General features: G+C 38.4%; 1 protein-coding gene across 2 annotated transcripts; it reads left to right on the top strand.

The window, feature by feature from the left end:
- The first annotated feature begins 41,174 nt into the window (after positions 1-41,174).
- Positions 41,175-67,601, top strand: SNX16 (sorting nexin 16). 2 transcript variants are annotated; one of them, XM_066547415.1, is made up of 8 exons: positions 41,175-41,237; positions 45,741-46,205; positions 50,335-50,421; positions 53,779-53,927; positions 58,508-58,577; positions 62,710-62,846; positions 65,717-65,833; positions 66,095-67,601. In XM_066547415.1, the coding sequence occupies exons 2-8, from the start codon at positions 45,834-45,836 to the stop codon at positions 66,198-66,200; spliced, it is 1,038 nt and encodes a 345-aa protein (XP_066403512.1). In that variant the 5' UTR covers positions 41,175-41,237; positions 45,741-45,833; the 3' UTR covers positions 66,201-67,601. The 2 variants fall into 2 exon arrangements, with proteins under 2 accessions (XP_066403512.1, XP_066403523.1); XM_066547426.1 differs by lacking the exon at positions 65,717-65,833.
- Positions 67,602-72,089: the final 4,488 nt, after the last annotated feature.

Below are 72,089 nucleotides of genomic sequence, written 5' to 3'. Positions count from 1 at the left end.
TAAATGCTCAACTTTTTTTTTTTTAATAAATAGGTAAATATACATGAAACACAGACATATTTACTGTTCAGTAAGTGTAGTATTTTTACATCTGTATATTTCAAACCTGAGTAACACAATAATGTGCTTTTATAAATTCTCAAAAACATCCAGAGAACTAGACATATCCAATGTAATACAATCATATTGCTTGAAATAGACTACTTTATAGAAAATAAAAGATTTATCACAAAATGAAACACTAGGAGCCAGTGAAAGTACCAAAAATAGGAACCTAACACATCAGTATTCATTCTGAATTGTGTATAGCAGATCACAGATGTCTTCTGCATTACAGGCCTTAAGTTTTATGTGACTATAGAAAACAGATGTGCCGCATGTTTAAATAATGAAATCCCGTGCTTTGTGTTGTTTGGAAATCTCAGACACTGGGCTTCAGCATATTGAAAATATTCTAGAAGTTATCTGGATATGAAGAGAATCACAGAACATTTGGGATTGGAAGGGACCTGGAGAAGTCCAACCAACCCTTCTGCTAAAGCAGGTTCATCTGGAGCAGGTGGCACAGGATCACATATCCAAGTGGGGTGTGAATGTCTCCAGTGAAGGAGAGCCCACAGCCTCCTGGGCAGTCTGTTCCAGTGCTCTGCCATCCTCAAAGTAAAGAAGTTTTCCCTCACATTCAGATGAAATGTCCTGTGTTTCAGTTTGTGCCTGTTGTCCCACGTCTTGTCACTGGGCACCACTGAAAAGGGTCTTGGCCCATCATCTTGACACCTGCCCTGAAGACATTTGTATGCATCGGTGAGAACCCCTCTGGGTCGTCTCTTCTTGAAGCTGAACAAGCTTCAGCCTTTCCACATAAGAGACACACTCCAGTCACCTAATTAGTTTTGTTGTCTTCCACCAGCCCTACTCCACTAGTTTCTTGTTTCTCTTGAACTGGGGAGTCCAGAACTGGACACAGCACTCCAGGTGAGGCCTCACCAATCCTGAGCAGAGGGGCAGGATCACGTCCCTCAGCCTGCTGGAAATGCTCTTCCTAATACACCCCAGGATCCCACTGGCCTTCTTGGCCACAAGGACACACTGCTGGCTCTTGGACAGCTTCTTGTCCACCAGGACCCCCAGGTCTTCTCCACAGAGCTGCTTTCCTGCATGTCAGCCCCCAGCCTGTACTGGTGCACAGGATTATTCTTCCCCAGGCGCAAGATCCTTCATTTGCCTTTGTTAAGCTTCACTATGTTGGCCTCCACCCAACTCTCCAGCCTGTCCAGGTCTCACTGAATGGCAGCACAGCACTCTGGGTATCAGCCACTCTCCTAGTTTTGTATCATCAGTGAACTTTCTGAGGGTACACTCTGTCCCTTCCTTCAGGTTGAACATGACTGGATCCAGTCCTGATCCCTGGAGAACATCACTAGCTACAGGTCCCAATGGACTCTACAGCACTGACCACCATCCCCTGAGCTGTGACATTCAGCAGTTCACATCACCTACACTCATCCAGCCCACATTGCCTGAGCTTACCTACAAGGTTGGATAAGATGTACAATGTTATAGAAGCACTACAATGACAGTTCCACTTCATCCCTGCACTTGCAAAAGCAGTTGGCTGAGATGCCTAAAATTTCCTGTGGGTTTGTTTCCTGGACCTGACCAATAGTGTGGGGCATTTAGACATCTTGCCAGGCAATTGCTTTCCCTTCAGGACAATCACAGCCTCTTCCCTGCTTTCCTGCAGAACTGGATATTCAGAAAATGGAAGATACATTGCTAATTTGCAAACTGATTATTTAGGAGCTGATGTGGTGATGCATACTTGAATGCCTTGAGACACACCAGAGTATCTGAAAAATCCCTGAGGAGCTGGTATGTATTTCACAAGACCTCTGTGAGACCCATTTCCTTCTAGAGGCTGCTGGATATTCTTGATAGCTCAGACACCACTGGATGTTCAAGCATGAGCAAATCAATCAAGCCCAAGGACAATAAATTTGGATTTCAGCCCTTTCAACTTATCTACCAGCCTGGAATGTTCAAACCATAAGAGAAAATGCCAACAGAAATAGTTCTGTATCTCCTTAAATCTTCTGATGGAGTGGGAAGAGGCATGAAAAGGGGTCAGGGGTGGTAGAAGCAAGTTGGCATTGCTTGGCCAAGGACAGACAGCACAGAATTTCTTACTTTGGGTAGAAATACACAGTCTGAATGGCAAAGCGCAACATAACATGGCCCTCCTCCTGTGAAGCTGCTTGAGAATTATAATGTGATCACTTTTTTCTTATTATTATAAATCGGTTGTTACAGAGCCCTGACTTCTCTAACCTCCATAGAAGTATTAGAAGTATTACTCCACCAGCACAATAATAACACACTGGTAAATTATATTAATTCTACAAATAGTGTGAGAAATTGTGGATAACCAAAAAGGTTAATCCTGTTTAATCTTCAGTTGCTGTGCTAGTGTGGTGTAAATCTGATGGTAAATGGGGTAGCAGAAGAGCAGAATAAAGTGCTGCATGTAAAATGCAGTCATCTGAAAGTTTGCCTCTTACTCTGCTTTAGCACTATATTCTCTCACAAAAGGCTAGTGAATTGACAATAATTGGAAAATAAGCACTAAAAAGAATAGCATTTTTCTGCCCTTTCTGGTATGCTGACTCCAGATGCAAGAGCATAGGCAAAGATAGAAATACTGCAGCTGAAGTGCACAAACCATTTGTTTTCAGTACAAGAAAAAGGTTCCTCAAGGGGTGGCTAAAATACTCAAAGGACATATTTTGTATACATCCAAACAACCGTTAGATTACTCTGTCCCTAGCATTGCAACACCAGGGAAAGCAGATACTGAAAACAAGTATTTATTCTCTGCATGGTATTTTTTGTCTCTCCCTGCTGCTGATATTCTTATGACACCAGACACTGCATAATTTGACATTTCAAATGTATGGCACCATCACAATGATACATGAGGAAACATTTACAGAGCCTGGCACAAGAAGCAAAATTAATACTGAAAAGCAAATGACTTACTTAGATTGGCTGCCATTTCTCAGTTTGCAGGGTAAATATTCAGTTTAACAGTTAAGCTTGGGAACACAAATAATTGATAGCTTTCAAGCAATGACTGTAGATATTTACCACCTACCTGTTTAACTACCTGTTTTTTGCCAGCACCAATGTTATCTTGCTGCAGGCATGTCTGGCTATATGACCAAATGTGTCTAAAAATACGCTGTGAATTCATTATGTTCTTTACGTAAAGAAATTATCTCTAAGATTTCGAGGAGAAATGTTGCATAAACGCAACTGAAGAAATAATCCATGGAGGTCATTCAAAGGAAAATTAAAAAAAAAAAAAGAGGAAAATTAATGAAGTATTGCTCTCTGCCCAAAGTATTTGTTCTTCTTTAGCACAATTTTAAAAACAATTTGTGAAAAGTTAATCAAGAAATACACTGAATGTTTCCACTAGGCTGCCTTGCCCCTCCACCCTCCCCACTCCCTTGGGCAGCATTCATTCAAGACACATCCTCACGCTTGGTTTGCCTTAAGCTCAATCATCTTAAAAGAGTTTTTCTGAAGGTCAAAAAGAAACAAAAAGCATGTATCAACATTAAGGGAAGAGGAGTAATATGAGTGTGAGTGCCAGGAAAGAATCAAAGAGAAACCAATCATGTCCTGGGTAGCAGAAGAAGGACAGGGAAAAAAAAGCTTCACTCTCCAAATTCCAACACTCCAAACAATCATTTCTCATTATATAAATCAGCAGAATAGATTATGCAAAACTTATAAAATCACCAGTAATATGTCCAATGATCTCATCACAGCTAATATTAGTGCATAGAATGCTTTGGTCTGCATTTTTAAGTGGGTAGCTAAAATGCACAGCTGCATTGCCAAGGACTAAGACCAAAATGGACCTTCCCAGATCAGTATTTTATGGTGACAAGAAAGAAGCTAGACTCCTATAGCCTTGAGCACTGCTAGATTAACTTTCTGCAGGTGATAATAGGTCTGTAATCTCCACGGAGCGGGGCCGACTCAGCACCAACACAACACATACAATGCCTTACTACAATCTCAGGTAGGACTTTGAGATGTTTAGGAGGTTATCAGCCAAGATCTTCATAATGTAAGATCGAATCTCCATATAACTGCAGCCTTCTGCATCTAAAATTCCATTTGGTCAAAGGTTTTAGTCTAGATAGTTGGTTGTAATAAACTTTTGGTTCAGAAGCTTTTGTTCATGAGTGATTCTGAATGCAGATTTGTGAAGGAGTACAAGGACTGAATATTCTGTTCCTATTTGTTTCATACTCAGTCCCAAATTAACAAAATCCTGATGTCATTTCTGGACTACTTCTAATTTATATTACCCTTCATGATATTTAGTTTTTCCTTAGCTAAAAAGACAAACACTGGTATAAACAATTTTTGTCATTCCCTAAACACTCAGATCTGCCATCAAAAATCAAGCTGGGTTTTGAAATTTTAATGATAAAGAAAACAATCTTTCCTTTAATTCAGGTCTTTTAATGTCCTTTATTAAGTTCTGCAAGGTTTTCATTTTTATATTTTTAATAACTGCTAAAGAGCTTATTAACTGACCAATTCATTGTGCAATCACAATAATATAAATTATATCTAAAGTGGAACCTAGAAGGACAGCAAATCTCAGCCACAAATTCCTGTTAAGCCCTGACCCTGAAAATGAAACCACATGGAGAAAAACTGGTTTTAGATAAATAAGAAAAAAGATAAATTCGGCTGTTCAGAGAGGAACAAAGCTACTTCACCTGGTCCTGTGTTGAAGGGCCTTTTGTGAAGACTCTACACAGAGCATTTTTCTTCCTGTAAAAGGAATGATCAATAAATATCAATTTGCTTTAAGAAAAATTCTCTGTCTATAAGCAATTTCTCACCAAGTTGACAACCCCTTTTTCTTTGAGTCCCAAAGTAGAGCTATTAGACTGCATTTTAGTGAGAGCTGTGTCCTTCAGGAACACTTTCAAAGTCAAGTGATGTCTCACCTACAGATTGCATCTAGGACTGGCATTGAAGGGATTTAAGTTGGTAATAAAGGCTTGCATGGCCAGTTAGATCCTGCAGCTTAGATGGCTCCCATGAGCTCCTACCCCAGGCCTTTACTGGGGTGATACATCAAGACCTTATCTGCTCTCTTCTTAACTCAGATGACTTCCACATCAGCTTGTCAGCAGGTAAGATTCCAGCTCCAAGCTCAAGACTGACATGTCTTTTGAGATAATCAAGATGAGCAGATGAATAAATGTAATATATATATATATATATATATATATGCTTATTTTTGGCAGGTTGACAGTATTTGGCACTGAAAAACAGAAGTGTTGTGGAAGTGAAAAATAAGGCCTGATTCCCTTTGCTTCTTAAACCCTATGCAGTCCTGTGGGACCTCACTAGGGGCTATGATTCATTAGACTAAAAAGACCGTCCCAGATAAATAAGATTAATAAGTAATAATGCCAATTATGCAACTGTGTGGGCCAAGCAGTGAGACTGAAACAATTACACTGAGTTTTACATTACTGTAGAAGAAAACACTGGATGTGTGACACAGTCCACACTGCAGTCCTGTCCAGAGACAAGCAGCACAGTGCCAGTCACACTGCCCAACAGCAAAGTAAATCATAGACATACACCACTAAGAGAAAGAGATTGAAAAAGGAATCTTCTCAAGACAGGGAGAGGGGAAGATTAGGAGAGAGCGAGAACGTGGAGCAAGATAGAATGGATAGAATTGATAGAATGAACATGGACTGCATGACAAATCCTAAAAAATTTGTCAGAACTCAAAGGTATGGTTTTGATAAAAAATTGCTTGGTGTAGGTGAACAGATTCTATTCTGCTGCAGAATAGATCAACTCATCTGGACACAGAAAACAAAACCAGCAGTCAGCAACAGAAGGAATTAGCTCTGTATACATTGAAGGAATTCTGAAGCTGTTAGAAGTTATGTACCTCCAATCTGAAATAAGATAGGAAAACACTCTACCTTCCAAGGTAGGATCAAGGGCCTAATGTGTTATGTGTTTTGTAATCAATCACATCCTTAAAGCAATGCAAAATAAGTGCTTAAGTGAATATAGACAAAGCTGTGCTCTTAGAATTGTAACAATTAATAGCTTGCATGATGAACTGAAAGAATAATAAACTCTTTAAAAACAGCCATCAAGTAAGACTGATTTGTTCAGCATAACTTGCTTGATGTTGTTAAAGCCAAGCTCCATGAAAAAAAAGAAGACAGATTTATGCATTCTCTTGTATGAAAGATGTCAGAAAGTATTGGGGGAAAAAAGCTATATTCAGTCTTGCAGGAAGATGATTCACCATCCACCCTTGTAGCCACTGAAGTCAGACACATTCATTACCCATTATGCTGAGGAGTTTTATTTTCCCCCTTTCGGTGAATAAGTGCTGAATTACCCATATCACTGAGCCATCCCACTAAATGTGGTGGCTGCTGCTTGCCAAATAATCATGAAAAGTTTATCTGTGAGGAACTCCAGACATTTAAATACATGGGAGCTGTCTCTGCTAATAACAGAGATTTATATTCCATTCTGAGAGGGGTGGGTGTACACAAATTCTAAAACTCACCAGTCAATACTACATGCAAGTATAAATGCTCTGTGAATACTTGTGGATTAAGTCTCTTCCTTTCATAAGAAGAATTTAGCAATCTTCAGGGACAGGGCTGATGAAAATGTGAAATGAAATCACTAGTGAAGATTTATAATCTTCTGAATTCTAAGAGTCCCCTGTTCCATATGGATTGTATTTTGAATTGATAGCCAGGAGCCATTCCAAACATCAAATTTCCTATTTTAATGAAATATTTAATTTCACTTTTTCTCTAGCTTCATGTTATTTTTAATTTTCTCCTTTTAATCAATTTACTCCACAATAGCAAAATGCAACCATTAGGCTGGATTTTTACCAGTCTATATCTTCATATCTTCCAATCTAACTTGATGCTACCTATGTATTAATGTGTTTCTATAATTAAATCGACTTAAAATAATAGAAATCACTTAAAATGTACTGCTGCTGTCACCTAAATGTATGCTGTACTGTGCCACACAAAGATCTGCTTATTAATGTACCTGTGAAGCTTGAGAATAAATGAATTTATATCAAAAATATTTTTATTGAAAATAAAAAAATCAGAGAGGTGTTATAGAACTGTATGGAAGAATTCTCCTAGCTACTATATATAAGCTTTTTCATGTAATAAATAAGCTTTATTTACTGTTTATACATGGAGTTAACTGCTTCATTGTTTGTAGAAACAGGAACAGTGAGGCACATTCAGTCACTCTATTGAAAATAATGGAATAAGACCTAGTTACTTGACCAAATTTGACCCATTTAGGATTTTCACTTATTGGATGTGCAGTGAATTACCATTTTATTTTTCAGGAAAAATTTTTATCAATCATGTGCAATAAGCTCTGATAAACCTAGCCCAGAGACACACAGCAATTCAAAGCTTTTTCAATTGTCCTTCACATTTTTGGACAATTATTTTAAATGTTTAAGTGGCCTTTATTCTGCTCTCTTAAAAGTAGAGCTTTACACACTAGTCCAAAGATGGTGGGGTCCCTGCCCAGTGGTAGCTCTCCAACCAAGCTTCAAGCAATGATGAAATCAGTTTGACTACTGTACAAGAAAGAAGTACTTCTCATTTTCCTAAAATTTTAATATAGCTGATTAATGCCAATGAGATAAGTCATGTATTCAGTGTTTTCAAAAGCATCAGAAAAATTAAGCCCAAATAATTAATCCATTTGCTTGGTAACTGGAATAAGGATAGGCCAGAGAGGTAGGTCAGATCATCATAAAGCAAATCTCAGTCCAGGCTCAGTCCTGAGCATGCTGCAAATTAAATTGTTTGCTTTGGCCTTCAGACATTTTTAGGCCATGTACCAGAAATGCAAATTTCAGTCATTTATCAGTCTTTTGTATTGAACTTCATCCATTGAACTTCAACAATTCAAAAATAACTCAATCTTATTTCCACACAGTCAGATTTTCTCATCCTTTATGTCAGAGAAACTGCTTGCCCAGTAAAGCATTCTACCATATGCAGCATTCTTCTCCTCACAACTCATGTACGGTCTGAAGACAAAAAAAACCATTAACAGTTAAGCCATTATTATTAAATCTCAGTTTTCAACTCACCACTCCAATAAATACGTAACAACTGCAATAGATAAATGTACTACTAAAAATAAAAAAAAAAGCTAAGGAATTGACCTTGATTTTAAGGCTTTTCATCTTGTACTATGCTGCTGAATGAAGATCTTGCATACTTTCAGAACACAGACTCAGATTAAGATTCCCAAAATTGTTCTGCAGATATGAAAGAAAACTGACTTCTATGCAACTGCCTTTGGTTATTGGAAATGAGGTACTTGTACACAGCATGCTGCCTCTGCCAAACCCAGCTGAACCCAATTTTACAGAGAAAAAATTCTATGCAGGAATTTCAGACAATTACAAGTGAGTAGTGCTTTTAATTCTGAACATATTGAAAACCTAGAGTAGATAAAATTACCTATACAAATGGCAAGACTGAAGAAATTATTCAAATCAAAGTGTGTTAAGTACAATTAGAAGTTTAAGTGGAATAAATGCACAGTGTGATACAAGAATGATAATGACTCACTTTCCTGATTCACAATCTATTTTTCCTACCTTCTTGGGATCTGATTACAGATCTAATCTAGTAACATTATTTTTCTTATCATTTCCCAAAAAATCAGCATTTTTCTCATAATTTCCCCAAAATTAGCTCTAGATCTACTCCAAAAAAAAAGTTCCAAAAGGGTCTGTTTGGTGGCCAAAACCAAACAGAACCAGCTCCTGTGAGAGCACACCTCTGTGCTCCCACCTGGCCCATACAATCACTTCATGAGATACCTCCAGGTGCATGATGACATGGACACCCCAACTTAGTGTCCTAAAACTATCCCTCTGCCTCAGCCAGGGTGCACCAAACAAAAATACTCTGAAGAATTTGGTTCAACAAGTCAGACATGATTTGTCAGGATATTTCAAATCTTTCATGATTCTTGCTCCTAAAAAAATTTTAAGTTTAATCAAATTTCTGAGGAAAGTACACTCACTTTCAACTAATGAACTTAATGGAATACTAACTTAAAAGAATTTACTAAGAAAAACCCTGTTTTCCTCTTCTTTTTTTTTTATTCCATAATTTTGTGAATAAAAGTGTTTCTAACTGACTCAGTCTCAAGATAAATTCAATACTTCAACAATACTCCTCAGAAATTAGCTGTGGTGACAAAACCAGCACATATTGCATGTATTAAAATGCTACTGAACTTTCTGATTGCAAAGGAAACATTTTAAGATCCTCATTGAATCACATGCACCTTCACTGGAAAAGAAGGGAAAAAAAAGAAAAAAACAAAAGAAAAATACTCTCTGTGAACTGCTGCTATCTACTGGAAATTAAATAGAAAGGCATTTGGTTTATATATGACTAGAAAAATAGTCAAACCAAGGAAAATAAAGCAGCATACTCACTACAATACTACCCATAATATGTGCCTTGCTGACTTGATCTAATAAGAAAATAGTTTTAGCTACTTGTGCTGTTGCTTCAGCTAGATTCATAGACGGATTTGTCTGAACTCCTGGGCTTTGTGGGCTTTATTTTCGAGTTTGTTTTTTTCCTAAATGGTCTCAGATGGTTTATTCTGATATATCACCTTCTCATCACTCAATAAACAAGCTGTTATTTATACTAGGTAGTACATTTATACTAGATAGCACAGTTCTTCAGACTAGGAATATGCCTCTTTTTTTACAATACCCTGAACATCAAACGTTCCAGCACATGGCTGAGGTGACACTTCAAATACCAAGAGATGCACCTCACCGAACTCCAGCTGTCACAAAGACCAGCATCAAGTTCAGTGTTACCATTGAGGCTTCTCTGCAGTCAATGGAGAAAGACAGACACCTCCAGAGTGTGATTCATCTCTTCTGTTCTAGGAGAGAGAAAGCACTCACTGGAAGTACCTGCCTCTCTCCTTCTGAGGTGACCAACCAGTCCAGAACAGATAGCTAACCCTCTGACACCTTCAGTTAAATGAGATGACTCCCACCCTGACTGCCTGAGGCTGTACCTAATTACCAAGAAAAAAACAGGGCAGGATTTTCATTGTTGATCTGAGATCTTCCAGGATTTTGCTTGGTTTTCCTTTCTGCAGAAATCAGAGCAGCGAGATGAAAGGAGGAAGCAGCCTTGTGCACTCCAGGGTCACAGCCTGAGCAGGAGCCAGGATGCAGTCTCTGACAGCCCCTCAATAAGATTAGCAATGGCAGCTTACAGCTCTACAACCTTTCCCTGCTGGAGGTGTGCCTGCTCAGCATGCAGAGAGAGCCCCGAGGCTCCTTGGAACAAGCCAGTCCAGAAGCAAGGCAGCTGCCTTGACCCAGCCCTGTGTATCAGCTTTTCATCACAGCTAATTAGCTACTTTAATTCAGCACACTATCCTCGTTATACAGGCTCTACACAGTTCAAAGACAGCTTGGTTATATCTTCATTTTGGATTTAGCCAGAATGCCTGGGAGCTCACACAGATTTAACTCACTTGTACTTTTAAAGGTGCCTCTGCAACTAAAGGATTGGAAACACATTTTCCCCACATGAAAATTTATTTTCTGGAGCAGCACACTTCAGGCTCAGGGAAGATAAGGGAGGAGACCAGTACAAGGACAAGCCCTGAACTACAGGGCTAGAGACAGTTTACAAAAACACAAGAAAAAGATATTTCCATATTCAGGAACCTCCACAACTCCAAGGTAACCTATTCCCAGTGCTTATAAGCTCGGGTAAGCTTATAAAGTAGAGGTGGAAAACAAGTGTCTCTTTCTATTCCTTCAAAAATTTTGAATACTGAAAATTTCAATCACGTGTTACAACCAGGTATTATGCAAATTTTTTTTCCTTTTTGATCTATGTTTCAATTAAGAGGTTTTGAGAGGGACCTTTGTGATCTCCAGCAATGACAGAGCCGCCACTCCACACTTAGGTCTGGGATAGCTGAGGCATGGGATCAGAGTCACCAGAACCAGTGAGTTTTCTGCAGTGTCCCACCCTGCACAGCTTGATTTCTTCCAAAAACTGGTAGAAATAGTACAATTACCTAGCACAGTCAGTGAAGTCAGTGCACAGTGGTGGTATATATGCTGTACATCTTTCCCACACATCATCTCTTTCTTTTGTTGGATTTAGCCTGCATGTTTTTTAGGGAAAGAAGGCTTCTGGCTCACAGTACACGGAAAGTCAACAGTTCAATGACTTTTATTAGTGGTTTTGTCTGGGGTAGAGTTAAATTTCTTCACAATGTGGGGCTATGTTAACACTGTTGATAATTCAGGGATGTTTTTCTTATTGTTGATCAATGCCAAGGCTTTCTATACCTCTCCCACTGCCCCAGCAGTGAGCAGGCTGGGCATGCATGAGGAGTTGGGAGGGGAAATATTCCAACTGACCAAAGGGACATCTGGTACCATATGACATCATGGTCAGCGTAAAAAGCTGAGGGAAAGAAGGAGGAAGTGGGGGGGATATTCAGAGCTGAGTTGTTTGTCTTCTCAAGTCACCACTATGTGCCATGCAGCCCTGCTTTCCTGGAGATGACGGAATACCTGCCTGCCTAGGGGAAGTGGTGAATTAATTCCTTGGTTTGCTTTTCTTATGTGCACAGCTTTTGCTTTGCCTGTCACGCTCTCTTTATCTCAACCCACAGGTTTTCTCACTTGTACCCTTTTGATTGCCTCCCCCACCCCACCAGGGGTGAGTAAGCAAGAGCCTGTGTGGGGATTTATTGCTGGCTGTGGTTAAACCATGACATTTTCAGAGTATTCATGAGCAGACATCAAAATGACATAGAGCTGAACTTTGATATATACATTTTTCTCAGTTTCTGAGAGCAAGGAGCAGTTTAATACATCTACAATATGTAAGGCCAAATGCTCCACTTCCACACTCATGTTCATAGTGTGAAGAAATGAGTTGTACATTCCTCCTTCTCATAACCTCCCAGGTAAAGGGAGCTCTCAGAAGAAACAGGCCCTCAGCATCACCTTTACAAAAGACTCTAAAAACAGTGATGGGGACTGAGAGGAACGCAGTATTTCCTGGCAGTCTCCAGCTAGTATAGAAGATATTGCTAACTCATAAAACACTCAGCTTCAAGCTTCATATTGCCCCACCACCAATAATGGCAGCTGAGCAATCCTCCTTTTTTCTTTTTCCACACAGCAGAAGAGAATCCATTCCAGAAAGATTTGATCCTTTATCCATTAGGAACAACAACAAAATTTGCTAGAGATAGATGTGGGCCATTTGATGGTTCACTGAAGTTATATCTGTGCAATAAAACTACCTAGCTTTGAATTCTGTATTCTAAAGATGATTTGGTATGATATGAAAAAGAACCAGTATTCTTCCATGGGTTTCTGAGCACAGTAATTCCACATTCTGAAAGTTTCCATTTTCACCATCACAATAAATATACCAGACCACTCAGTGACATCCACTACTGAATATGCATAAGTCTTCAACAAAGTTTACTTTGCTGAAGCCTGATACACTATGTCAATGAAATCCAAGTGCAGTTTATTTAGGACCTGTAAGAAAGGGTTCTGAGGTATATCAGCATGCTCTGACTCTGAGCACAAACAAACTGAGTCACTGAATAGAGTAGCCCTGTCTGCTAATACAGTCTTGGAAATAAACATCATGCACACTTTCATCTACACTCAAAACTGAACCAAGTTGTCTAAAGGGACAACATACCCTTTCCCATACTCAGTAATCCAGAATGAAACACTTTCACCATGGTACATGAGACTGGGGAAAAAAAAAAAAGAAACTAATTCCAACTCTGAGAGGAACTCTTTTTCTTGTTTTGTTTTTAATTTACAGATTTTCACACATTACTCTCTCTGTCTTGTTTAAAATGTCTGATGGAAATTGGCTTCAGAGTTGATGACAGATCTTGATCTCATGGGACATAAGGAGACAACAGCTTGAGCTACAAATGAAAGTGCAATTAGATTTAGTTACATCATGCTTTAATTTTTAGTCACCCCACAGTATCAATCACACATAGTTTGTACTGAAAAATAAACACCAAGGAACATGGGTTAAAAATGATGTAACTAAAGTTACATCAGAAGTGAAAGGAAGCATCAGTACCTTTCTAAGTAGTTTGGGGTGGAGGGGGTGATTCTCCATGAGAAAAATAAATGTAGGTGTGATTACTGTCTTCCAGAAGGATGCCTTGCCCCAAAAAGAGAGTTGGTGCAAATCAAATTCAACACACATAGTCCCTGAAGGAAACACTCACCTGCACCAAATATAACTCAAAGTTTTTAAAATACAAATAAGATTTTTTTTTTTTGAGAAGGGATATACAGTTCGTTATAGTCTCTTCCCTGTACAACTAAAATATGAGCAGATTTTTATTTTTAATTATTTTGCTGTTGGGATAGTTCTAATTTTAACTACCCTCACATGGCTCCTACTAATCATTTATTGAAGGAAAAACATGAGTTTATCAATTCATATTTCCTATAGAACAGTATGAATCCTAGCTCCTCAATGTTCAGGAGAAATGCCTAAGAGCAAGCATTTTGTTTAAACACAACTTGGTTAAAACTAAACATAATGCAATTGCCCATAGGTGATGAGACAGCTAAAACAATCTCCAGCTCCCTTCTGAGTAGTGGGGGGAGAAAGGAGATTCAAAATGAAAAATTAGTTTCAGATTTTAAAATGAAATTATGTGTGCCATCCAGACATAGTGCAAACACCACTGAATGTTAAGCCAAACAGATAATCTTCTCCCCAGGGAAGAAAAAAAGAAGTTCTATCTAAATTAATGTTCAAGCATGGGATTAAGTAAGTAAAATTACAGTCTAACCTCTGTTCTACCAACTCCAATCATAAGCAGCCCAATTCTGCAAAGAAACAAGTACACTGCTTTCACACTGATTGCCAGCAAAGCCAATGTTTGCCAGAGCTGTATCTTGGGTTGTTGTTTACACCATGTTCACAGTCAGCATTGACTGGCAAAGACACTAGACCAGACCTGACTCCCTGCTGGGCTGTTTGGCTTACCACTGGTTTAGCAAGACAGAAACAGGGAAGAACTCACTGTCTCAATTTCTCAGCTTCTGACAGTAGCTGCTGACTCCTCCTTTGCAGACAGTGGGACAAAGTCATTCTCAATTTAATAGGATTGCAGAGTAGTTTCACATGCAACCCTGGTAGAATCATGATGAAATCAAAGAAACAGACCATAAATGAATCCTTCAGTGTGATAATAGGAACCTCAGCCCAAGCTCCAGACACACTGTGGTAGCAGAACTGATTTAGGTCCATCATCCACTGTTCACTGAGGTGTGAAAGCGTTTTTGCAGACATGAAGAGAAATCCTTTCTCCAAAGAGAGCCCAGGATAAAATAAAATTTTCTCACTGTGTGGTGATTATCCCAAGTGGCCTTGTACTAAACACCCTTCACAACCATTTGTACCACTCAAGCCTTCTGAACTCTCTTTCCTTGCAGGTGCCCCTATGTAGGGTACAAGCACAGGCACACTCTCAGGGTGCTTCTTACCTTGAATAACCTTCAGTCCATGATCCTGGTTCAGGAAAGGATTTAATGGCATATATTTATGCTCTTTTAAGCAAAGCTAGAAACATGCACTGAAACTTCTGATATAGTGGCATCTAAGTTATGTTTAAACACTCTGAAAAATAAGTTTTTTCTAGAAAAAGAATGGGAGAAAGGATGAACTATCAACACTCCTCCTTCCTTTTAACAGACAGGGAAGAAGGCTCAGGACCAGTAAAATGTCTTTAGCAGAGCGCTTTGGTACTAGTCTTACTGTTACTAAGTTTAATAATTTTAACATCAAAACACTTTATGCATTAGAAGAGTAATTTTAGCATGCAACTGGATAGAAGAGTAGGCACATAAGGTGGAATCAATACTCCAACAATAAGAAACCATGCCTCCATCACTGAAAAAATGTGAAAGCCAATATAAATGTTATGGTAAAACATACCCATTTTTTAAATGTTTGGCCTACTGATCAGATAGAAAAAAAATCTTTCAACAGACCAAGACTGTAAGAATTCAAAATCATCATTAGGGTCTGCAAAATATTGCTAAAATATTACTATTTTTAAAATTCTGAATTATGATTGGAACTATTCTGTGTCGAGAAAGTGAAGCATTCTTCTCTGTGTAGTATCTCAGGTAAACAGAGGGCCACATCCAAGGAAATAACTGACAAAACCTTCCAAGTACACAAATTAGTGCACAGACATACTTTTATTATTTTTTATTCCTTGCAACTTGTCAGTCAGGTTTTTGATTTTAAAATAAATTTCTTCTCCCTCCTTTCACTTCAAGAAAAATGGACAAAAAGGTTCAACAAAAATTCTTTCACATTTGTAAAATATATCTTCCCCTTCAGCTAGAACTCATAAAAGGACATTTTTCTTATGTCAAATTTTGCCACAAAAATGTAATTCTGGCTCAGTTACTTTAATTTCTCATCTCACCTGCTTGACCAATTCAAATTATACAACTGGCAAAACTGAGTCTTTTTAACTGAGCTGCAGCTGGGAACAATAGGTATCTTCCAGGACATGCCCAAAGAAGAGGAGAAACCTTCATATTTTGTTGGGGAAAGTCAGACTACAAAAGTTTTAGAAAGAATTAAACCAGGCAGGAATAATGTTCCATTTTGCCAGATGCATTCAACATTTTTAAACTGAATGGCAGAGTTGCAAGCTCAGGATTTCTCCCTTGCTGCCTGCCAAGCAAATCAGACCTTCAGCCCTTTCTTTTTACTTCAGTCTACTTAATGGATGGCAACACAAGACAAAATCCCTGATTCAGTTCTGAGCCTATTTACAATCCATCAGTCCAAGAAAGAGAGTAGATCCTGAGTGTTTTTCTAATAAGCTAAACTCAAAATAAGCCCGTCTTTGTCTTTAATATACAGACATTAGCAGAGAGGTGTCATTTTCCCAGGATAAATACAACAGAGTTTTTTTTAAATAACTGGTGAAGCTGCAATGAGCTTCTACATAATATATCATCAAGTCTAAACATCAATGTTGACATCCATATTAAAACTTCCAACTTTTAAAATCATAAATTATCACTTGCTTTTACCTCCAAAGAGTCAGCAAATGCAAAATTCAGTTCTTTTGAAGACACAGGGCAGAGGCCTTACTCAGGTAAGGGGATGTACTAGCGAGCTAGGTGAGAAAAAAATTAAGCTAAACCTAATTTCTAATAAAACTTCATTACGTGCAAAGATTTCCAGAATGAAGCATTTGTACTTTTGTGTTGGAAGCATGTCTTAGATTTGTTTGCCATGTTAGAGAACTGATGAAGAAGGACCTAGCAGAAGTGCCAAATGGCAAATTGTATTGTGTTGATCTCAGAAAAGAGAGACAACTATGTTTAAGTCTTTATTTCAGGCCAAGGAAAGCAGAGATCCGGACTTTTATTTACCATTATGTAATTTTAGCGTCCTAAACACCTGAATAGTTCCTGTTCCATTATTGTCTAGCAAATTTCAAAGTATCTAAAGTGTTCCCTATGTTCAACCAAGACCAACAAGCAAGGCTTATTTCAGATGGTGTTCTGTGCACTCGGAAGCTTTGCAAACCCAGCTCATAGCTCACTATACCACACTCAGCTCTGCATAAGCAATTCCATTGACTTGAACAGATTTGTGCCCAATTCCTCCAGGTCTGACTAAACAATGATCTCTAAAACACTCTTGAGCAGACCTCAGAGCTGCTTCCATTTATTATTTTGTACCACAAGCAGCTATTCTACTATCCAGCATTAACTTTAAAGTAATTGCACAGCACCACAGCCAGCTAGTTATCTAAATATACCTGAGGTAGGTAAGGAGTGAAGAGCACACAGAAGAAATTCATCACCAATTCAGATGGATATCAAAAAAATCTATAATCAGCAAGGGTCTGCATGAATATATAAGAACTTAGACCCATTTTGTGAGTTAATTCTCTTGTATTTCATTATGAACAACTTTCAATCATTTATTTTTCTCATATTGATTAATTGGGTGGAGTGAACAAGACAAAATTTTTTAAATAGTATAAGTCTGTGCACAGAGCCCATGATCTAGTCCATAAAAATCAGTGATTTATTTTTTTACTGTTCTTGACAGAATTATTCCAATGGTAGGCTCTAGCCAGCACCCAGACCATCTGGTAAATTTTGCCTTGGCTAGGGTCTAGGTGTGGATTTCACTGGGGAAACTCCCCACATGGATTTTTCTCACCATCCTCCAGCCCATGAGAGCAGCTACAGCATGATGGCAGATCCCAGGCACAGGAGAGCAGATTGCATGGCAGACCCAGGCCTGGCACACAGCTTCAGGCAGAGCAGATCCTGGCAAGAGCAGCCAGCAAGTCACCAAGACTGGAATGAGGAGCAGCAAATAAAAAGGGAGATTTCAGAGTGACCAAAAAATGGGGTGGTTCCAATGCAAAACCAGCACAGGTGGAAACTGTGATGCTGTTCTCAAGCCAGGCACTCTGAGAATGTGCTTAGAGAGTGGTGGAATAGACCAGGAACCCTGAATGAATCTTGACAACTCATTGGGTATATGACATATCTATTAGATAATAAGAGTAGCTCAAGAGCTGTAGGAGAAACATGCTGAAGGAATACTCCTCATGATCAAGAGCAAGCCAATGGGAATAATAGGGAGTGGCTCCTTTTCTCTTATTTCAAGTTCTTCCCATCAGAATTTTCTTGGGTCTTAGAAGCATTTGGATATTTATTCTCCTTATTTGATAGTTCCAAAGACAGCTGGAGTTACAAATTCCTCTTATATACTGGGATTTCAATTTTGTGCCACATGTGAGTGTAGAAAAGCAAGTAATAATGAAAGGCTGTGGAACATCTACTGTCAGTCAAAGCCTCAAATCCACTCCATTTGTACAGTAGATTGGTTTTGTTGCTTCTTTTAATTTAAGGGCAATAAAAAGTTTTCTTTTGGAATGAATAACATGCAAGGCTTTGGAGCTCTGCATCCAAACAAGGCTTTAGCAGTGAAAGCATACACTCATCTCTTATTGTTGCTATTATTACTATCACTATTATTGTTATGTGATTTTCTTTCCCAAAGCTTTGTTACCTGGGTGAGTTCTACCCTTATCTATCATTGGAATAATTTATCAGTCCCATACCTATGGGAAAATGAGAGGTTTTCTTTTCTTCTTCCTTAAATGTTATCTGCTCCAAGATAAAATATAGCACCTGCTGTTTTCAATCAAATACATATGAATAGAGAAAAAAATAACACTATATTTGATATTGTACATCTTTGTGAATGTCACATACTTTTCCATGTAATATACAATTAAGCATACAGACAAGAGAAACAAAACTAAAAATAAGGATTATTTTTAAGGATTATTTTTAAGGATTATTTTTAAGCTAAGTCTGCTTTTCTGAGCAAAAAGAGTAGCAAATGTAGAAATTGGTCATTTTACAGAGGCTCCTGGCCCTACAGGTCTGCAGAGAGTCTTCTGATGGGTGCTGGGAGCTCTGGTGGGAGCTACAGGCAGAGGCAGGGATTGCTGGTGTGCTGCAGTGCCCAGCCCACCCCACAGTGGGGATCTCAGCCCTGTGGCAATGAGCCAGCCTTTGGGCTAACACAGCCTCAGGAGTGCTCTGTGACCGGAGTGCTCCCCTCACCGCATGTCTTAATGGTGGGTTTGAGGCTCTTGGAGGTCTTTCCCAACCTTAACAATTCTGATTCCATGATAACACAGTGTCCATAACCCTCTGTAGCAGGAAGGAAGAGAAAAAATTTAACAGACAGTTCGGCAAACTAGAAAGGCCAGAGTGATTCTGGGGCTGAAGAAGAACTTTGACACATTCTGCATCCCATTTTGTCAGAGGAGACATGCTGGACCGTGGGGAGGATGCAAGCCTGTGCCTCTGCATGCACCCCACTTTCTTTAACATGCACAGACACACTCTGGTCCCCTACAAACACCTGCTGACACTAAGAGTCCTTGTGCCTGACATACCAATGCCTGTGTCCTTGCCCAGATGTGTTTATTCCAGAAAAAACTGCAATCTTGAAGAGAATGGTGAAAGCATCCCATAATTTTCCCGTTAAAAACCATACCCTCAGCAAGAGCACTTTGATAGCAGAGATCAGCACAACCACACCAGCATATCCATATCAGCACTGTGTCTGGCCTGAGGTCCTGCACCTTGACCTCTCTTTCGTCTTCAGCTTTCACCTGTCTGAATTACCACCTTTCACTTTCTCTTACACCTTTTTCCTTCTGCCTTGATCATCAATTTCCCTGCTGCACAAAGGATGCTGAGGCAGGATAATGTGCACAAAGATTTATTAGCAGGATCCACTGCTGATGACACACATCAACTCTAATAGACAAAGTAATCTTGAGGGAAAAAACAAAAACAAAAGCAGAGAAGGGCAGAGAAAAGAACAGGAGAGAGGAAAATGCAGAGAAGGAGAGAAAAAACTCCCTGACAGCCAGTTAGAAAGGGCAGCCATGGGGTCCCAGGTGAGCCTCACTCTCTGGACAGTGTCTCTAGTGATGAAGAAGGAGGAGGACATTTCCCCTCATCCTAAATGTTTCACTGAAACACACTTAAATTCCCTATGGACTGCTACTGCTTATGATGGTGTTAGCACAGACCAGAGTACACTAATATGATGCAAGCACTATACATCAACTGATTTTTAAGGTTTTTTCCACTTATATTATTAGATAATGTTTACTGAGCATTTGTATTACTATTATCTACTTGCTGTACAAAGTGCTTGTTTTCTCTAATATAAATTAAGGCCTATTCATATTTTATTGATTGTAATTATCTCACAGTCTTTCCTAATATTGCTCTCAACTTCTACTGAGGTAGCAATGCCAGAACTAGGCATCTGTCTGCAGATTAAAACAGAATAGAGCTTTCTGAGTTCCAAAGACTGAAACCAGAATTTATAGCATCCTATCCTTAAACTAGTAGGCTCACTACATTTCTAGTTATCACAGGCAGGGCAGGTTTGTATACAAAAACAGACTCCAGACCAGCAGGGGTATCTCAGCAAGGAGGCCAAGGACTAAATGCACATGCTGAGTAAATTATCCTCTCATCTTCCAAACTGCTCCCTCTGGATGGCATTAATGACATGCATTAGTTGTGTGCACCAGCACAGAAAAAATTGAGGCATGTTTCTGAACGATTAATGATCATTTTCTCAAGATGGAACAGGTGGACTACATAGGATGGCAGCAGCTAGACAAATAAACCAAATTATCAAATAAACAATTTGTGAACTTAATTTTATTTCCAAGGATTAGCTCTAATCGCTCCATTTGGATTCTGTCCTCAGCTTCCATTACAGCAAGCTAAACTCACAAGTGTTTGAGATATGTACAGCCTTGCTGAGCCACTGACCATGTTTCTCTGAATAAAGACAGGATTCAATTACTAGCATTCAAAGGTTAATAGGAGAAAAAAAGAAGACAGATAATTATTCAGAAAGTTCCAGAAAATGCACTGAATGTCAAAGACTGCAATCCAAGCAGTTACTTTCTATGATAACATACGATTAGATGACTAAATCTACTTGTCAACATTACAGGTTGCTAAATATGGGAGGCCACCACTGAACCTGAAAGTGAAGATCTAGAGCAAGACAAGACAAGGCAGACAAGTCCAGTCTGAAAAAGTTACAAGTGATTTGCTGACATTGGCATGGAGGGAAGAATACAAGCCCCACTACCCTGCATGAGGATAGTGGCCCAGCCCACAGGGCACCACCTGGGAACAGTGACAGGCAGTGATAGGCAGAGGGGCTTCCAAGAAACCCACTCATTCCACAGATGAAGGGAAATGGGTCAGTGCAGCCCATTCCCAGGAAGCACACCTGTGCTTATCTGTCAATCCAGCCAAGCAAAGCATGTGCCACTCCCTAGGAACAGGGCCTGAAATCTCAATTTCCCTTGATTCTTGTGTAGAAGATGGTGACTTTCAGTGTTCCCTGACTCTTGTGGAAGATGGGTGACAATTCCAACACCAGACTGGAAATTAGGACCACCCTGTGTGTCCAGTGGGTTTCCTTTATTCTCAGATGAAGCCTCCCAGTGCGAGTGAATTCCAACCCACCCTGGGGATGCTCCATTCCCTAGGCTGCCAGTAGAGAGAGGAAGGAAGACTTCACATTAGGAAGACTATATCCTCATTCAATGCTGGTGACTTTTCTTATGCCAATTTCAAGACATTTCCACCCTTACTTAGAATATTCAAAATTGATTTCCAAAGTGGTGATATTTGTAAATATTGATCTCCTGGGTTTCTTCTAAACAACCCAAACTAAACCTGATACAGCAGTACTCCAGCAAATGAAAATGCTTAGGTGATAGTATCTTTTTTATTTCATGAAGAATATATGAACTTCATTTGGAAAAAGAACAAAAGACCGGACAAAAATAGGCCAGAAGAGTAAATTCAGAAAATTGGTAACAAGAAGCGAGTCTTTCAGCTCCCACAAACCCCATAGACACAAAACCATTAAAGCACATACTGTGGCAATGGAATAATTTGCCCTTTCAGGTACCTATAAAAACTCAATTGTAAAAATATTGAATATATAGTATGCTGTTAACTCAGAGGATTACTTGTGTGCCATCTTTTACAAGAAGCTGTTTTTCATTAAACAATAGTATAGAAAATGGGACAACTGATTTACATTCCAAGAGGCTGTAGTTGCAGTTACAGATACGATGGATGATCATCCTGTACTCTAAATTTCACCATTACAAAAGTTTGGTATAAACCAGAAAGTATCACACAGTTAGAAAGTTTTATAAAGAAGTCTTGAAAAAGAATAAACATAAAACCATTTCCAAGAAGCCTCCAGGTCCTACTGAGATGTGCACTAACCTTTGAAGAATCAATCTACACATAGTCCTCAGCCAAATTGTGCTAGTGCTCAAAACTAACAGATTCTTGCTAAAACTGTGTGATTTAAATTGTCCTGGGTTATCTTAAATTTCCCAGACAACCTCCTACTGCACAGCACCACAGGAGTGAATTGGTTTAAAGCACATGACATCCTCCAAGTACAAAGTTACCACCAAAGCCTTGTTTCTGACCCAGAAACTGAGACTGCCTTTTTGTTACAGGACAGATGGCAGCAGGAAATCAGCACTAAAGCATGCATCTTACAATTGGTATTTAGCACTGTTTGTAGTTTCTAAATGTGGTTTTCCTAAAGAAATGCAACCAAAATATTGTGAGAATTGCATTTTTGTCTTCTTATAGATTTGCAGGTTAAATATCTCAATATACCAGCAAAATTACTTTTTCTTCTAAATCTCAGGCCCACAAATTCACTCTGGGGAACAGGAAGTCAAGCTGGATTTTTTCCATCTTAAACATTACTACCAGTAATAAAGGCTTCACAAGACAAATTTAACTCTCAGCTGTGCTTCTGTAAATTCCCTACTTTTAAATCAAGCTTCTAGTTTTGAACACCACATCAGGTTAACTTAAATCTTAGATGGTTCTCAGGGCAAATATTTAGGTTTTGGAGCTGAGTTTGGAGGGCTAGACGTTATAGGAGCACAGCTGATGCAGGGACTTGGGACCCTGATGCATGTTGTCCTATGAAGGGTCTCTGCTAGTGGACAGCCCCACTCAGCACACTTGAGTCTCTGAGCATGACTTGTTGCAATGTCTGCTGGTTAGTCTTCAAACTCCTTTGGCCCTCAGAGTCCTGACTCACACAGAATCACAGAATCAGCTGGGCTGGAAAATCATCTAATCCAACCTAAGTGATGTAACACCCCCATGTCAACTAAACCATGGCACTAAGAGCCACATCCAGTCTTTTCTTAAACACCTCCAGAGATGATGACTCCACCAGCTCCCTTAGCAGCCCATTCCAATGCCCAATCACTCCTTCTGTGAAAAACTTTTTCCTAATGTTCAACCTTAACTTCCCCTGGTACAGCTTAAGACTACGTCCTCTTGTCCTATTGGTGGTTGCCAGGGAGGAGAAACTGACCCCCCTTGGGTTACATCCTCCTTCCAGACAGTTGTAAAGAGTGACAAGGTCTCCCCTGAGCCTCCTTTCCTCCAGGCTGAAGACCCCCAGCTCCCTCAGCTGCTTCTCACAGGACTTGTGTTCCAGATCCTTCACCAGCTCCATCATCCTTCTCTGGACACGATACAAAACCTCAACATTCTTCCTAAATTTAGGAGCCCAGAACTGGACGCATGGCTCAAGGTGTGGTCCCACCAGTGCTGAGTATAGTGGAAGAATCACTTCCCTGGTCCGGCTGGCCACAATATTCCCGATACAGGCCAGGATGCCATTGGCTTTCTGGCAGAGGACAACTGCTAAGCAAAAGCAGGCACACCCATGCATAGCTCTCCTTCCTAAGTGAACACTCAGCTCATGATAAAAATTTACACAGCTCAGTTAGTATTCTCCCGCACACCTCTGAGCTTGTGGGAAACTGCTTCAGCATTGGCTTGGGCTTGGTGGATTTGGCAAAGTCAGTTTGGCATCAAGTGCAAGGTCTGGCCCACACTTGCAGCACATCCCAACCACTGCACTGAGCTGCATAAAGAACAAAGTCATTTCATGGGCAAGCAAGGAAAACTATTGCCAGACCTACCAATGTGGGACATTTCATTAAAACTAATTTCTAAACCCTGCCTCCAAGTCTTTAGTAAACCCATTAGTTTTAGACCAGCTCTAAAACACTGCAGCACAAATTCCGGAAAGCCCAGAAATTCTGTGACAAAACATTTTTACCTGTGAAATGCTTCCTAATAAAGCAGACAGTGTCTTGACTGAAGGGAGCCCCTTCTGAAGAGAAATCTGCTAGACCTCCTTACTTATTTGGATGCACAAAGCTCCACAGCAATATCAGTACATTTCTGAAAAAGCTTATGGCAAGCCATGTTTATTTATTTGTTCAGGTCTACAGGTTCAAATTGCCTCAGCTAACTTATTTGGAATTAATGCCATTATAAATATTTGTAAATATTCAGAGATTATCCTCCTGGTTGATTTTGTATTACTTCCTCTTCAGTGCTTTAAAATGATACAGTGCTGTCCTATTTAAAAGTACTTTCTACAAGTACATGCAAATGCACCAAATTCAAGAGTTTCCTATTGTTTTTAGGTTTCTCAAATGGTGGCAAAAATCAACTACCTGATTCCATAAAAGAAGCTTCATTATACTATCATTGCATTCATTTGTGAAAAAAAAAATGCAAGAAATAACTTTAGACTGCGGAACTGGTACTGTTAAGGTTCTTATTGTCTATCAGAGAACAGACATAATTAAATATGCAAAACAGTATACCCTGAAGATTTGCTGGAGTTTAACCCATCTACCCTAGAGTTATCAAAAGAAAAAATGTAAATAGACCAGCAGCACTTTCTAGGGGAAAAGCCAAGTGTTTGCTTTGAAAAGAAAAAATTCTCCCCACTATTAATCTCTAAAGCCCCTTTTAGACAAGTACTTAGAAAGGGAACAATTATGAAAATTAATACAGAAATTACACCAAAAGTAGGCCAGGTAATAATACAATCAATCTTGTCATAACCAACACCTACCATCATTTAATGGATACAACTTCAGTGCATATTATGCTCTATTTTTATTTTTGAGTTTTAGGTATATTATACTTTGCTTGAAATATAAATAAATAGGGACTAGAGCTGTCTAAAGACACAAAATCAAAACTTTAAGTACTAAAAATTGCACAGTTCTTGTGTACTTAAAATCAGCATGACCCTTACTACTTACAGAATGGAGCTATATACAAGACATAACAATAGGAATTCATGTATTCAAAGTTTGCTCATTTTTCTGGTTTTGCTTCCTTTTACATTCTTAAAAAAGGCTAATAGTCACGGATGCATATCCCTGTAAATACTTGATAGCACAGTAAAACACAACAATAATGTGAGCAATAATCTAAAGAGAAGCCTATGTATTTTTTCTGTCAGACCACTTAAAGAAAATCAGGTTTTACAAAAGCGAAAAGTGGCACTGGAACAAAGCAGCAAAGAAATTACTTTGAAAGAGCACATCCAGAAAAGCATTTCTATAATTTTCATTGGTCAAAAAATTGCATTAATGTTTGAATTTATCAGCTAAGGACTAATTTTGGTAATAACACTACATCCATTCTTGTAATAGGAGTCTCACTGTTTGGAAAGGTGAATGAGGTAAAAGACTGAGAAAAATCAGGGGAAGTAACTTTGAAATTATGTATTTGCCAAGAGCACTGAGTGTTCTGTATTGAGCAAAACAACCTACTAAAGCAGCCTCACTGCAACACATACTTCTTCCAAACTAGACATAGCTTATGTAAATCTTAGTGCTGATATACTTTATTGTGTTCAGGAAGCCACTACATAGTCCATGGTAATTGCATATCTATAAAATTTTCCCATTTGAAAATTATGTTTACATTGGCAACACTCCTAATCCAGATAACCAGATGTTAAAAAGAGTTTTTTGTGAATACAGTTAATTCCATTCTAAAATACAGATTATATTATGATAGCAAAAGAATTCTTTTCCTGGTATAATACATATCTTCTTTGGAAGACGTGAGGGGGTTACCAGAAAATCTTATAAAATGATAAGAGAAAGCAATATTCTGACATCCAAAAATGATAAATATGCAAGACACAAAATAAATTCTTTATTGTCATCTTGAGAATGAACGAGAACATGAGGGTTTTTATATGCTGGATGAGTTCATAATATCTCCCTTATGGTTTATTTGAACTTTTCTAGAGAAGAAAAATTATTTGCCTGGCCACATTTTATTACTTATAGCACAGATTAGAGAGTGTCTTCCTTCCTTCCCAAGACATATTGCAGGTCCCTGCCAATGTCTCCTGAACACCCTTTTTTTTTGTGGGAGTCTTTCTTCAAAAATGGCAAAGGTGACCCCATGTAGATGAGGGATGAGCTGCAACAAAAAAAACTTAAGCATCATTAGCTATGGAGATCACACAGTTTTAGGCAAACTACCAAAGATGAGCAAGCAGTATTCAAAGTATTCTCACCAAATGTAAGGAGAGTTAGTGATACATCTATGAGAAATGCATAATGCAGGATCAGCACAAATGCACACCATGCATACCAATTCAAATTGCCTTCCTAAATTCACAGAAGAGCACCTTCCTCATTTGTTCCTCTGTACAAGAATTGTTCAATACAGACAATAACTGATATTAAGAACTTTCCTAGGGCCGCTAGATTCAACATATTATGTAAATGATGGAATTCATAACTTTTCTCCATCTAAAATGCAATTATAATTCTTATTTGTGATGTAGCAACAGAAAATCCTTTTCTGCAAGGAGATGATCCCAATCAGGTTAACATGAATTTTGACATTGATTTGCATAGAAAAAATATTGGGACTCTGACTACTTATGCATGAAACAGCAGTTATCTGCCTCCAAGACATTTCCTACATTGGTACAGATCTGTCACCTTGCATGACTCTCCAAGCTTCCAAATTGAGCTTCTGAAGTGGTCTAATTTTCATATCACTGTTCCAAAGTCAGCAGCTATTACCCATAACTAATATAATATGACAACACTCCTCAATGTCTCACTCTTCAAATGCCCTTAGTCATTTCCATCACTCAATATTTAGAATTATGCATGCTGGGAAAATGTAGCTCATAAGTGTAGAGTTTCTTATGCACAGAGATTCCTCTCAAACTTTTAGTCTAGAGTTTTCAGAGGTAATATGAGCCCTGTGGATGCAACTTCTTCTCAGCAAACACATTTCAAAGCAATGTTTTCTTCTATGGGGAACATCCTTGAAAATATAATAGGAGGCATTTTGACCAAATTGCCTTCTGTTTGCCTGCTACCAATCACACTCAGTTGACATTAGTTAAGCCATCCAGTTTACCTGGATGCCAGAAACCCACCTAGAGCTCATCCCGAGCTCTGCAATCAATTTTGCCAATGCAGCTCTATATTACAGAAGAGAAATATTGACAAATAATGAAGTATAATTACTGCTTGTGTTCCTCAAGGTGCATTATCCTACTGACTTGTTCTTTCTCTCCCAGAATCAAACATTTATGACAGCTCTTCTTCCATAGCAGAGTGAGTTAATATCCTAACACTGGGCTCAAGCTCAAGCAACCCAATTTTGTCACCCTTTCTCACATAAACAGCACTTTGTCACATAAACAAATACACTGAACCTACAAGCACTTTTACCTGAAAATGAGTCAGGTGACAGAACTGAACCCTTCCTATTTAGAGGGGGCTTAACCTGTAGAATACATGCCACCACTGCCCATTTGCACTGCTCTGGCAGTATAAAAGGACCTTGAAATGGGTGCAAATGCAAGTGTCAGATCAAAACCAGCACTGTGCATGCATTCTGCACAGTCATTACAAGGCACAGAGTGTGAACAATGGGCACAGGTGGTGTTCCTGTGTACAGCGAACAGACCACAAGTGACCGATGGGTGTGCATGGCTGAATAACAGGAATAAAAGGAACCCAACAGTCAGTGCTCCACCCCTTTATCAGAGGTTCAAATGTCCAGATGTAGATCCTTGCAGAGACAGAGGGGAACAAAAATGCCCTACAACAGCAGCAACTGCACCTCTTAGACCACCAGTGGGAGTCACTGAGACCACAGGAGCTTTGCTAATGTCTTATATTACAAACTTGATAAAAGTCTATCATAAGCACTGAGACATGACTGGGGCCCAAAGAAGCGTGGCTCAAAACTCAGCATGAGAAAGCTGTCATTGAAAAAAAGTAAGCACCACCTGAGAAGTTCACTCTGAAGGAGATTAGCTCGTGTTCTACCAAAGATTAGGTTAAAGGAGTTAAGCATGAACTAAGTAAAAGGCAGAAATGTAGAAGTGGCTTTGGGCAAAAACTATCTCCTAAAAAGATTTGTTTCACATCACCTGACTTCTTGGCACCTTAAGGTAAGGGAAAGTATTAACAAAAGCAGCATTTTCCCTCAACCCTGAAATCTTAAGAATGTGATTTTGTCAGTCAACTGAGTGATCAACTTACCTTCCATCCATCATCAAGTATTTGACAGGGTATTATTTTATCAGTGCTAAAAAGCCCTGATGTCTCAGTCCATTACAGAGAGATTCTGAGAATAGAAGTCTTTTCAGCCTGCAGAAACATGTACAGAAGTGTCTAGAGAAATCTTTAAAGACTTTTTAAAAATAAACCGGTCAATTTCATGTACTTGACTGGTGCCAAGCTTTTATTGTCATGATCCTTGGAAGCATCCTCTGCATGGAGGACAAAAAGTAAAGAGTATTTAATTGTCTCAAATGCAAACTTACATGTGTCAGTGTATTTACTCTGCAATAAACAAAGTTTTTGGGTTTTTTCCCAATAGAAATAATTTAATGGACTCAAACATATTGAAGCAAATAAAGTAGAAATAGAAGACAGTTTTCTCAGAACCAATATGAATCCATTTATTTAACAATGTCTTTTTCCTTTTTGCGATGTTAACCTGACTAAAGATCAGGTAAATTTTGCTTTGCTTTAGTTTTAAGGGTTAGAAAAGAAAGCAGGCAAAAATAGAAACGGCAAAATTTTCAGGCTATACTTAACTGTAAACATAGCCAAAGATCATAGCAAATGCAATCAAGAACAGAAGAGTTTTAAACTAAGCAAGCAGACAGCAATTAAATGGGGATAAATTTAGAATGAGACTAGCAACAAAAAAAACACCCCAAACTCTCCAAAATCTCAAAACTTTTTCTGTTGAACAGAAAAATGCTAAGATAAGCCAATATGGAGAAAGAGAGTAAAGAGAGCAATATATATTGCTAACACTTAATATGACCCCGTTTTTTTGTAGCAAAAAGGAGAAGTTTGTTCTGTAAGTGGTACTAGTTAATCAAGATTCAAAATTTTGCCTATAAACACTTACAGTTCATAATGGAAGTAGTTTCTGGTCTCTAGGAAAAGTAATTAAAAAAAAAGTGGAGACACTGCAGGTGATATAGAAATCTAGATTGTTAAGTAACTATGAAAAAGATCTAAAAGTTTTGGAAAATTGTCCATTTTTTTCCCCAGTGTGATTAAATTCAGTTAGTGCTAATCTTTCATTAGATACCCTTTTTGAAAATAAATGATGGACAATTTATTACACACTGTTCCTCTTTTATGATTTTTTAAAATAGATAATAAATTTATTGCCTTTCATTTTAAAAATCCTGATGAAAATATACAAGGTAGCTTGTTGCACCTTTTAGCACTGACTCAGCTACAGGAAGAGAGCAGTTTTGTCACCCAGGAGAAGTGCCTGAATTATTGATCTGCTCTCAGTGGGGTTGATCCTACATCTAAATATCCCAGTATTCATCAGCAAATCACACAGCATGCTCTATTCAGCACCTACCACTACATTATCTTTTAGGGACACCCACTTAGATTCCATTAGTCCTATTTCCAGCTTTTAAAATTTGCATTCAGAGACTTCTTGAATCTTCCTTTCCTTTATGGGGATTCTCAAATTCAGATACGAGGCTTAAAGGAAAGCTCAAGCATGTTTGTGGAAAAACCTGAGGGGAGATAACAGATTTTTTCAGACCACCTAGAAGCTGGGATGCCTCATCCTCTTCTTTAACCACACTGACTTAAAATCACACATGACAATAGGAAGTTAGCACAGAAAAAGATAGTCTTCTAATTTCACACAGCTTTGTGAGAGCATTATTTTTTCACTGTTGGAAAGCAGAAGGAAATGGCACCCATACCCATTGCTCCTGAAGAGGTTGCTGAGATATGTGTAGAGATTCACACAATTGAGACTGATGCTGTAAATTGCAAAACAGTATCTCACTGAAAAACATAATGAGCTCTTTCAGGAAGCCAAAGTGGGAACAGAGAGTGTTTCAGTGCATTTATCTAAGCAATCACAATTCAGACTTCAAGGCAATAGAAGCAGTAAAATAAGTATAATCAAAGAAACTTACTTGTCTGGGTACATTTAAGAAAAAAGAATGGATGTGATCCTAAGGAAAGAGTGCTAATCTGTTGGTTGAACTTCACCAGCATATTTTCTTCCCTAAATCCTGGTAGTGAACAGGCTATATAATACTCTTTTCAATACATAAAATGTGAATTCTCTGCAATACAGAAAATAATACAGCTGCTAGGGGTAGAGGCAAAGATGGACCTTCACCCAGAAATCAATCATGTTATGGTTAGTTACCTCTTTCCTCATTAGCAGCACTGGCTCTAGAACAAACATCTGGCCCAGACACATGGATCTTTAACAAAACATGGCAATAATTTGTTTTTCAATTTCCCATAACATCCAAATATATAACCAAGAGCACAGCTCAGAGTAACCCTTCTCCTCTGTATTTTCCCTCTGAAAATAAAATATTAAAAAAAAAGTAAAAAAATTAAGGCAAAAAAACAAAGCACAAGGGAAGGGTCAAAAGCAGCAGCTGAAAAATTTCTATCTTGGCTGACAGAAATGTGATAGTTAGGTATCTAGGTCTGTAACACCCACTTCAAGAGATCTTGGTGCTAGTCTGAGCCTTTGAACACATACAGCACATACACTGTTGACCTGCAATTCAGCACTGAATTCTTAAGTAACATTTTCTGAGGGAGATAGAAAGTACTGTTTTTCCCATTTTCTTGACTCCAGAACTGAAACAGACACCTCAACAACTAATTTGAGGCCCCTGAAAGAAAAGTTATTACAGACAAGCGTTCACTGCAGAAAGTCATGGAAAGTCCATGCTCTTAAGTGACAGGAAACACTGCTTTCTGCCTTCAGAGTGAGTTTCATCACTAACATTTTCAGCATGAATATTTAACACTCACTAAAATGTCACATTCTCCTCTTTTGCTTTTCTTTTTTTAACAGGAAGAATACATAATACATCTTCTGTTCATCTCTGCTCTTAATCTTGTAGCTCTCATGGAAAAGTTTAACCCATTTGTCATTTTCCTTGAGAGTTCTTGCATACATTTCCTCTCTGGCCATACAACCAAAACTGAGACCCAGCCATGGATGAATTGGAGCTCAACATCTACGTACATGGAAACCTATGCAGAATGATACAAAAATAAGAAAGGTAATCTCAGAAAAACTGAAGTCCTCTGAAAATGCTTTTGTTTAGTGCAGGCTACTAGGGATATCCACTTTGAACATAACTTTGTTTACATGGCTAAACAAAGGTAAGAAGGCTTGTTCCTGAGTGGGTCGGAAAGATGTGACAGTAGACCAGATGTCACAAGAAACCAGTCAGCAAAAAGGACAAGTCTTCCCACCACTCTACATCACTCACTTAACTTTTTCCTAAAAGGACTGTCTGCCATATTAACTACAATTTTCTCTGTGCAATGAATCCTCAACCACTGCTTATTCCTTGGTATCAGTCGGGTGCTATTACTCCAAGCAATCTTTTTTTTTTTTTAATGTAAATATCTAACAGGAATGAGAACAAAACAATCAATTAATACCAAATAGACCACTGAATAATCTCCTGGAGAAGACAACTTCAAACCACTATTGATATGGCTGGAAAAGAACTAATGATTTAGATAAGAAGGATGCTTTATGATATTGGCAATCCTTTTGCCCTCTACTTGCCCCCCCAACAATCTTTCTAAAACTTTCATCAGGGAAGAAGATTAAGGAAAGATGGCTTGTAATGCAGTATCAGATACAGTGCACCAAAAATTACAGCTTCTAACCACATTTCATTTTTAATAGTCATATCCCAGATTATTTATTTTTTAGACAGCAGCTTAAGTTATTTGAACAACTTTGTGAGCAATTTCTTCTACCCCATTTCTTCAGACATTTGCAGTAATTTCATAGGTACTACCTCTTTACATTATTTTCTAGCTCATCACTTTTACTATCATTTTGACTCAGAGCTCATTTCTTTGATGTACAATAATTTATTGTGAGAGCACAGGATATCAAAGGACAGAAAGATCTTCATCATCTAATGTGCAGCATGATCTACATGTCAGAAAGAAATAGTAAGGTTATTATTTATGCTTCCTCTCAACCATCTCTCTTGCACAATAGTCAGATTACTACATTCAAATTACAGCACAAAATTCATTTCACACCAAAGAAGCTCCATTTAATACCAGGCAAGGAGCCTTATGGTGTAAAATCCTGTATTCTGCATTGTACAGAGTAAGAAAAGGCCAGCTCCCTTTGTCCCAAATTGTTTACTGCTCTTTAGATTAACCTACAACACCATCCAGAATATAGCATTTGGGTCCTATATGTAACATTTCTTCTTTTTTTTTTTTTTTTTCTTGCTGTGGTTTATTTTTGTTCTTCCCTATTTCACTTTTTCTTTTTGGTGGAAATCTGTTTTAGCCAACCAAGACAGAATCTCTTTTTATTTCATTGTCAACCCATGCCCTGAAAGGTGGTTGATGCAGGTTAGCCTGGGTTTTGAGCTGCATGCAGGAATGGTATAATGTACCTGTCATTCTAATTCATGAAGCTGAAAGATAAAAATCAGCATCAACAATAAAAAGTGCAACATCAGCTTTTGTGGTTCTCTTCCCTTTTATGTCTATTTGTCTTGTTTGGTTCCCAGCAAAATGATATCAGAGCATAAACTTAGGGAAAACAATAGCTTTAATCTATTCCAAGTACATTTTCTTTTTCCAAAAAAGACATTTGATAAAGTCTACAATTCTACCTATAATATAGTTTAACTAGAAGAGCTCCCTTGTAAAACCCTTTTATATTCAAAGGAAAACAATTAGGGGATGCCAATTAAATGAAAACTTCTTACTGTATTACCTATTTTTACAGATTTTATTTTAAAATGTATCTTTAAAAACCCCACTTAAATTATACCTCAAATTTTCCAACTAGTTTTCTTTTTTTTTTCATACCTTAATTAAAAAATTAAAACAATTTGCAGTGTCAATTGTGGACCTAATAAGCCAAGGTCTTCACACTGAAACTTCACTATCATACAGTGAGTGAGAATAACATGAGACCATTTAGGAACACTTAGAAAAGTAACACCATCAAAAATAAGAGGTTTTTTTCAATTATGCCACTGGTATGCATTTGTGGGGATGTGGGTATTAGTGCCTGTAGTGGTGAAAGGCAATATTGGTTTCTGATTAAAACCTGACCATTCTAATATTGGCTTTGTTCCATCACGTCTCCTTTGAAATACCTGACTCAGTTCTGACAGCAAATCTCCACCAAACATTGCTTACCTTTCTTACATCCACCCTTGTTTTCTGCCACCTCACCCTACACTTGCAACACTAGCCCTTCCCATTACATGCAGCCACAGCAATGTTTTCATCCAAAAGGCATCCTAATGACTGCCTTCCTCATGAGCACATAAAGGATATTATTCACTCACACAATTGTTCAATTTTCCCCTTAATTTAAAATTATTGAGTTTTGGGGAATGCTGCAATATGCCAGCAATCAGCTGTGTCTATGTTTCTAGGTGAAACTCTGACCAGTCTTGGTGTGAGACATGGCTGTATCCTCCCAGCAAGCTGGGACCATCCCAACTTCTGCTTCCCTCCCTTACTCTTACACTCATTGGAAATTAGGCATGTGGGCAGTTCAGAAGGAAGGTATTGGCATTCCAGACCCTGGAACCATGTCCAGATGACAGCAAGACAAGTGGTGCAGAAAACACTGTAGGCAGCCTTGCCTCACAGTTTCTGTGATTGGAGGTTTCCTACCATTACTCCTTGGTGAGATTTGACACAGCTGAGATCTGCTTAGGCATTCCCTCTAGAGCTCGTCTCTCCTAAGAAAAGTCTGCTCCATGTAATCATCCATCATAAATAAATACTGTCTGATAATAAATTCTAAGTCAAGTCCTCAGGTAAGTAAGCGATTGATCTTCCTGTGATAACCCTTGCTCTCTCTTATCAGCTTGTCTGAAATGGTTTTTATCATCACTTGTTTCTTCCTGTTCAATATAAAGTTACAAATCCATCCAGAAACTAATCATGTTTTTCAATGTCTCTGCAAATGTTTAGCACACCTGTGTGCTCTACAAGATAACAAGAACAATAACCACTAGGCAGCAGCCTCCAGCCCTAGAATAACCAATGCAAGTGTTAATACATAACTAACGTTAGTGTACAACATATCCTTTAATTGCAATTCACAAAGAAAAGTAGAAATAGAAAGAGACCAAAAGGCTAAATAAACAGGAAACAATAGAAAGCAAAGTTCTTCTGAATAAGAGATTTTGTTCTTCTTCAAAGCCAGAAGTCCAAATTACCTGCGGGGTTTTTTACAATAAATTAAGTACACTATTGTATAATATTCATCTAAAACTAACTCCATATTGCTACTTCACAAGAAAAAGATAAGAGTATGATTCTATCCAATTTTACATGTGTGGATGTCAGGTATAGCAGTATTACTTCAAACTCTACTTCTAACACAGAAGGTAAAGCTGCTAGAATTTTGGCTGGCTGAACAGAATTTGAGCACAATGCAGAAGCTTACTTAAGTGTGGCAGTACTGAACATTGCCACCCTGGCACTTACTGAAGCACAGAGTGTGCTCATTTCCATATCAATGCCACACATGTTTCTCCTAGACAAAGCTGTTTCACACCACTGCCGCTATTTGAACTTTGGAAATAAATGGAAAGGTTTCTGCATTATTGTTAAAAAACAAAGACACTTATATCCTTTGTGCACAGGATACAGTTAAAGAATTCTGTCCTTTGTAGGGCTGTATTAGTGATTTTGGGCAAAAGGAATGCATTGTAACAGAGCTGTGTTGTGCAGGAAAGACAAGCATCACTTTAAATTCAGAACACTGTGTTGTACAAGTAATAGTAATGCCTTTCAGATTTAGAAGATTATATTCACTGCAACTGTTCATTTGTTGAATGAGCCTATAGCAAAACCTGGGAATCAACAATAAAGGGAAATTTAAGTGATTTGTCCAAGGTCACAGAGAAACACTGGAAACAACAGTCTGTCCCACTTGTGTGTCCACTCATGTTTTAATAAGACCAAGTTTCTTCTCCTTACTCCACAGGGAAAGAAATACTTTTCAGACTGTCACAAATCAATTCTAAAATACACTGTACAAAACAGTAAGCTGTAGAGCATTTGGAAGGAAAACCAAAACCTTCAAGAAAAGCTGTATCAAAGGACCAGAAGCTTTGTCACGTCACATTAAAACCCAGGGTCCCATTGCATCCAAAAGGGTATTACTGGGAAAGAACCACATCTTCCCTGCAGTGAAAGCAAGCAAATGGTTCAGTGCTGTAAAACCAAGACCATTTAAAATCACTACTTTTAGCTAAGAGCAAACTAACTATTTTTAAACTTGAAGCTTCACAGACATGTAAAGAACTCATTACTGTATACGAATATGACTCCTCAATCTAAATGCCTGTAATCCATGGCACAATACTTTTATTTAGATTGAAAAGAAAACATGTAGTCTACTAAATTAACAACAATTCCTTATTCTATGCTCCCTGGGTTTTCCTTACAATAGTCTTTTCACAATGATTACAGGGAAGAAAAAAAAGAAGGCGAGAAAAAAGTACTTTATACAGAAAAAAAAGTATCAGAAAGTACATTTAAAGATTACTTGTCAACTTGCCACAAGTTGAATTTTATTTCATGACACAACAGCAAATGAGAACAATTTTTTCTCCTATACTCTTTGAAGAATAGATGCTTTTAAGAAAACAGAAATAGAAATGGTGCTGGTACCTTTTTGTTCTTCAGCAACAGCAGGATGGAGGGTCTCTAAGCTCACAAAATCACAGAAGGGTTGCTGATGAAAGGAACCTCTCAAAACCTTCTAGTCCAGCCCCTGCTTAAAAGAAGGGTCAGCTAGAGCAAGTAGCTCAAGGCTGTGTCCAGTTTGGTTTTAAATATCATCAAGCAACTGCTTCTCTGGACAATCTATTCCAGTGTTTGATCACCCTCACAATGAAAATGTGCCTTCTTATGTTCAGATGGAATTTTCTCTATTTCCATTTGTGCCCTCTGACTCATTTCCTGTCACTGGGAGCCACTGAGAAAAGCCTGGCTCCAACTTCTTTGCACACTCCCATCAGGTATTTCTGCACATGGGCAAGGCATCCTTAAACCTGCTCTTCTCCAGGCTGAACAATTCCAGCTTTCCATTTGCAGATGAGTGTTTGCATGCACTTGGCATTGGTGAGGCTGCACCTCAAGTGCTGTGTCCAGTTCTGGGCCCCTCACTTCAAAAAAGACATTGAGGTGCTGGAATGTGTCCAGCAAAGGGTAGCAAGGCTCATGAAGGGTCTAGGAAATTAGTATTTTGAGAAGCAGCTGAGGGAGCTGTGTTTGTTCAGTCTCAAGAATGCTCAAGGGGCACTTCATCCCTCTCTGGGACTCCCTGAAAGGAAGTTGTGGTGAGGTGGGGGCCAGTCTCCTCTACCACACCTGGAGTGAGAAGAACAGAGGGAACTGCCTTAAGCTGAGATGGGAGATTCAGATTAGATACTAGAAAAATTTCTTCCACTCTTAAGGTAGTCAGGCACCAGAGTAGGTTGCTCAGGAGAGATGGAGGAGTCACTATCCCTGGAGGTGTTCAAGAAGTGTCTGGATCTGGTTGATGGATGATCCAGTTTGGTGTTAGGTGGACGGTAGGACTAGATAACTTTGAAGGTCTCTTCTAAAATTGATGGTTCTATGATTCTATTTAGTAATGACACATCATTATTAGCAGTTGGTGATCATAACTACTCATGTATTTTAAAGCTGAAGCAAGATATACCCAGCAAGATATACCCATATATGCTAATGTAAGGATAAGAAGGAAGAGAGAAGGATACAGTTTTCTAGTAATTTCAATAACTGCTACTGGCCAGAACCAAATGTTATAACTCAAATTATTTTAAAGTTCACATTTATAGTTCATTAGTCTGAAAATTCTGGCCATAACATCCATGAGTTTCTCTACCCAGCTGCAATCCCTGAGAGAAATATTCCTTATAATTCAAAGTAGACCTAGCCTCTGGCAGGTAGTGTTTTTTTAACTCCTTAGAGGCTTTTGCTTTCTTACTTGAGGACTCCCATCTAAGAGAGAAGCACAGCAGGCATACCTGAACAGAAAACTGTTAAACCCCATTCATAACTCAGTGAATTGCCCAGACTAATACACAACAGCTGAACCCACTATTCCACAAAAAGTTACCTACCAAGTCTACCTTTATTCCATAAAAGGACCATTATCATTATACCACATGGGAACCAATTTAGGTGTAGCAGGACATTATGAGTAAGGTTAATGACAAGCATCAGAAGATACTATACTGGTGTTACCAGGCTGGGAGTAATCAGTTGGGTGCCATAGAGGTAGTCAGTCTCCCACACCTGAATTCATGGTCAGGGGTCAAGTCTGAAATTCAAAACCTAAGCTAGAGACCATAAAGATCTACAGCTAATAAAAATGGACTTTGGGAAAGCCCAGTCCTCAGTATGCTACTTTAAACAAGGACTGCAGGCTTCCAGGAGCCCACACTGCACAGCAAGGTGCCCCACAAGGATGTCAAAGGAAACTTGAACACAATCAGACACAGAACAGTGAATCACAGAGTCAGACCAAACCTGCAAAGAACCAGCCCACAATGGAATCCAAATCCTATCTCTTACCTCTCTCCAAGTCTTTTCTGGATATCTGAAACGGGGTACTACAACCTCCCAAGGACAGGAGCTATCAAAGGATGTGTGAAAAAGGTCATGGTTTTTTAGCTTTTCAAAAACCAAGGTCCTTCTGAACCATGCTGATATCACACAGGCACAGGAAGTATTAAAATACAACATCCACACACACTGATACACCCCCTCTGAAGTGGAGACATTAAAATGACAGGGCAACTGCTGAAAGTAATTACAAGGATCACAACTGAGAATCTGGATGCCCACATGAAATTCCTGCTAGTACAAAATTCCCAGTTTCAATGCTTAAGTCTTTCAAAACATCCAGCTGTACATTTCTAAAATTGTGCAGTTTTTAGAATTTGGAAGGAATTAAAGAATTGCCTTTAGAAGAAGCTCCATCACTTCTAACACTGAAGGCTCTACAGCTGAGAAAGAAAATTGGCTGTTTTGTCACAAAACAAATATTCTCCAAGTCACAGATTTCACAGTATCCTTACAGAGAAAGGTCCAAATCCCACTGGAATATAATGGGATTGAATGCATGCATTCTAAACTACAATGGAATTTAAGTGCCTACATCCAATTGAAGTGCAATTAGATTTGAGTACCTAAATCCCATAACCTGATTGAAAGTCTACTCTCAGTGTTTCACAGGATCATGGGGGCAGGTGGGACTTGGAAAACATATCACATTATGACTCAGCTAGAACAAGAAAAGCTGCATTTAATTCAATAAGATTATCTCACCCCTCTCACATATAGGATTATTTTCTTGGGTTTTATTCTTTTACAACAGAAGGTGGCATTGCTGAACTACCAGTGTTACACAATTAGCAGATCCTGCATTCTCCTTCCCAGAAGAGAAATGCTGGGAAGTTCACAGAAGTTGCATAAAGTTAATACATTACATTAATAGGCTTTCCTGATTCTGCAACCCCAAGGTTAAATTAAGCTAGTAAACCAGCCAGCATGAGCAAAAATCATGGGTTTGGCACACAGGATTAGAATGGCTGCACAGATTTTAATCAGGCCTATAATATATATACACACCAATCCTTTGGAAAAATAAATAACTAGCAAACGGAGGCAGAACACACATGACATCTGGAACCAATATATGCCAAAAAAAAATAGCTAGCAAATACTTTCCACTGTTTTACACATTCAGGAACTAGTTTTGTCGTCCTCTCGCCTCAATTGCAGGATATTGCCACAGGGTGGCTCATCACGCCTGCGATGCGAGTTTCAGTCCTCTCTGCTTACACAACCAGCCGGAGCAAAGCCGCTCTTTCTCCAAGCCGGATTGCCACAGACCGAGCACACAGGAAAAACAACTACAAAGAGAAAACCAGGAAGAGCACAGACCCAATTTTAATTCACCTTAGCCCCGCATAGCTTCTCTCCTGCCAGTGAGCCAACAATCATTCCTGATGATTTTGGGGGTGGACAGAACCGTGTGACACGAAGGCAATGAGCCCACATTCCTCAGCAGCCAAAAATCCCACTGACTTCCTTGGAATGTCCAAATGGCCAAAACAAGTCAGCCTCACGCCTTGTTCCTATACCTGCTCACTGTGACAAAACAGAACTTGTTCCCTTCAAAGGGCATGGGATAGGAATCCTGTTCACTTGACAGTGCCATTATGAAAACTGACCTCACTATCACCTTGGGGCTGGTAAAATTTGGTGTTAACCTCTATAATAAAATAATGTCACAAACTGTTAAGAAAGCAGACTGGCAAATTGAAAAATATGCACTTTTAACTATAAAATAATTCTAGATGTGAAAACTCTTTTTTTTTTAATAAAAGGAGCTTCATACAGGTATCAAACTTAATAAGTAACTCTACAGTTAAATAAATTCAAACATGCATACGCGACTAAATTATTGTAATGATCAAACACTATTGACTACTATAAAACAAAAGGGCTCTGAACAACTGGAAATTAGAATTCTCTTGTTTCTAACTTTTTTTTTTCTTTTTTGCTGCTCTATGTAAGGAATATGTTCATCCTGAGTGAAACAAAGTTTAAAGTTATTATACACTTAGCATATTTGGTTTGGTAGTGCAATTTTCAAAATGCAATTTAATCAATTTCCTCAGATTTAATATGGCATTTTAAACCCTAGTGCATTGTCTCCTCCCAGTACTACATATTTAAAATGAAATTGGATCCAAAAAAGTTCCCCATTGCATGGCTTCCGAACTAGTCATTCACAAATGCTTTTTGAATGTAATAACTCTGCTCATGATGAATACGAGCTACCCTGCCAAATCTGAGACTACTTCCGGAAAGACTAGCATCCAGAAAAACCACTAAGTTCAAAATTAATTCCAGACAGCCCAATGTGAGGCTGAAATAACATGACAGAGCAGGGGGGAAAAATATAAAAAAAAAAAACACTAAACGCAGAAAAAAAAATCCCTAATATGCTAGGAATATAATCCCAACGAAAGACTCACACTCCGGCGGTAACATGAGCCCGCAGGGCAGTAATTACCCTGGGCAATGGGCAGTGCCCCTGGCCTGTCGTGTTGCAGGCACAGCCCGGATCCCCTTACAGCTGCTCTACTCTCATTTGCGTGCCCGTGCCATGCAAAATGTGTTGAGTTTATGATAAACAAGCAGAGGAGTTGTGCAACACAAACAAGAGGTGCAGTGTTTTCCAGAGCCATGAACACAGGAGAGATCTCGGGGAGCGGGTATTGCATTCTTAAGTTACGTATCAAGAACGTAAAACGCATGAAGAAAGTGTACTTTTTAACAAAAATTGTGCTGTATCCGTCTTCTCCACAGCACCACACTACTGCTAACGTATCCTAAGGTACGGTGAGGTACTGATTTATTCCCACCACTATTTACGAATAGTGCTTTCCACCCCGCATCACCCAGGAAATTCCCAGATCGCTTTGATCGCTTTGAAATTTCACACGGCGCTCCCCAACCACTCCTGTCGCGCTGCCCTACACCCGCAACTCGTGGTTCAGCAGGGCTTTATGGCAGGGCTAGATGAAACCACACTAGGAGTCCGCAGAGGCTTTGGCTTTCCTGTGCCCTTTGTCAGAGGCTGGGGGCTTTCCTATGCCCAGGAACCGGGAATGCGGAGACCCCAGCCCTCGCACACCTCCCCTCCCTGAGCGCCGGCGCCAGCACCCTCAGGGGGCGGCCACACCCCACAGGACCACACCGCCACACACAGAACTACAAGCCCCACAATGCACCGCGCCCACGCACCGGAAAGCAAAACTCACGGTAGCCGGCGGGGCACGCCGGTCTTTGTAGTCCCTGCGCGGCCCCGCCCCTCCCGCCCCTCTGGGCGGGCCCCGCCCCCCGCACGGGGCGGGCCCGGCGGTGGCGCGGCGGAGTGGGGCGCGCGGCGGGAGCAGGTGAGTGGGGCCGCCGTGCAGGAGGGCGGGAGCGCCGGCACCGGGAATCAGGGGAGCGGGCAGGGAGGGACTGAGGCAGCGGGCAGCCCGTGGGGGAAGGTCGGGGGAGTGGAACCTCGCCGCTGCCCGTCCCACGCCCGACGTGAACGGCCCCCGACGTCTCCGTGCAGCTGTCGCAGCTCCCGCGCACCTGTGGGGAGGCGGCAATGGGCGGTGGTACCTCGGGGTTCGGTCCCTCTCGGGCGGGATGGCGGCTGCGGAACCCCCCCGTTCCCCGGGGCGGGGCCTGGCCGCGCCTCCAGGTGTTTCCTCGGCGGGTTGCCGCAGCCGTGCGGAGGTACCGGGAGGGTTCCCCGGGCCTCGCCGGTATCACGGGCTCGGGGCCGCCCCTGGAGTTACGTAAAGCGGCAGCGGCGCTCCCCGAGCGCGGCCCCTCAGCGGCGGGGCCGGCTGGTCTGGTTTGGTTCTGCTCGGGTTCAGAACCGCCAGAAGCGGCGCTCCCCGACGTGCGGAGTTTGCTGCGCGGTACCCGCGGCTGTTTCCAGTTCAGACTCTTCGGGGCAGGAGTTACTCCTCTGTGTGTGAGGTGTGATAAATAGCCCCCCCATTTTGGGTGCATAAGCAGGTAAAAAATGTTGTTAGGTAACTTGGCTGAAATCGGCACAGAATGATTATTTTACAAAATCATGAAACCTAGGTCTGAAAATTATTTCTTTATATATTCTACTTGTTCTCTAGATGACTTTCCTCAGTAGCACTTAAACCCTAAACATCAGAGTTCAGCTTGTCTGCGTTGTCCAGACAGAGGCAGAATATATGTAACCAGATCACACATAGTATTGCATAGCTAAAAGTCTTATAAATCCAATTACAGCTGTTAAGTACGGATTGTTTTGTTTCTAATCTTTTATCCTGGAATCGTGTGGTTTATATCTTTCTCACTGGATATACAAGCCATTAGTTTAAAAAGGTTTGGAACTGCGATAGCTGCAAGCTGCAGGCAAACCCTTTTTAAGTGGGTTTTATTACAGCCTATTTGCCTCTCCCGCAGAAAGGGAGGTGGCTGCTGTAAACACCAGGATAAGTTGTTGTCATGCTTGCTCTTGTAGCATGTGACAGCCGGGTTCCTGGGACTGTCCTATCCTGTTTGTGATCTTGCAGTTCAGCCCTTCCAGCAAATGTTCTCTTCCTCTCTTTTCGTTCTTAACTCACACTTGGGAATCAAACTAAACAAAATACATGTCCCAAACAGGAAGCAAATTTCTTGCAGAAAGTCAAGTAAATAGCTAGACAAGAAGGTGCAGTGTCTGGGGTATCTCCTAGGTGTTATGAGGGGTTTGCTGTTGAAGTTGGTGTGCTGCAATGATTCTGCTGGTTCTGTGCAGCTGGGGTAGGAGCAAACTGAGCACACAAACCCTCCTTGCTGCGCCGAGGTAAGTAGGGAGTGACATGGTTTGTCTAAAAGGATTCTTTGTTTTTTAATGCAATTGTTCTCAGTTCTTTCTATTGCATGAATTGGCAGTAAACTATATTAGTAGATAAGGCTGGATTCCTAGGGCTGTGACCCTTGTTTGAGCATTGTATTTTCTTCTAATATTTAGTAGCCTTCATAAAGTGCAGATTAATTCGATTTTGAACCCTGTTGTAAATATTTTACATACTAGGAAATTGTGATACTTCTACAGTTAAAGATGGATTTACGTATGTATTTAGGAATATATATGTGTTTGTGAGTCTAGTAGTTTGAGGTAATATTTTTGTATATTTCTTTCAACTTTTTTACAAAAAAATATTCAAGTTAAGTGAAGCCATGTGCTATTTGCTCACTTGACCTGACATTTCTGTTACTCAGAGATTACTTTCCTGTTACTTTTCAAAGTTAGAGGAATCTGTGTGACACAGGTAGTATCAGCCCCTTTTATTTGTCTGTGGGCATGTTTACTGTGTCAGATTGAGTCAAGAATGGCCTTCAGAAGAAAACAGTGTCATCATCATCTTTAATACTCATCGACTCACAATTTAGGATGGCCTTGCAGAGAACAAAAGAGACTAAACCAGAAAATGTACCCTGGGAGCAGGCTTAGTGTAGAACAGCTGCTAATATCCAGGCCATGGTACCGAATTAGAGCTGGTCTGGAATGGAAGCTGCTGAAGCACATACAGTGCAGGTGTTGGCCTCTCAACACCAAGGGCTTTGTCCTCAGGGTGGGCTGTGTTGAGCTCTCTTGCTTGCCAAATTGGTGCAGCTGCTCAGAAATTTGTGTGCAGTTAAGAGTAATGTGTAGTAAGTAAACAAGCTCAAGATAGTGAGTTCTTGACTGGCATTTCACTTTAAAGGAAGAAGTTCTTCTAGGAAAGACTGTTCACAACTATTGTAACTGGTGAAAATGTCAATGTGGGGTTTTAGGTTTGGTTTGGTTCTTTTTATGAAGTGATGAACAGTACAAGGTTTTTTTGCATCTTAAAATTCCATTAACTCCTAGGTTAGCTTCAACAGATAGCCCCTGAGATGTGGGTTTATTTTCCAGTCCAGATTCACAGTCATGCAACAGAGGATAATCACTTTTTACATATAGATTGATTTTTTTGCAGTCTAGATTCACTTAGGTTCTTCCTTTTACAGGAGTTTAATCCTATACCTCCCAATAACATAGCTGGGTGGGACACTGTTTAAAGGCATGCTCTCAATTCCTTGTGCTGGTAGTAGTATGGAAGAGTCACTGAAGTGGCAAGCGAAAAAGCAGTTACCTTTTTTAGTGTTTCATTTAGATACTGTTCATAGACTATTGGTAGAGAAAATTTATCAGACAATGCTTCACACCTTGCATAAAGAAAAATTATTGCAGAGCTAATTGTTTGAGGCAGAAAATAGATTTTCTTACTGAGATTTGGGTGAAAAAAGGGATTTAGATCTGGTGTAGCTCCAGGAGAACATCTTGTCTCAGGACAGGTGTGACTTGCTTCTCTCACAGAGTAAGGCTGAGGCAGGTCAGATGTCTGACACGTGGCTTCACTCCCACAGCCAAGCACAGGACTGTGCTGCAACAGAAGCTGCTGGATACTTCAAATCCCATCCCTGACTAGCTGAGTGAGTCAGCAGGGGTTTATGATACTGAGTTCAGCTCCCTCAGATGCTGCTGAGTGTCCAGCCACATTCCACAGTGAAGCAGAGATATTCCCAAGAAATTACTGTCGGTTTGAAATTGTTCTCCTGGTCAAGTTAACTGAGTTTTCTGACAGTGTGTGACAACTTCCTGAAGTAGCTGACTAAGTTTGTTTTTCCTTTACTCAAGGAATTTGTTCAAGAGAATTTTTCAGTCTTCCTCATGCTGGTTCATTTAAAATTTATGTCTTTATTTCTGTGCTCTAGTATTAATTTAGAGCAAGACAGGGAAAGCATCGCTTCATGCTCACAAGGAGGAATCTCATTTGGTTTTACTGCAGTAGGTGATTGATTGTCTGATGTGAATCAGGTTGGCGGTTTCCCATTTCACAGCTTCCTGCAACCTCCTGGTTGATTAGTTTATTCCTGGCTAAATGGATCATGGCTCAAATCCTGTTAATCCAAAGAGATGGCATTTAATTTGCATCTTGTAAGAGCTCTTCTTTGGGTACTTTGTTAAAATGAGGAGATGGTGCTTTTTTGGCAGTTTGATACTGCTGTCTTAACTTTACTTCCCTTTTTTCCAGAAATGTATACACATGCACACAAAAGACTCATTTGAAATGCTTTTTTTGAAGAAAAAAATACAAATTTTTCATTTCTTTTTTTTTTTCTGTACACTTTTTTTTTCTATTTTAATCTTCTGGAATGGAAAATTACCTGCTGTAACAACCCTGCTTTTATTGTGCATGCTTGTAAAACTTAATTGCTGCAATTCAGACTCCAGAAAATGTGTACATTTTACATTGTGACAAATGTCTGTAGCATTATATACAACAGAGTTGTTTTGAAAAAATATTTTGCATTGGAAACAGATCCACTATACTTCAGTGAATGTGTAATATGCAAATATGTTTTCACCTGAGTTGTTTACTGTCATATCTTTTGATTCATGTCATGTATATTGTTGCCTGTGTGTTTGGCTTGCATAGTCTGCAGTGGATATCTTACAGAACCAATTCTGAGAAAACCTTCTGTACTGTTTAGATGAAATAGTCACTGAAACTACTTCTAATATGCCAGAAAAATTGCTGACTCTTTGGATAAAACCAAATAACACTTAATTCTTAAAGAACAAAAGGATTTTTCTCTTTTGTAATCTTGCTTTACCTCTTTGCCATTTTAATAGCTGTGGAAGACAGAACACTTGTAAAGCTGTCTGTCAAATAGTTGAGATATAACCTAAAAGCACCATTTTATATGAGCCAGATTCTTTGTGAAAGTATTTTACCATCAATACTGCTATGTACCATCTCAGAGCTAATACAGATTTTTTCCCAAAGCTCTTAGTGGTGCTTTGACTTAAAAATGACAGCAATATTTTCTGTCCTTAATTGCAGGTACTGTTCCTGAAAACAAGAGCAGACATGGTTTACACAGCGAATGAAGCTTAAATTCCAGGACCAAAAACTGAGGGCTTGTTTTCATGAAGGATGGCAACACCATATGTTCCTGTTCCTATTCCTATTGGAAGTTCATCATCCAGCTTTACAAACAGAAACCAAAGAAGTTCTTCCTTTGGGAGCATTTCAACGAGTTCAAGCTCCTCAAAAGGACAGCTGGAGGACTCTACAGTTGATAGTTTTAAAAAGATGAGCATGCCTGACCAGATTGGTTCCACATCATCTGCATGCAGCAGTCCCCTTGTTAGGACTAAATTTACAGGTCTGGATACATCCATAGAATACAGTACTCAGCCTGTAGAAGAAATAGAGCAGAATGAAGATTCCAGGACCTGGGAAGATCGACCATCCACACCTACTATTCTGGGCTATGAGGTGATGGAGGAAAGGGCAAAATTCACTGTAAGTTTTGGGCATAGTAGAGTTGATCCTGTAATGACAAGATAGCAATTGAATGTGCTTTGCATTGTCTTTCAGGAATTAATCCTGCACTTCAGGGATGTTACCAGTTTAGCTTCAAAGTACTTCCTGACAGGAAAATACCATTCTTGTTATACAGGTGGGAAAATAGGGATTAGAAAGCAGTCTTTCCTGCAATTGTGTATGTAGAATAGAAAGAATTAATTCTGTTTCATGTATCAATTTCTGCTGGAAAAGTCAGGAATTCCTTGCAGCTACAATTCCTTATGAAATTGAGCTTGTGTAAGTTCTGTGTAATTAAACTTCTTAAGTAAAATGCAGTCTTCTATTTGGATGAATGATAAGAAACCTTGATGTTAGCCCTTTGTAGTTATAAGTAACTTATAACATTTCTGTTAAAGTGCAAACATGTGGGTTTCAACTTCTTTCCCTGCTCAGTTTCTAGTAAGGGGAAATCTGTTCTGCAAACAGACTGGGAAGTTGCTTATGCCATATCTCGTGCCAGAACAATAGCCTACCTGGTTTGTATTGATTTTTCTCAAAGTGCACTGTAGCTGGCAGTTCATTTTTTTTTGCATGCCATAAGTATATCAGTGTACTTCCACATTTGTTTCTGTGCGTGTTGTTGAAATATTTCTTTGAGTTTATACAATGGTGCTTGTGGGACTGATGGCTGTTTGTTACTGATTATTAATTATATTACTTAAGATGAAAAAATATTAATTAGGAAGAGATAAGGAGAAGGAAATACCAGACAAGCTTTATTTTTCTTCCTGTTTTCTTATAGATTAGAGAAGTGCAGAATCTTTATGACAGTTAAAATAGTAATGAAATCAAGATCTTTTAGCCAAAAAATGAGTAATGATGCTTTTTAATTGTTTGAGAATGATACCCTGTCTTTTCCTGAGATTTTCAGCTTCTAACATCTTCATGCATGTTAGCATAAGAGAAGAGCAAAATTTTTTTCACGGGTAAATTTAAAAAATTGTTTTTAATAATAACCTTCAAAACCAAAACAATAATTGATATTGTTATATGTACAAGGATTAGTCTGCAAATACCACAGAATCGTTTAGGTTGGGAAGAACATCTAAGATCAAGTCCAGCCTTTGGTCACCCCCTTGACAACCAGATGATGGCACAAAGTGCCACATCCACTCATTTCCTGAGCACCTCCAGGGATGGTGCGTTCACAACCTCCCTGGGCAGCTCATTGCAATGTTTAACCACCTTGTCCATGAAGGAATTCTTCCTGATGTTCAACCTGAACCTCCCCTGGCACAGCTTGAGGCCTCTTGCCCTGTCACTGGTTGTCTGGGAAAAGAGACTGACCCCCACCTGGCTACAGCCTCCTTTCAGGCGGTTGTAGGGAGCCTCCTTTTCTCCAGGATAAATGTCCCCAGCTCCCTCAGCCACTCCTCACATGACTTAGCCTCTAGACCTTTCACCAGCTTGTTGCCCTTCTTGTCTTTCTTGAAGACACTGCCAAGACATGATCTAGTGTGCCTGTAAGGTGTTCTGTATTAACAATGGCAACTTTCTCTCATGGTTGTATGTGGAAGGCCAGGTCACGGTACAAGTGAAACATTCTTCCATTGTAAAATTCTTGGATGCATTTTTGCTCTTCCTGATTTCACTTCTATTGCTGAGTTGGTTTCTGAAACCACACAATTAACTGTTTGTTTTCTGTTGCATGTTCTGCATGCAGTTTGCTCTTGTACATTAAAGCCAGCAAGTAATTAGTCCTTAGAATTTGAGTTGCTTTTGCAGTGCTAAATCAGTGAGATTTAGAAGACCGCGTAAGACAGTGGAAAGCAAATTAAATCACTTGTAAAAGAGAGGAGACTCAATTGCTGAATTCTTTTTTTAGTGTTGGTTGCATCTCATAGTTTCCAAAAATAAGAATCTGATTTGGCTTAATGATGTCCAAGCTTCAGGAGTGAAATGTCAGTGCATGTTAGAGTACGTGGTTGCTGAAGCTTATGAGAGAGAAAACCTAGGCTGAAAAATATCTCCTTGTAAACATTTAGTCTTAAATGAATTTGAAGTCCTGGAATGTTCAATTAGCACTCTTTTTCTTTTTCTTTTTTTAAAGCCAAGTAGAAATGATAATAAGATGCTGAATCAGCCAGAGAATGTTGCCACATATGGGTGTATTTTCATTGATGATTTTTATCTATAGAATAAAGCAATTCATGATTGCGTGCAATAAAATGAATTTGTTGAATTAATTTGTGATTTTTACCCCTGCTTGTACGAAGGAACTGAGAAGTTTTTTTGTAATATTCTAGTTCTTACTTGTTAATTGCAAACCTTAAAGAAAAGCCAAAAAACACCCAACCACCTTTTTTTGAACTCTGACAGGAAAACCAAACATGTTTGTTTCAGGTTGCCCATAATTTTGAGGCTATTTAATCACAAGTTGATTGCACTCCCTGTTACAGTTAAGTTCACTGTAATTGGTGAACTTTTTTTTTTTAAGTTATCTAATGTTCACTTGGAAATTATTCCTTTTTTTCTTATATACGTGTTTAAATAGTACTTTTGCAGAACTTATAGTAGAATACAAGAATAGAATACTGATTAGCAAGTAAATTTGCACACATATTCCAAAGTTTCTTGTTCTCTGTTTTACTGTGTACTGGCAGAGTCGTCACAATTTTACATTTATTTATTAATTTCATTTATGAAAATAAAACTGCTTATACTTTTAGTATGACAGTAAAGTAATAAAATATTTGGATAAGCATTTAGACATAAAATGGAAGGCAGAAAAATTATATTTTAATGTTGGTCCTGTAAGCCAGTCCTGCAGCTTGAATTTTAAAAGCTAATAGCTTTTTCCTCTGTCACAATCCATGACTTCCACAGATGATATGTCTTGAAAGGGAAATTGTGTTTAAAACATAGATAAGAGAAGTACTTGCTGAAAAATTGCTTTTGATTTGCACCATAGTTATCTGTAGTTTCTGTAATTATCTGGAACTTAATATATTGTGGAATACAAAATTGCTAGAAACAGTCTCAGACCTGTACAGAAGTTGGCTAGCACCAGGGTTATCACATGTTGGGACTGCAGTAAGAAAAATACACTTATCAGCTGAGACAACCTGCTGTGACAGCATGAAGTACTGGAGAAGATTTAAGTATGTAACAGATTAGAAAATGTTCTAAATAGAATTTGGTTAAATGAGGGATCATTTATCATTATGATTCTAAAAATACCTTTTTCTTTCTTGTATTATATTTTTTACATAAAGACTGGGGAAAATAACCCAGTACAATTGAAAGAGAGTACCTGTCTTTCCCTGTGTTGGAGAGAGTAAGGTTATGACATTGGACACTGTTTAATGTTTTCTAGTTGAAGCTGTATTGTTAGATTCATTGTGTTCAGACATTGGAATATTAATCCTCCTAGAAAGTAATTGTAGTGTTGTCATCATCATTATCATCATTGTTTTGTTTCTTTTTACATTTGCTTTTAAATAGGAGGATGGTACTGCTGTGCTGTTATCTTGCTAAATCTGATTCAAAGTATCCATTACTTCAGTTACACAGTGATGATATCATCGTTCTGGTGCATTTTTCTAGTGAAATCATATTTGCCTGGAAAGACTAAACCTAATGTTCAAGACAAATGCAATGGAGGATGTAATTTTATTCTGCATAGTTTCTCCTTGTGAAACAAGTCAGATGAGACATTTTGAAACAATATCACACACAGTAACTGATGATTAACAGTCATAAAAACAGAGGCCTCCAGGATCAATGAGTGAAACTGTAATTTTGCAAAGGTTAAAGTAGATCACAGAAACACACTTCCCTTACTTTTTTGATAGCTGAGCCTTTTGTTCTGCTTGGCAATACATTCTTTCTTACAGACAGAAATAGTTATATGTATTTAGGAGTTACAGGAACTCCGTCCTTAAATTCTGAAATCAGTTTAAACTCATTGTACTGATAGTTGCTATTTGCATTTCTTTTACTCCAATTAAGATTTTTTTTATCCACAGGTTTTGTTTCATTAAGAAATAGAAGGTCATTTCAGCCTTCCAGACAATGCAGTGTGAAATTTTGCACATTTTTCTTATATTTCTGTCTTTCCACACAGGTATACAAAATACTGGTGAAAAGAAGTCCAGAGGAAAGCTGGGTGGTGTTCAGACGGTACACAGATTTCTCCAGGCTTAATGACAAGGTGAGAATTATAAGCTGGTAAATTCTCAGCTATCTTACCTCACTTCTTTCATGTCTTATATTTTTGTCACATCTTCTTTGTGACATCATCTGTCTTATTTTTTTTCTGATTTTAATGTATATAAAACACATACTGTATTAATAACTGGAAAAATATGATTCCTCATTTTTTCAAAGATACATTAAACAGCTGATGTAAAGAAGATGTAACAGCTTCATCTGAAGCTGTTAGTATGCTTCAAACTTTATATTTATTCCCAGTTTATATGATAAAGGAATTAACTATTGAATATTTATCCCCTGCATGGAAATAGAACTAGGGGCTTGTATTCTCTTGCAGGAATGATCCAGTAGTTATTTAGTTCTTTTCTGTGTAACAACTCTTGATTTTTTTCATCATAAAACTGAAGTTTCATGAACATAAATATGTTCTTTGTGTCTTGGTCAGTCTTCAGTTGTTTTCAGTGTCTTCAAAGTTAATAGTGAAATACTATATCACATCTTTAAAGATGGAGGAAACACCAGATGAATAGGAATTCTGGGTCAACAACTTAATACTTTTAGAATACTTGAAAGGAAAAAATGCTTCTCTGAAAAGCACAGGTTTTTATGATTGGTAAATAGTGTTCAGCTATCAAAAGTAGAGAAACAATTGCCCTTTGCATTGCGAGTTCAACACGCTTTCTGCTAGAATGTTCTTTCATCTTTCAACATGAACCTTATTTCTTTACCCATTGTGAGGGATTTTTTGTACAGGTTATCACTTTGGATTTGTGTGTCTGATCAACTAAGAGCTAAACTTAGCTGAAATTTTGAAAACGTACTTGAAATTAAAAATTTCTTCTGTGTTCTTGGTTTGACTTACTTGAATATCTTCTAGGCTATCTTTGAAACACCAGTGGTGTCTAAAACTAAACTGGTAAATGTGAATTAGTTAAGAGGTTTCTTTCTGAAGAAATTCCTGTCTTAAATGCAGTCTGTTTTAAACTAAGGAATGTCTTGATATTGGCAAAAGCCTGACTTCTTTTGAGACAATGATCTTGGCATTTCAACTCAGATTTTGGAAGTCAAGTCATACAGCAGTTTGCATTTTGAACAGCTGTGTCAGGTATAGGTCAAGAATTGGCTTACCTCCATTGACTTAATGTGGCTGTCAGTGGTTTGAAAAATCAAAATGCTGAAATATCTATTAGAATAAATACTTAAATTTTTACTCATAAAGCCCTTAGTCTTTGCCATCAAATGTTTAGCAAAAATATTTGGCTTTTACCATTATTTCTAGGTATTAGTATTTCTGTTTAAAGGAAAAATCTCTATTTTTTAAAATTTGTGTCACTGTCAGAAGTTTTTTCACCTCTCAGTATGCATCCAAACCATTTACTCTTTGGTCTGTAAGACATTTTACTTTTTATAATGTAGAAATATCAGCTCTAGGAGCTTAAACATACCACCATTCAGGAAATAGTAGAGAATTACAAAATAGTAACATATTAATAGTTTGAAAACACATGATGAAATGACCATGCTTAAGAACAAAGAAGTTCACCATTTCTCCTCAAGACTGTGACTCATGTGACGTGTAATGTGTCACATGGTGATGTAGGAAGGAGTAGGAAAGGTGCTGGATCCAAGCAAGCAATCATGGCCAGAATAAGTTGTCAGACCCATGGGTTTTCCTGCTGTGTCTGAGGAGCACTCAAGAAAGAATGCCCCAGGACTGTGCTGTTGAAAATTAGTCCACTGACAGCAGCTGGGTCTTACCTTCTTCATCCACAAAAGGAGTAATCTGTGGGTAGGTGTATTCCCTCCTTAGAATTAAGCAACGTGATCCATGTGACCAGACAAGTAAAAGTACCATTAAGCAAAATCTGTGTGGTTGAACCATTTCCCAGCAATGGTTGTCTGCACTCTTCTGTACAACTAACAGGAACTCATTTTGTTACATTCTATGGGTTCTGTCCTATTCAGGTATATTATCATATATATGAAATTATTGAGAGCTTGGTAGGAGATGAAGGAACTTTGGAGGACCAAATATAAACTTAAAGATTTAAAGAAGGGTCTAATATCAAGATGAAATTCAGTAACAGAAAAACATACTTAAATAATTCAATTCAGAAATAAAGAGCAAGGCTTTGACAATAAACCATTCTGTAAATAAGGAACCAGAATTTATCATGGGCTATTTGAATAAACAATATTCGTGATGTTTAAAAAGTGCCTCATGCTGTGAAACAATAGTTACATAAGCAAAGGCGACCCATTAATGTGGTTCTTCCTTCTAAGTGTGTAGAGAGATTCTCATTGAAGTGCAGTATCTGTCGTAAATTTTCTAAAACTTAATCTGGTGAAAGAGCTGTCCATTAGAATTTTCTATCACTGCAACATTCATATTAATATAAGCAGTGTACGCAGAACATCTCTGACAGAAGCTGGCTAGATCCTGTATTCAGAAAAAATGATGAAACAATTCTTGTGGCAGCTGAGATACCAAATTTTATAAAACCTATTTGCTTTTTCATGTTGGTTGTAAATCCTCTCCCAGATTTTTCTTTGTCAAGCATAACTTTGAAAAATTGTTTCTTATCAAAAAGTTAAAGTATTTTTTATTATCATGCATATTAGAAAAATAATTGGCACTCTTGGAGAGGTTCATTGTTGTATGCTTTCATTCACTTGTATGTTTTATTTCTGAATTTAAAGAAAAAATCTGGGTATTTCTGATGTCAACTATACCCCGTTGCTATTTAAGGAACTGAGAAATGCAGTTTTGCATGTTACTAGGGGTTGAGCCATACTTGCATATTGAAATTTTATTATTCTGTGTGTACAAAAAACTACTCTTTACAAGAAATCTCATGCATGTGTTGTAATTTATTCTTCTAGCCCCCCAAGAAAGACAAGTTGCAGAGTTGTACATCTCTAATGGGGTTTTATTCTATATATGTGTATATGTAGTAGTTTTTATCCCTGAGTACATTAAAAGAAATACCACTGAAATTATTTTTCATTGATACTTTTTTTTTACAGTTTTCTTATGTGTACAGACTCAAAGGTTTTAAATAGCAGACTCAGACATTAAATAACAAAGCAAAGGTTTTCATTCCTATTTTTATGTGTTAAATTTGAGGAAAAATACAAAGCACTCTACTGCATAAGGCAGCAAGTGACAGAACTGACAAATTGTGTCCGCAATTTAAGTTGTAATTTTGATTTTCCTTATGGTTGAGACTTGTCTTGTGCTTGAACTTTACCAGAAGTCAGAAATGTCTTATAAATCTGAGTAAAGTCAGTGCCTGTGGCAAAATTAGTATTTTTCTCAAATTTTTTCTTTTTTTGTCTTTAATTTCAATTCCAGCTAAAAGATATGTTTCCAGGCTTTCGGTTGGCCCTTCCGCCAAAGCGCTGGTTCAAGGATAATTACAATCCTGACTTCTTGGAAGATCGACAGCTGGGGTTGCAGGCATTCCTCCAGAACCTAGTAGCTCACAAAGATATTGCTAACTGGTAGGTGATTAACCTTTGCTTGTTCATTTGTGGCTTTATTTCTGTCCATACTGCTCTTATAAAACTCCTAGACTCCAGCAGTGTACCTTCAGGCAGTGTGGTGAGGGATTTCAGTAACATTCATGCTGTGCCTTTGATCATTATGTCAATTACACAGTGTCCTTCTAAATTAGTCCCATCTTAGCATAAAAAAGTGGAACTGCAGTATTTTGTACAGGGATAACTAAAAGCTGTAATATTTAAAATGTTAGAATAATTCCGTGTTTATTCCTAAAACATTACTTCTCTGTCTTTAATGCAGAATTGATAATATTGTTAATTTATACTAGGTGTGTTAGGCTTTCATAATGTAGAGTACCTACACTATTATGCAATTAGTTCTTAAAATGTGTATTAAACTAGAGGTTTTTATTGACATGACATGAAAGGAATTTACAGATTCCTGTACATAAGTAAATGTAAACCACAAATCAAAAAAGTCTCAATAGTTTAAAAAACATAATGTGTTTAGGCCAGCAAAGTGCCAAGATTTCTTTCAACAGTGTCTTTTTTTGTACAAAGTGGGAGATTCTTCCAAAGCAGGAAAATGAATAGAACGTAATTCTGACAAATGAACTGTAAAATAATTTTATTATGGACAAGAAGAGAATTTAAGTAAGCAACTTGCTAGAGGCAAAGCAGTTACTTTTAAAACCTTTGCCAGCATCAGAATTAAAAAAGGTTTTAAGGTTGCTGTACTAGAGATTCTTTGAGGAATGAGTCTGAGAACCTGTCATCATCTGAAACTTCATTCAAAACAAAGAGTAAAAAATGTTCTAAAGCAAACCTAATTCCCTCAAGACTTTTAAAGGAACAAAATTTTAAAATTGCCAAGCTGTGGTGTGGGACTGTGAGACCATATAGTGCTCATAGCTACTTTACTTTTTAGTAGAAGGGGTACTACTACATTTGACATGTTTTTATAAAGCATTTGACTGCTGAGTCTGGAAAATAAGGATTTGTACATCAATCTGACTTTGGTACTGCTTGTAGTTAAAAAAAAAAAAAAAAACAAAGTGGTAAGCAGGTAAATAAAAATGGTATAATGTCTTCTGTAGAGACAAACGAGTAGTTTGACAGGGCTCATATAAAATAGTTAAAAGACAAGGGGGAAAGGATTGATGATAATTTAGGGGTGGTAGCAGTGGAATGTGTTAGATTGCAGTTGTGGACACTGATACATTTTGAAATTATCTGGAGAATGGAATGAACAATGAGATCACAAACTATTGTAGAAGGATCCTGAGTACTGAGTGACTTGCATCAATTTTTGTGTCTTGAAGTAGAAAGTGACAGTAAGTACACCCATACAGATTTATGAATGCAGCTGGTTTTGCAACTTGGAAAATAACTATTGGTAATGATACCACTAGTTTTCTGAATCAGTTCAGTACTCAGCAATAGTCAAAAAGTTTCATTGAAATCATTAGAGGAACTTAAAAGGGGAAAAAGAAGTTATTGTTCTGGGAATATGAACTGTCCTTCCACATAGTTCAATGCCACAACACAGCATTCCATCTCAAAGGAGGTGTCTGTTAGAGGTACAAAGAAAGCAAGGAAGAGCAGAGGAAGCTGCAGAAAAACTTCCCTGCAAGAAGTGTTCTCTTTAGTCTGTTGTGTTAGGTGAGCAAACAGGGTGTGTGAAATCATCAAAGGGGAGAGGGAAGGTGAGTAAGGAATGTTAATATTTTGATGATTCATAGTCATCCTGGAGTATGTCATGCTGAGTGGCAAAGCTTTGTTGTGAGATGTCAGAGACAAAGCTTAATAGGTTTAAAAAAGAAATGGGGCTCAACTTATGAGTTTCTGTGTAAGTAGCTATTAAATATGATTATATGGGTGAGGTATGCAGCTGAGAAGTTTAGAAACTTCCTAATAATTAAATTGCATAATAATAGGTGTGCTAAAAAGAATCAATCTCATCCCTAAATGTAACTTCTGTTATGCTGCTGGAGACACACTAGTGAATGGAATGGACTTGCTTAAATAGATCTGAAGTCTTTCTGCTTCATATTGTTGCAGCTAGTTCAGCATTTCAGCTGGCTTGTTTGTATCTTAGTGATGGACCATATTGGATAAAATAGTGTTTGTCATAGTTTAAGGCAAAAAATTCCAAACTCAAACTTTTAGACTGTGTTGGTTATCAGATACAAAAAGGAATTAAAATGTTTGTGGAATCAGTTTGTCTTTTGGCTAATGAAGAGGTGCTGAAATTTGGTTTCTAGAACTTTTGTCTGTGTAGGGCTCTGCATGAAGACAAAATTTTTAAATAAATTTTATAACCTATTGATATGGTTCTAAGGTTTGGATCTGTGGAAGGTGTGAATTCTTCAAGAAGTGATTAAAATGAAGGAGATTTGACCATCTAATATATTTACCCACTTATTAGAGAATAAATTTACTATTAATGGGAATTAATACTTGTACCTCACATGAGCAGTGGTGAGCATTTCACTCTGTTTTTTCCTTTAAAACTCACCATTTACTTCTCCAGTTTTGCAAGTAAGTCAAACTGCTTGAGTCAGACCTAAACCAAAAAAGCCTTTTTTCTTTGTAGAGAAGTCTGGTTTACTTCTCTTCATACTTTATGTACTGTATTCACAGTGGGAAATTTGCCCTTCAGGGATAGGAGAGCTCATTTGGTATACCTACTTTTAATAAAACTAGATTCACAAAGTATTTTAAAAATAAAATGGAGGATAATATATGCAGGTGGCTAAATTTTTGTTTGTGTTTTATAGACTTCTTCTCTTGTTTTATGTTGTATTGAAGATTCAGTGAAAGATCAAATTGAAGTCCACCCACAGAGTTAAATAGTGGTCAGGAAAATTTCATACAACTGGTGAAGTGGGTGAAAGAAGTTTAACCTGCTAAACAGAATCTGGCTTTATATAGATGACAGAGCTGTCCTGTCTCCACCCTGTGTAAGAAGCTTGGAAGGGAGGAACTCGGCCAGCTTGGAATCAGTGATCCCATGTGCTGCACTGCCCCTTGCTGCCCTCCCTAGTGCTGGCACTGCTCCTCCCTGGAGAGGGATGGCAGCCAGCTCGTGTGTACGGCAGCTCTGTCACAGGACAGAAAAGATCCCTGGGGTACTTTAAAGGCAGAATCTTCATTCATGAAGTGAAAGGAAGAGGTGTAACACATGGAGAGGAGAGCAGGGTCAGAGCAGACTCTCAGAGCAAAGCTGGGCTGTGAATAAATGTTCATGCCATCAGGTGCCTATTTTAGGTAAAGAAACAACAAAGTAAATGTTCAGTGTATTTTAGATAAATGTTCTTTAGAGTCTTCTTAAAACTAAAAGTGATAGTATAATGAATGATTATTGTTTGAAGAAGTTTCTGCTCATTTTGGTTGCCAACCTGAAGCTGATTGATTAGGATGGTAGCTGGATGAAAGTTTCCTTTCTTGTGTTTGTGCTTTGTGAAAACCTCAAGTGCAGAGAATGAGTGGAAAGCAGAAAATTACTGCCTTTTGCCCTCACATTTTCCATGGGGCCCAGGTGGGAAGAAGAGACAGAAAATTAATTTTGGATTCCCATTTTTCATTTTTGTGCACTCATTGCAGTAGGAGATGATTTAAAGATTTATAGTCGTGAGTGCATGCACAGCATTGCTCCTAAGTTACTACTTGCTAATTAATCATGAATACAGTGTTCTAATTTGAGATTCCTTAAAGAAGAAAGAATTGAACCGAGCAGGAAAGTCTTAAAAAGGTGGCTGAAGGGACATGTTTGGAGATGTTTAGGAGTTCTGTGAAAAATAATCTAAATTTGGAAGACAGAATGAGACAGATGCTTAAAATACTCTGTAGTAAACCACAGGATTACACCTACTTCTTTCTTCTGGTCTTTGCAAAACAACACACAGAGGGGGATGGTAACTGTTACACAAATCCAAATGGAATGCGTTAGTTTGAAATGTGTATTCAGAGATGGCTATATAGTAGATCAGTGGTACACTGTCTTCTATTCTTTTATAACTTATTTTTATATAAAAATACACACTGTACATATATAAATTATATCATGTGTATATGTCAATGGATTATGATCTTAGCAAAAGGGAGACAGCTGAACATGTTTCAGTGCTCATAGTTAAATCCCCTGATACTACCTGAAGGTATCTGCATATGACTTTTAACAGCATACTTTTCATCCATTGCATAATACTAATTTTATATTACTTACTTTTCTCCAGGAGAATTTTTCAAACCTCTTCAATACCAAAGTGATAACCTTGCCAATTGTCATGTAGCTACAAATTCAATGAAAATTTTTTTAAAATCATAAAAAATCATGTTTTAAAATTGCTTATTCATCCTCATAAGTTGCATTCTAAATACTGTCCCTGGTCAACACCTACAACTGCGACTTAATAGTTTGTTAACCATTTATTTGTTAATTGTTGTGAATACCTGGGAGTATATTTGAGGATGTAAATTTTGTGTCACTTAAAGAAATACCTCCATTTTGTAATCATTTTTAAGTGTTTTTGCTGGTTTTGTACTTCCAGTAATTCACTCTCTTTTATTTTGTAAAGCCTTGCAGTGAGAGAATTTCTTTGTCTGGATGATCCTCCGGGTCCTTTTGACAGTCTAGAAGAGAGCAGGGTAAGTAGGATAGAAAGAGAATGCAAAAAGCAGATATTTTTTGAATATTGTAAGATCTGTATAATGATACAGAATGAAACACTTCTGTTTCTGTTCTTTCACAAAAATCACAAAATTGTGTGTTTCTAGAATGGGCAAAATCTGATAAATGGTGCACACTGATTGTCTTTGACTGCTGTACTTCATCCCTATCCCATAATATAGCTTTGTTTTTGCCTTTTTTGGGTCATAGATGAAGTTTGCTTTGTAAAACTTATTCTATTCCCTTAGAAATAAATTTTAGTGACATGAAGAGCAGTATCAAGGTTGTCTAGAGCAGATGACCTTACTTTATAGAATAACTGTGTTTTCGAATTGTACATACATTGTTAGTCTTGCAGAAATTATGAATGTTAAATGATGCTCATTCAACTGAATTTATATTTGCCAGTTTGTTTTGTTTGCGTGTTTGTAGGATTGCCTTGGTTCTTGTTACATTGCTATTGCATGTGAAAGATGTGGTATGTTTTTGTCACAAGCTCATATTTGATTTCCATACAATCCCTTTTCATCACTGATATTTAAGCTGATGATTTTTTTTAATTACCATAATTATTTGTTCAAATAATTTAAAAAATTTAAGTGCTTTCTTCATTGAAATTTCAGTTGTGCATGCTGTGGTGAAATCTGTGTTATTCTTCCACTGGAATTTAATCAAACCATTAAAATAGCTGTGCTGTTGTAGCTTTAGCTATTACCCATTTCTGTGAAGTTGTTGAGACAGCTGTTATAATATTCTCCAAGAGATACCACACCTTTATGGAGTGACTGGGGTTGAAAGGGACTTCTTGGATCATCTATTCCAGCCTTCCTGGCTCAAGTGAGGTCAGCTACTGCAGGTTGCTCAGGTCCATGTCCAGTCAGGTTTTTAATGTTCTACAGAGGAGACTTCACAGCCTTTCTGTCCAGCCTGCTCCAGTGGCTGACCACCAGCACAGCAAAAAGGTGCAGCCTCTCAGGTCTCATGGACATTAGTGTATCCATTTTGTTTAAGTGCTCCCTGATCTGCTCTTCCCCTACTGCAGGTGAGTTTGTCTTGACCTTCCTTCTGGCTGCAGGGAAAGAATTACTCAAGGCTGTTTTTTCCAATCAACACAACAAGTCCGTGGTTTCCCATCTTTCTTTTGTTGACGATGCACTTGTAGAATTCTTTTTTTTGTTTCTTTTCACATGCCTTGCCAGATTCAGCTCCAGGTTGTCCTTCACTTTCATAATCCCGTCCCTGTAAGATTAGACAGCAGCCCTTATATTACTCCTGTGTCATCTCTCCATGCTTTCACCCCTAGTAGAGTTGCTTTTTATGTCTGAGCTCAGGAGGCCCTTGCTCATCTACACGGGCCACCTGCAGCCTTTGCTTGTTAAGCTGTACTTACTGACCCTGCAGGTGGTGATCCTTAAATATCAGCTAGCTCTCCTGGACTGCTCTTAGCTCCAGGGTGTTTTCCCATGGATTCTTTTGTCCAAGCAGCTTTCTGAAGAGATTTGAAGTTGGCTCAGCCTGAAATCCATGGTTGTGTCCATGCTTTTTGTCTTGCTTCTGATTGTTAGGAGAAATCCTAAATTCCTGCATACTAAAAGCATCTATATCCATCCTTACTGTTTGTTGCTTTTTTTTTTTCTTTCTCTGAACTGCCTTATACAGGAAAAGCACTGAGGTTCATGTACTTATTCCTGGAGTTCATTTTTAAAGATATCTCAAAACTTACTTCTGTTTTGCCTTTCTATGCCATCCAAAGCATTGCAGAAAAAAAATCTTCTGTTTTCCTGATAATGGAAAATATGGATATCTTCTATTTGGTTTATGTCTATTCTGTTATCCCAAGGACTTGCCAAAACACATTTATCTTTTCCAGGTGAGAGATACAGGTACCTGCTCCATTAGAAGCTGATTAGGCCAAGAAATTTAATCACAGAAAAGTAGGCAAAATATTCACTAATCTTTTTTTTTTGTCATATCCTTGGTAGTTGTTTCCACAGATCTTTTCTCAGCCATCTCTGTTTCATGATCTGAAGAAGGAAGCAAAGCTGTCTCCTGGTTGTCCTTTCAGAAATTCAGGAATAATTAGTCCAACGTGGGGTATTAAAACTGTTCCAGGCTCCAGGTGTCCAGCTGTCTAAAGAACAAGACAGCTCATTACACACTGTTCCCTTTCTCAGCTTTGCTTCACTTTTCTGCTATTACAGCATCCTTCAGAATATATTGATATTTTCTTTCCCAGTTTCAAACAGTGCCTGTGTTTGCTTGGACAGCTCATACCCAGATTGCAGATATCTCTGAGTTTTTTTCCAAAGGCTTTATTCAGTTCTCAGAACACTGAAACAGTTTTCAACACTTATGCAATATTTTTATCTATTTTGTATACAGGGTAATTTCCATGTGTGTACATCTAAAGGTTGAAATAATAAACTTAATTATATTCTTAAGGAAATAATGTCTAATTTTCAGTTAGGGTATCAGCAACCTTGAATATTTTTACCAAGAGCAGAAAAATTTACTTAATTGGCTTTGCTGAAATGGGATGACTGCTTAACCACTGTGATATGATAGCTAAAGCAATCACTATAAATGCTGTGTCAAGAGTGAGTTGCATGACACATGCTCTTGGCTCTAGTAGATATGAATAAAGCTATTGCTTAACTCATGACTGGTCTTCAAGTGCCTGTCAACAAAGATAAATTTGCTGTCTGAGTCAATAAAAAACCCTAAAATTCCATGGAAAAAAACAGGGTTATTGAATTGAAAACTCCTCATTTCTTTGTATTGTATAATAACAGGAAAACTTAATATTTTAAAGATCATGAGTCTGCTTCAGTTAAAACAAAGGATAGAATATTCTTGATGTTTGTAGCCTCTTTTAAAACTCTCGGACAAACAGTATCTTAACAGGATTATTCTTAACCGAGCTCATATTAAATGTTTATATTCAGCAGACTCTGAGTTAGTGGTTAGTTGCTGGTAATATCAAGCCAAGAAAGCCTCCCACGTGGGGCTCTCATTTATAGAGCACATGTAAATTATTAAATCAGAATTGCACACTACTGTTGGAAGACTTGTGCTTTCCAGTAATAGATGAGGAGGCTCTGTGCCAGCTCTTCTGTCACTTCCTGCATTCGCAGGATGTTGCATTAGACACGTGCTCCTCACGTTGGGTTTTGTGATTGCTCACTGACAGATCCATCAGGGTGTGTGATACAGACATGCCATGCTCAGCAGGGGAGCCCAGCATATTTGTCATGGCTGAGTAGTGTTCACAGCATCCTATTAAGCATTTTCAAAATATTTTTTTACTGGTCTTCTGATTGTCATGATTTCATATTTGTCACAGGTTTTTGGTACAGAACTGTACAGCTTTGTCTTTGTCCTGGGTAAGGAAAGAATATGTACTTAATCCAAATATTCTTCGCATCCTGGAAATATATAGATACTTTGAAACTGACTTCAAGTCACGTGGAAACAGAACTTATGAGGAGAAAAGGAAGCAGGGAGTTCAGTTTATGTTCCATATAGGCAAAAAGGTTCCAAATCAGAACCTACTCTTCTGGTGTCTCTCTCATTGTGAGACAAACGAACGATATTGATGGTGGTCATACAACTGACACCAAAATTGGAGGCAAGCATCAGCACTTCATTACCCTACAGTAAAATTCATACCTTTCCTCTGTGAATTCCTACAGACAGCAACACCAACTCCTTCCTCTCTCCATGACCTGCCAACCCACTCTTTTATAACACACATCCCTATTGGACACAGCTGCAACCTATTAAGGGCAAGGCTGCTTCTACTCTTTGGTAATTAGTACAGCTGCAACTCATCAGGGAGAGGCTGCCCACAGCACCATCTCCATTCTCTTATAATCCATTCTCCCACGTGATATGATTAAAGTATTTGCATTGCAGTTTACCATAATAAATTCATCATTCAAAGCAGCATTATTAAGATAAGAATTTTTTTTTATTTACATAGCTTTTTAAGGTAATCAATCTGAAGACAAGCAGCTATAATACTGTTACAGGTTGATATTTCTAAGAGAAAAGTCAATAAAGGCAGTCCACTGAAGTTAAATTGAAGATGCACTTAAATTTGTCTTTTAGGCTTTCTGTGAAACTCTGGAGGAAACAAATTATCGCCTACAAAAAGAACTGCTTGAAAAACAAAGGGAGGTTGAATCACTGAAGAAATTATTAACAGAAAAGCAACTTCATATTGATGCTGTTGAAAGAAGAATTAGGTATGTAGAAATTTTAAGGGTTTTAGGAAGTTATCTCCATGAAAGCATTTTCTCTGTCTAGTCACAAGTACCAGCTTTAGCTGTATCTTGGAAACCATTTTCCCTACATAACCACATACAAAGCAATATTTTCAGTAAGCTCTTTCTCATATGCTGGCTAAAAGCTATTTAGTACAAATGACTGAGAAGCTTGTCCTATCTTTTCCCTCTAAAGTAACTGTGATTGTTTCCTAATCCTTTAAGTCCTGTAAAGATAGAGCAAGATTTTGTTCTGCTTTTGAAATGTTGAAAATGTAAAATGCCCTGCTAGAGATGAGTGGGAAAATTGCTTTGATTTGTAAAATTCTGTCTGTACTCAAAGCTTTGACAGAGCATAGTGATCAAGCAGTTGTATATCTATAATAGTTTAATTTTGTTCTGAATTGCTTGGAATGAGATGCTGCAGGTACCATTTAAATAGCATGGAAGATTGTCCACTTAAACCCAAGGGAAAACAGTACATGTCTGCTAAATTCTGTAACAGGAGCTGAGGAATTATGTTGTGCTATCCAGTGTCCCATTAGAGCTGCTGAGTCAGTATTGCAGCATTTCCTTAGCAAAAGAGTGAATTCCTATGGTCCCATTACAACTTCACAGAATCATAGGATTATTTAGGAACCTTAAAGATCATCCAGTTTCTGCTAGACCAAGTAGTTCAAGGCCCCATACAACCTAGCTTTGAACACTTTCAGGGATAGAGCAGTCACTTGTCTGGGCAACTTGTTCCAGTGCCTCCCACCCTCACAGTAAAGAATCTCTTCCTAACATGAGATCAGATGAAAAAAACATTCCCTCTGCATGTGTGTCAGACTGTGAAGGAGGCAGTGAAGAAATTTATTAAAAAAAATTAAAATAACTTTTATTTTAATACTGGCTGGGTTGCTGAGTCCAGCATATCCAGGTTGACTAACAAATCACACCTTAAAATGTTCTAGGGAACTACCTTTGAAAAAGGCTTTAAATGCAATTATTTTGGCTGACTGAAAATTCTGATCAGCATACCATATTCAGTTTGTTGCTTACTCCTGAAGGCAAGTAATTACATTTCAAAGATCCCTGTTTGATAACAAAGTTTTGACATGCTGCTGCCTTAAATAGTGAAATAGTCAGGAAAAGTTAAATAACTTGCATTTGGCTAAAACATCATGATAGGGACTTCTGTGTGACAGAAAATAAAAAGGTGTGAATAGCAAAAAGGGACTTGATATTTTAGTGTTTTCCCTAAAGATAGATTATGTTTTTTAAATACTCAAACACACTGCTAATTTCCCAGACATATAAAATTAGTGAAAGACAGCCACATAGTGTCTGAAGTCCTGACAAAAAGTAACTTCTGTGACTTCTGGCTGTAAAAAAAAAAACATGTCACAAGTTTTTTCAGTAAAGAGCTTCAGCTTGTCTGATAGTAAATGAACCCAAAAGAAATGTCTGTCTTTGGCCTTGGTGAAGTAGAATTTTTATTTGATGGCCTAACAAGAATTAAGCACCTTATGCCTACACGCTCTAAAGGCCAAGTACCTACAATGGATGTGAGGCAGAAGGGGACAGCTGGACAAGTCCTGAGACTTGCAGGATTTTTTTTTTTCTGGATTTGGCTCAATCCTAGGCTGGTAGTCATGCTACAGAATGCTGTTAAGGCTTTACATAAAATGCATGCATTAAAATAAAATAACAGTAGTTAGAGCAATTTTAAAAGGGAAAGAAATATAGTAGTATAACTTTAAACACAAAATGGATCACAAGCTTTTGTTTCCAATTCGATGCTAAATTGATATATGTTTTCCACATAGAGAATTGGTTTGGAAAAAAGGATTTCTTTGGTCAATCCATGTGACCATATTCCCATTTGTAGCTAAGGTAGCTGGACCATTACCTTGTGTTGCCATTAAGAAAAAAATTGTCTTTATCACTAATGGAAAAATGTATTGCTTTGAAACTTAGTGTATGGTTTTATAAAGTTACAGTGAGAAACTTGAGAAACTATAGAAGAAATCTTCTTGTCATCCTCCTGTCTTCCTTTTGATTATATTTTGATTATAATCCTTCTGCTGTTTAGGCAAGACGTGTGTGACTTAGTCTGAATGTAATTTTTTACCTTAAGTCATACACACTTCTCTGGGACTTGAATTTTGTGAAGTTACTAAATTGTCATGCAACCAGAGAATGATAAAATGGCCTGGGTTGGAAGGGACCTGAAAGAGGATCTAATTCCCAACCCCCTGCCATGAACAAGGACACCTTCCACTAGACCAGATTGCTGAGAGCTCCATCCAGCCTGGCCTTGAGCACTTCAAGGGATGGGGCATCCTCAACGTCTCTGGGCAGCCCATTCCAGTGCCTCAGCACCATCACAATAAAGATTCTTTTCCCTAATATCCAATCTGAACCTACCCTCTTTCAGTTCGGAGCCATTCTCCCTTGGGGAAGAGTCCTGCCACTACAGGCTCTTGTAAAAAGTCTCTCTGCAACTTTCTTTTAGGTTCCTTTGAGGTACTGGAAGGCTGCAATTAGGTCACCACAAAGCCTTCTCTTTTCCAGGCTGAACAATCCCAGTTCTCTGAGTCTTTCCTCATAGGAAAGGTTCTCCATCTCTCTAATCATCTTGGTGGCTCAGAGATGTAGAGGACTGAATTTAGTTCAGGAATAAGCAGCTGGAGCAAATAAACTGTTTAAATAGTACTAGTCAAAGAAATGGGGCATGCAGGAGTGAGATTGAAAGGTTACTTTCAATCTTCTTGCAGAAACTGTCAGGGCTAAAATGAAACAAACAGTTCTTCAGTGACAAATGTTTGCTGTATGGATTGGTGGTACTCTGTTCTTATCTGTTGTAGGGATTTATCTTTAGGAAAAATGACTCGTCAAAGGTCAGGAGAAGAAAGTGAGTGCAGTGGTGAGGTGGAGTCTTCTGCAGTAGAAGCAGACCAGGGTACCCTGGGTGAGGACAGCTGGTAAATACTATTATTTTACTTGTATTTTAGTTATTCTTAAAGTATGTGTTTTCAAATGTTTAGTCTTGCATTAAATCTGCGCAGCTGAGAAATTCAGCATTTTACTGCACTTCTCTGCTGCATAAAGGCCCTCAGGATAGATAATTTTAGATTTGGAATAAGAGATAAGTTAAAAAAGCTTCATCAATGTTTTGTGGATTGTCTGCCTAAAATGGCTTTAGACAATCATACCAGTTTCCATTTATTGATCTGTCTTTGCAGCTCAGACAAAGAGAACCATGAGCCATGCTGGAGTGGCTCTTTGGCTGGAAATTCTGTCCCAGAAATTGAAGTTGCTGAAGTAGCCTATACCACGGATGAAGAATAGCTGAGCAGCAGTGGCTGTTACCTGGGAAAGGTTCATGTTAAGGGTGTGTCTGTGGGTAGGATCATAGAGGAGCTGTGAAGAATTCACAGCAAAGAGCAAGAATGCACATATTGAATGTTTACATAAATCCTTACAAATTATTAATGTAAGAAATATATCCAGTGCTGCTTTGATTTCAGTTTTTATCTAGCCTTTATATATTTAATATATTGAAGTCTAATAAGGGCTAAAATCAGCTAAAGTTTAGATAGTGTATATACTCAATTTGGCTGACTTTCCTAGCAGAATGACAAAAGTTTCACAGTAAATCATGGAACACATCTAACTCATATGTCATATATTGCCACTGTTGTGACACTTTTGATGTGTTCATCTGTTTGGTATTTGTGTTTTCTTATAGCCATATAATAATGCTTGCTGAAGTGAAAATGGACTCATTTGTGTATAGGAATGGAGAATGTGTTGGTTTTACATTCTAAAGTTGAAGAAAGTTTCTCTGGAAGTTTTATGCAATGCAATAGGAGAACTTCCACTACCAAGAGCAAAGTAGTTATACGATGGAATCATAGTTGGACATTGTAAAATGGTCATTTTTGCTGAAAGAACTGATCTGAGACCCCCAAAACACTGTGTATTTTCATCCCAAGATAGCATGCTGTAATACTTTTTGTTCAGTAATGCTGCTTTGAAAATCTGGGATACCTTTGTTATATACATGTAACACATAACAACAAAATCTGTAAATTTGCCTTTTACTCAGAACACTACCTCTTACCACCTTGCTAATGCATTCATGTTCGTTTAAAAATATTCCAGATTATATGGAGGCTATCGAAAGACTTGTAAAGAAGCCATATTTTTTCCTGCACAGTTCATAACTAGATTGAATCTAGTCGCAGTGTATTTTTGTTTCAATATATTGTACACATGGGGATGTTGGTACCTATGTTGTATAGCCTATTTTTCAAAATGTATTAAGACAGGAGATGCACTTTATAATTAAGACTCCATTGTGCCAAGTTCAGTTGGCTAATTAGTTGAGAAATGGGAGTTGCAGTGGGAGGATTATGTAGTGCCTTTTTGTATTTTACTTGTTCATTACTGCAGAATTTTGTTACAGTGCTCTGGGTCAGTTCTGTGTAATCTTTGATACAGCATTTTTCTGTTCTTCCCTTATTTACTGAAAGTGCCTTGTTTTATTATGCTTTTCCAATAGAAAGAATGCTGTTTTGTTTTAATTTTTTTTTCCCTATACCACCCACATTGTTGTTTAATGTTGTCAATATGCAATGTCTTTGTGCTGGAGTTTTCAAAGGGAGCTTTGTACTTCAGGCTATGCATACAATGACCTTTATGCAGAACTGTATAAACCTTCCTGGTGAAATAAAACTATGGACAAAACACCTGTCTTCTTTTTTGCATTGTAGAAAAAAACAAACATTTAATCCCTTGTTAAGTAGGATCAAATAAATACTGCTAGAATGAGACATTTCTTACCTCAGAGATTTCCTGCACCTACTCAGCCTTGGTCTGAATCCTATTTTTACCAAAAGTTGTCTGCATGAAAATTAATGAGAATTCTGTGACACCAGAAACCTCACTGTACTTCTGTTGAAGGTAAAAGTAAAAAAGGAACTGATTTTTTTTTTTATATCCTACATAAATCCTCATAGATGTTGAGTGAACTCAATAAACTTCTGGCACATTATTGAAAATATATGAAATCTTGTGTCAGATGTCACTTATCTATTTGAAAAGATTGAACTTTGTGTATTAAAATATTGTCAGGTTTGCAACTATAAAGATTTTAAAAAATATTGAAAAGGTGCTTGGATCGTACATGCCTGGGATTTCTTAAGTGCAGGAGGTAAATCTGCAAATCTAGACATTAAAGAAAGCATTAATATAATTTACAGTATAGTCATGAGAGGGCAAAGGAGTGAAAACCTCAAGATTTAAAAGATACTTTGCTAACCCAAAGTATTTAGTATCCTATGAACAGACATTTTGGTTTAGGGGGACATTGTAACAAAACTGAGCTGGAAAAAGTGAATTTGTTCAGCGGCAGTGTGGTATCACTTCAGCTGTGTTACTGGTTAATGAATGGTTATCCTCCCTAAAGGACATGCAGAATTTGAGGTGGGCAGCCCATTGTGGCCTTGAACATCTTGATCAAGGTTTATTCCAAGTCAATCCCATAGTGAAGTTTTTTCTGCTGCACAACTTGCATCCATTCTGGCACTATTTTCCATGTGTTTCTTTTTTCAATCACTGCTGCAATTTCAGTACAGAAGAAGCCAAGTTTCCAATATTTCATTTGTAAAAATTGACAGTGGAGTTCTGTGCCCTGCTGAAACTGCAGAGAAGTATTCAAACTGGAATTGCAGCAGAGTGAGCTAGTTACAAGAATAACAACCAGTAATAGGTTGTTCTTTTCTGCTGTAGGTGATTGCCTTAATAGCTCAGCCACTGATGTACAACAGGGTTTTCCCCTTTGTTTTAGATTTTAATACATAGTGGGTAGTTTAATCTTACTGGGGCCTTGCTTTTTTTAGTACTGCATCTTTTAATCCTGCAGGATTTTTTATCCTCCAAAGCACATGCAGTCTGCCCACACCACTTCTCTGCTTTTGTGTATTGCTAAATCAAAATGCTGACTAGTATTTAATCAAGAATGAGTCCCTATAAACTCCCACTCCATACCTTTCCCACTGACAACCATTAACTGGGTGTAGAACGTACAACACAACAGTTTACAGTTTTACAATTGAAGTGAAAAGGGACCAGGAAAGTTCCTGTTCTAGATGGTATGTCTGCCCCAGATGGGTTTTACTCTCTGCAGCTCATTAGAACACTAAGTAATTTGACTTTTTTTGTCTGCAGTTTCTATTCCTTTTTTGAAATGTAGCTACAAAGGAACAGCATTTATTCTACTAGAAAAAAATTGAGTAGAACTTTCTGTAGGAAATTTCATATGGTTTGTTTGTAGAGGAGTTTTTCCTATCCTAGCTATGGCAGACTGATACATGCTGGGTGAGTGGTGTGGAATTCAAAAAAGTTGTATTCTGAAGTTGCTGCTACAATCAGGTTTTTTTTTAGAAATGTCAGATAAATCAATAGACCAAGGTCACAAGCCACCAAGGAAGGGAAGAATCCTACAGGAAACACTCTATAGAATACCAGGTCTTAGGGGTCTTTCTTCCTATCATTCCTTCCTATATTTCAATTAAGTCTTGGTGCAAGAGATCAGAACATTCCGATCACTACAGTTCCAACATCCCAAACTAGATACACATTTTTCCTACAAAATACAGAACTTGCTTTAAGGGGCGCTTGGGTAACTGAACTGTATCCTCACATCCATGTTTGTTTGACTCTACCTGTTGGTGGTTCTACAGTATTTTGATCTTCAATACATTGTTAATGCATAGGATCTTAACCTCCTAGATGAAAGATGAGAGAGAATGGAAAAGACAGAAGGGAAAGAGGACAAGAGAAACTTGTCCATAGTTTACAACTGAGCATTTTTTCCCCTTTGAAAGTAAAAATTTGTTCACTCATTTGTTGATCAGAACTGCTCCACTAATTGTAAGTTTCCGTGTTGTGAGTGGTTTAGGCTCTGTGCTAATTGTAACCCATTCAGGATCACCTTCTCCCACAGCACTGGGGTTTCTTTGCCAGCCTCACTGTGCTAACCTTTATCCCAGCCATGTTTCAGAAGACAACCTTTTGTGTTCAGTCCTTCTCAGGTTCTGCATTGCAAAGAAAACACTGGGCCCAGGGTTTCTGATCAGTCCTTTTGACCTGCCCAGATTTTACCTTTTGTTTCTGATGCAACTATGTGGATTCAGAGGAGTAGAAAAATAAGGAAAATGGTAAACATTTAGCATAAACATGCTTTGTGCTAAACAATAAAATATTAATGTGTCTATAGATATCCTTATTTTGTAGTAGATATACATGACAAACATGTCATCCTCAGAATAACAATTACTTGGTCAGTCCACAGATTATTCTCCAGCTGGGTATCTTGAGTGTTACACTGGAATACAAAATGTTTCTCTTGAAATTTCTCCTTGGGTTGATGAGTTCAGAACCGTTCTGATGGTTGTTCTGGAGTCAGGAAAAGGTTGTCATGAGACATGTCTAAGCATAACTCCGTGTCACATAAAAAGCATCTTTTTTCTTCTGGTGGACATATTTAAAAGCCCCAAACTGCAGGTTTGTCCAGCATCATCAAAACAAAGTGATATTAGGATTGAAGAGTCCTGTTTAACAAGCGTCAGGCAGAGTTACACTGATGCTGCCCAGAGCACAGGATGTGCACAAGCAGGATGTTTCCAAGACAAGCATTTTTCACTGTCATGTAACAGGAAGGCTGAAGGAGCTCTGTAATTGGCTGAGTTCTCAAATGTAATTCTGCTTAACTGGATAAATCAGCCTGATGTGTATGCTATTCTTACTTAAGAAAATGAGAATTTTTTACATGAAATCTTTCTGCAACAGAACAGTGCTTGACACTGAAATTAAAATTCAGGAAAGCTAGTGATGTTCTAACTCAGCTGGTAAAGGTTCTCTGTGTCCTTTTATACCCTTAACCTCCTCCTGACATTGAGAAAAATGGTCTTCAGTGCATTTCTCTTGTGTATAACCTAGATCTTCACTGTTTTCCTGCCCCTATTTGTATGACTTGTGCCTTTTCTGTCTCATCAAGCACATCAGAGCATCCAGCCCAGGCTGGAATTTTGGTATGGCTTGCAAATATTGCAAACTGCAAAGCAGGGCAGCATGGCTCTGGAGAAAGAGGAGGCATGGACGTGGGAGTGCTGAACTTGGAGTAATAATTTCAGTCCTCAGAAGTCCCTGCTAGCCAGAGCTGAACCCTTTGGCTTTGGGAGACAGGGACCTCACCTGTCAGGAAGAGATCACTCCCCACAATGCAGAAACCCTCAGCATGGGTCTTCCTTCTAGCAGAGGCTGATTAAAGCACTGGCCTAATAAATGGGATTCTGGGATCAACTCTCAGCAGTGGCCAAGTCTCATCCATTTTAAGGAAAGTTAAAAGTTCTTCACCTTAACCCTTTGCTAAGCCTTCAAAAGCAGTGTTCCAACCTGTTTTCCTGGTTTTCAGCACAATCTTCATGGAGACCTTTCCCCTTTTTAGCCCTTTTAACCTCTTCATGGAAACCCTAAAGGCTTGCTGATTCATACTCAGCACTTCTTTGACTTGAGGACCACCAGAGTGCCAAATGAAGTTTGTCCCCACTTTGTATCTGAAGATAGGTATTGTATTTCCCTCTGCTGTGCAAACAAGGAACCTGAGGAAGAAAGCAATTACATGATTCACCCTAATTGCAAAGTAAGCCTGTTGGTGCGATCCTAGGGTTACTGCTGACCTCCTTGACTTGTCAGCAGGCTAAAATTAGATGATTTGCTGATCCAGTGAGACTTTTGCTGTACAATACAGGAACTTTGTCTTGGGATATCTCAACTGGATTTCAAGTGGTTTTAAATATCCTTGCTTATAAATTATTCGCTGCTTCTAGATTTGTGATATTCCTTTCTTCTAAAAGTCAAATTGAACGCACTAGGATGCTTTCATGTGGTGGAGAAACAGGTCTCTGTTTTCTCAATCACAAGTGGATTAATGTTCTTTCATTGAGAAGAAACCACAGCTGCCACAGCTGTTTTATGGAAACGCTGAGGATGACTATGAAATGGTTGGTTGGTTGGTTGGTTGGTTGGTTGGTTGGTTGGTTGGTTGGTTGGCAGTTAATGTGGGTTTGTCAAGCATTGTTCATCCGGCAAGCATCTACTGGGAGAAGGTTGTACATTGACCTTTCAAGATCTCATTATTGCTTTGCACTGTCTGAAAAATCAATAGATAGA

The sequence above is a fragment of the Molothrus aeneus genome, chromosome 1 (assembly GCF_037042795.1).
Source record: "Molothrus aeneus isolate 106 chromosome 1, BPBGC_Maene_1.0, whole genome shotgun sequence".
Classification (NCBI taxonomy): Eukaryota; Metazoa; Chordata; class Aves; order Passeriformes; family Icteridae; genus Molothrus; species Molothrus aeneus.
This window is presented reverse-complemented; position numbering and strand designations above follow the sequence as displayed.

Excerpts from the sequence above, each read along its gene's own strand:
- SNX16 (XM_066547415.1), top strand. The coding sequence starts at position 45,834 with ATGGCAACACCATATGTTCCTGTTCCTATTCCTATTGGAAGTTCATCA. Across the intron at positions 62,847-65,716 it reads GCTGTTGAAAGAAGAATTAG|GGATTTATCTTTAGGAAAAA; the intron begins GTATGTAGAAAT and ends TATCTGTTGTAG. Across the intron at positions 65,834-66,094 it reads ACCCTGGGTGAGGACAGCTG|CTCAGACAAAGAGAACCATG; the intron begins GTAAATACTATT and ends CTGTCTTTGCAG.